Here is a 72,089-nt window from a genome sequence, read left to right on the forward strand (position 1 = left end):
TGATGTCTCAATATCACTGGTCACATCTAATGACTCTTCCAGGTTTCTCAACCAATTCTGGTTTATAATAATTCCTTGATCTTGATACAAAGCACTTCTGTTAATTAACCATGCAGTCGCTTGCATTACTTTGTGAGGTCTTATATTCATTGAAAGTGCAGAGCTTTTGTATTGTAATCTTCGTTTAAGTTGAACTTTAATAGTACCCATCTCATCTGATAGTCTGGGCAGCACATTAACAGTGCTGTTTACATCTGCAGGCACATTGACAACATTACCAGTAATCTTGAGTTGCCCACCTCTTGGGGCCTGAAAAATCTTTTGAAATGCCAACCGAGGAGCAATAAGTCGACATTCTAGTTCATTTAGATCAAAGAAAGAAGGTCTTTCTGGAAATTTCATGCCATTAGCAATCGCACAAGGGGGGACTTGGTTTTTCTTTAAATGGCTGTTACAAGTTTGACAAAGCCATTCAATGTTATCAACACTTTATATTTTGTAGATACTTGGTTATATCAGGATTGACCATTCTTAGTCTGTCTGCCAGAGAAACAGAATGTTTATACCATAATTGGTCACAGCAAGTGCAAACATACAAAGGTCCTGTAGATACAGAGTTATGAAAATTTCTCACAAGTGTCAATGTATCAATATCTTCACTAGGGAAGTAACAATTCTCAGCCTTTGCAATATTTTGAACTGAATGTGATTCACTTTTCTTTTGCTTTTCAGAGTGAGTATTTTTTCTAGAAGCTCTCTTTCTTTCTTTCTCTTTTGCAATTGTTGCATTCCTTTGGTCAGTAGTTTCATTTTGTTTTGTTGCTTTCTTAGCATTACTATTTTTTGCAAGTCTAGCTTCCTTTTCCTCTGCTGACTCATTTTGTCTTCTTACTTTCTGAGTATTTCTATTTTTGGCAAGTCTAGCTTCCTTTTCCTCTGCTGACTCATTTTGTCTTCTTACTTTTTCAGCATTTCTATTTTTTGTAAGTCTAGCTTCCTTCTCCTCTGCTGACTTATTTTGTCTTCTTACTTTCTCAGCATTTCTATTTTTGGCAAGTCTAGCTTCCTTTTCCTCTGCTGACTCAGTTTGTCTTCTTACTTTCACAGCATTTCTATTTTTTGCAAGTCTAGCTTCCTTTTCCTCTGCTGACTCATTTTGTCTTCTTACTTTCACAGCATTTCTATTTTTTGCAAGTCTAGCTTCCTTTTCCTCTGCTGACTCATTTTGTCTTCTTACTTTTTCAGCATTTCTATTTTTCTTAAGTCTAGCTTCTTGTTCCTCTGCTGACTCATTTTGCCTTCTTACTTTCTTAGCATTTCTTTTTTTTGCAAGTTCAGCTTCCCTTTGCTGAGTGGACTCATCTGGTCTCACCCTTTTTCTACATGTATTACCAATTATTTGATTGTTCAATTCTTTTCTGTTAACATTATGTTGTTCAAGTAACTGATTAGTATCTGTGATATCTGTATTTGCATTATCTTCTGTAGACAATACTAGTGTCTCTAAATCATTATTATTGATGCACTTTACACCCTTTAACTCAAATGGCAAAACAATATTTGCTTCATTGCACCTTGATGTTAACCGAAAATACTCTCCAAGATTTTCTATCCCTTCCACTGATATCAAAACACAATAATGCAATGGGGATGGTCTACCATACATATCTCGTGAATGAGAATCAAACACTTTAAACACACCAGGAAAAGGCATCATGATTGCCACAGTGTTCATAGCAATTGTAAGTAAACAACTTTTATAGTTTAAAGAATAAAATACTTCATTCAAAGCATGCTCAAGAGTCACATATGGAAAACTATTTTCACTGAAATATAATGCTCCTGAAAAGGAATCACTGTATTGCAAATTAAAGGTATGATTATCTATGTCTACAAACTCAGGGACATCAGTTAATAATAAATAACTCTTATTTATACTTCGGCTGATAACACCATACAAACTGTTTCCACTTATTAAAATTGTGTTCAGAATTGACTTGTCCCAAATATTGACTGATTTAATTTCTTTGTAAACAATTGCATATAGTGACATGGCAACACATTGCTTACCAGCATTCACACCAAACATTAAGTCATTACCTTGATTAAAATCAGCATGGATTGTACAAGCAGGGTCAACTATATCATTTATAGTCCTAGGACCTGGATTTTCCTCCACATCATTTGAAAGTCTTAGTAATAATGGCACATAAACATTATTATAGTATACCATTTGAACATACCATAAGCATAATTCACTGTTTTTTTGGCTCTTATTCAATTGGCTCTTATTCAATTGGCTTTTGAGATAAGGCAAGCAGAATACATTAAAGTAAAACATTAATAGTAATTGATTCCAAAGTATACCTTTAAGACGAGACAGACTGTTGCGACAATCTGTAAAATTGTGATGTGAACCAATCCTGGCCCGATAAACTTCAATAGTCACACCCATATTTATGGTCTAGAACTCAGAAACCAAATGTCAATTCTTGACTTTATAAAGTGTCTTATTTGTCAGTAATTTGGTATATTATTTGAGTATATTATAAGGTCGTCAGTATATTTGTTAAAAAGTGTTGTAACTGCAAGTTGGCAGCAATGTTAAATAGTTTGTTTGAGTATACCAGCACAACGGCTGTCGTTTTATATACCCGCACAATGGCTGGGTTCAATAACTTCAATTTCAATACCTGCACAATGGCTAGGTTTAATTTCAATACCTGCACAATGGCTAGGTTTAGTTTTGATACGTGGCCTTTCACGTGAATAGTACCCTGATCTATGACGACCAGTGCGAGCAACAATGGCTCCAGTTTATTTGATTTTGATACGTGCACCTCCGACACGTAGAGCGCCTGACAAACCGTCAGTGCAGGCAAGTTTGCCCCGAATATATAATATGTACGCTCCAATAATCCGATTGTGATCGAAATTCCTCGAACACGGTAGAAAAACGAGCGATAAAAATAACAAATGTCACAAAAAATACACAAACTTTAAAGTACTCACCTTCGCTTTAAAATTTGACAAACGTTCGTCCTTCGAAAACAACGAAATTTTCCGGAAGTAGAAGAACCATAGGCAATAAAATAACGAACGTACCGTTCGTCATCTTTCGTATATCCGACGATTGCCGAAGATGTGGCACCCACAAACAAACACACACACACACATCCGGACACTTTTTCGACTACATAGTGGTTAGCCGCGCATGCGCAGGCTACCCACAAAAAACTGGAGAAGTATTATCTTCAGGCAGAAGATTCGTATACTTTTCTGCCAAAATTCCAGAACAAATGTTCAGTTTTCGAAGTGATGTCATAAGCAAGTATAATTCATCTTTACAATGTTATGCTTGTGGTATGCCCTCAAAGGCATCTAAAGATTTGTGTCTCTCTCAATGAATAATGTAATAACTGCCATCAGCAATTATAAGTATTTCATATAAAATGTCAACTGGGCTAATATTGTTAACCATATAATATAGGTTGACTTCTAACTACGCTGCATCTTATCTTATCAATCTTATATGCAAGACTTTGTGATCTTTCATTTTCTGCTAAGCTCTGGAGGCATTCTAACTCCAAATCATTTTTTAAATCATCAAAACATTGAATGTCACCTGAGTCCAGAAATAAACTAACAAGGGTTTGCTGGTGCTTTAAAACAATTCTATCAATGTAATTCAAGTAAAATTTCCATCTAAGGGATCCATTGAATTTTCCAAGACCCTTGCTTAAATTATTAATTGATCTATAGAAAAAGGTTTGGATGTGTTTGCATTTAAAATAGACACCATACACCTTGTAAACCCCAAAAGATATTCCAGCAAATTTCTCTGGCGAACAGCGAGCTAAGTTATTTCCAGGAGGTACTAGCGTACATCAAAAGTTCTTCGGGTTGCAATGAAATTTTGCCACAATATTGTACTGACGTTGGCTCCGCATTGGCCATAAAGCTTTCAAAGTCAGCACATGGTTGCAATCTTTCGTTGGCAGTAATTCCGTCTGACATAGCTGAACTAGCCGCTTCACTATCGATTGAAACTTTAGCTCTCTTATTGTTAGGTGAAGGAAGTTGCTCACTACAAGAAGGAAGTTGCTGTCTTTTACAATAGGTGTCGCACATTTTCAATTTGTTTTCAAAAGTTGACTCCCAATTTTTTGAAGTAAGAAAAAACAACAAAGATTACAAGAACCATGCCTTCAATGGCAAGAGACATTACGCGAGACAAGTTTAAAATCTTCATTAGTTCTGTACAGGTTCGAAAGAATACAAGCATTATCGAATTTCAAGTGATAAGTGATTTTCTCAAATAAATTTCAAGAATTGCTCAACTCCAATTTGCGTTTTCCCAACGAGTTTTGATTATAGATAGTCTCGACTTATTAGTCACAGAATTTCGTAGTTTGGACTAAATTTTTTAACTCATTGCGCTCTGGATATGTCCAAGCAAATGGAACGTTAATAAAATGGCCATAGGGCAAAATGCATGTGTAGCTTACAGTTACTTGAACTAAATGCTATAAAAAGCTTATAAAATTATTGATATGGTAGCAATAAACAGTAGCATACACGAAATACAATTTTTGTTTACTTCCCTTGCTGGGAAATGACTGCAAAGACGGCAGAATTTTATCCCCTAAAATAACCAACTTCCATTGGTCACAGACGAGAATGCGCAGCTTAGATTGTTTCGGAAACAGTATTTTTTAAAACAACGAAATAAAAATTGACATACCTGAATATCGAAGTATGGACGACTTCATAAAATGTTTAAATGTTATCGTGAAAGTCTCCCTCCATCAAAGTCACCAAATACACGAGTCATTAACCTCAATACATCTTTCAAATTTCAACCATATATGCGAAACACACTTTCATACGATGCAATAGTTACTATTTCGTCGTTACAATGCAAAAAACATCCCGAAAAAAATCCAATTAATGAAATAAACAGAGAAATACAACGCCAAGAACAACCGACGCTCCTTAGCAAAATTATTTAACTTTTGCCGAAATGAGCGCTCGTGCCAGTCCAGATAAATCGTTATGACTGAAACAGCTTTTTCATGATGGCTACATGTTCCTTCCACGTATCGCTATATATTACTACATCGTCGATATAGGCTTTGCAACCGTTAATACCCGCAATAAAATTGTTGATTAGCTGTTGGAATGTCGCAGGCAAATTTTTCATGCCGAAAGGCATCACTTTATATTGATAGAGACCTCTGGGTGTGACGAACGCAGAAGCTTCTTTCGCACGTTGAGTAAGGGGTATTTGCCAGAAACCTTTTAGTAAATCAAACTTCGAAACATACTTCGCCTTTCAATCTTATCAACGCAATCATCTATTCGTGGTATGGGATAGGTATCAGACTTCGTAACGTTATTAAGTTTCCTATAATCTGTGCGCATACGAAAACTGCCATCGGGTTTTGGCACAAGTAAACAGGGAGAACTCCAACTGCTCTGACTAAGTTCGATGAAATCATTCTTGAGGAGGTATTCAATTTCAGCGTCGAGGTACTGTTGTTTTGTAGGGTTCAACCGATAAGGGTGTTGTTTGATTGGGGAGGCTTTGTTAAAGATGTCTAGTCATGGGCGACTCTGTCCGTCTTAGACGGGACTTCGGAAAATAAACATTGGTATTCTTGCACGAGGTCTTCGATGTCTTTCCGTTGTGAGTCACTAAGATGACTGAGTCTGTGGTTCATATCGCGTAAAGCATCGGAGTTGTGGAGTTTAGTTGCCTCAGACAGATTAAACAGTTCTGTATTCTCGTCTATGTTATGTTCGACATCTATAGTGCTAACTACCTGCACACCACTCTTCCTCTCATAGTAATTTTTTAACATATTTACATGACATTACTGTTTATTTTTACGCCTATCTGGGGTAACTATTACATAATTTAAATCATTTTCTTTCTTTTCTACGAGGTAGAGGCCAAAATACCGAGCCTGAAGTACGTTTCCAGGGACAGGAAGCAATACAAGAACCTTATCTCCCGGCTGAAATGTACGACTAACACAATGTTTGTCATATTGAATTTTCATGCATTTTTGGGCCGACTGAAGGTTTTTCTTAGCGATTTTGCATGCAGTAGCCAATTTCGTTTGAAAATTTGAAACATGTTGAGAAAGGTCTAATGTCTTTTCACTGTCAAGAAGTAACTTCTCCTTAAGAAGATTAAGAGGTCCCCGAACTGTGTGACCGAAAACGAGTTCAAAAGGACTAAAGCCTAACGATTCCTGAACAGATTCTCGAGCAGCAAATAAGAGCAAATGGATGCCCTTGTCCCAGTCTTTTTCGGTGTCTAGGCAATATGTTCGCATCATGTTCTTCAGTGTTTGGTGAAATTTCTCAAGTGCACCTTGAATCTCGGGGTGGTAAGCGGTCGACTTATATTGCTTGATTTTTAGTTCATGCATGACTTGTTGAAAAATTTCCGACATAAAATTAGTTCCTTGATCTGATTGAATGGATTTTGGAAGTCCGACCAAGGTGAAAAATTTTGTCAATGCTTGAACAATGGTTGGAGTTTTTATATTTCGTAAAGGTATCGCCTCTGGAAATCGAGTTGAGGCGCACATTATTGTTAGGAGATATTGATTTTTTTTCTTTGTCTTTGGCAATGGGCCTACACAATCAATTAAAATCCGGCTGAATGGTTCTTCGAAAGCTGGAATCGGTTTTAGAGGTGTCTTGGGGATGGTTTGATTTGGTTTACCTACAACTTGACAGGTATGGCAAGTTTTACAAGATTCGACGACATCTTTTCGGATAGCGGGCCAGTAAAAATGTGCATGTATGTACTTTTTGATATGTTTTGTTTATTTCGAAATGACCTGACAATGGCGTTTCATGAGCCAAACCTAAAACTTTGGATCGGTATGATTTAGGTATTTCTATTTGGTGTCGAACTAGCCATGTTTCCTTCCCTGAAACTGTGGCCGCCATTTACGCATGAGAATACCTTGTTTTACGAAATAACACATGAGCTCATTTTCTGCCTCGGCCTCGTTCGGCGCGTTTTGCATCAGTGCTGAAATTTCTGGGTCATTTTGTTGTTCAGTAATAAGGTTTGATGTTGAAAATGTTTCGCTATCTCCAGAACTGTCAAATAACTTATGAAGAAATGTATCGGAAATATCATCAGTTAAATCTACCTCTTGCTTTTTGCTCATAGCCCTTGTAACGACGCACACTGGATATAAATTTGGTATGCTGTCCTCTATAGGAACTTTGGGAAATAATCGGTTTATCGCTCAAAATCAGATCAACGTTAACTTTGCTTACTGCTAGGTCATTGCCAAGCAACAAATGAATTCCATCAAATGGGAGAGAGTCTATAACGCCAATTTGAACTTCCCCGGAAACTAATTTCGACTGTAAGTTTATGTTGTGCATTGAAACTGAGGTATATTTTTGTGCGTTAATTCCCCCTTATCAAGGCATTTTTTCCTGAATAGAAACTTTCGGAAAAAGGAAGAATATTGGACAAAATCAAAGACTGAGACGAACTGGTGTCTCTTAGTATCTTAATTGGCAAACGTCTCAATTTAGATTTATTGTTTTGAAATGCAACCGTTAAACACGAATGGTTCAAATACTTTCATGATGGGGTCAGAGTGGTCAAGTGATTTTTGATCATGACCAGATTGTTGTTTGGAACTGGTGTTGTTGTAAGACACCAAACCGGTTGGCTTTGAATTCTGCTGTTCCTTACTCTTCAATTTAAAACAATTTGACATGGTGTGTCCCTCATCTCGGCAGGAACCGCGTGTTAATAATTTGAATGGCTTCCTTTGTTCTGGGGGCCTAAGTGGTGGTGGGATGTAACGCGATTGGTTTTGATAGTTACGAAAATTCTGATCGTGAGAGTGTTTGTTTTCAAATTTACCCTTAAGACCGTTTAAATTCTCTGGATAAGGATATTTCCGCGATGTTTGTCTGTTTTCCGAATTGACAGTGCTATTTCGAAGAAAGGACTGCGTTTGTGACTTGTTAGTGGAAAATTTATAAGTTAAGGTAAATTCGTCTGCTAAGCGAGCGGCGGCTGTCATGTCTTTTGGTTTTTGCTCGTTTATGACTGTGCGGACTTCGTTATTAATACATCTCTTGAGTTCCTCAAGCAACATTAATTTGCGTAAACGTGAAAATCTTTATCTATAGTTTCGGAAAGGCACTAGCGATCATATAGTTGTTCTTTCTCCTGGGCAAACTGAACATATGTTTTATTTGAACCAACTCGTATCCTTTTAGGATTAATTCTTTAACAGTACATAGTCAGAAGACAATTCGGGTGAAAGCTCAGAATAAACATCACGAGCTTTTCTACTAAAGCGCTTTGAAGCAACATAGTTCAATGCTCTTTTGGCTATGCACAATTTTTTGCTACTTTTTCAAAATGTAAAAAATACTTGTCTACTTCTCGCTCCTGGAAAGGTAGAACCATTCTAATGTGTTTTGTAAACTCAAACATCGCACTCCTACTACTGCCTGATGGATGGTCATTCTTCTTCTGAAGTTCTAATCTTCGTAATTCTAGCTCTCTTTTATTTATTTCTGACTATCTACACAGGATTTTATATACAAGAATATCTATTACACTTCAGTATAAACATACTGCTATCAATGTGTGTCCTGATTAAGTACATTCAGAAACGAAACTTTATAGGTATATAAATCTAAAAATCTAAGAATACGATAAGAATACTTTTCTTTATTAAATACAAGTATACTATTAATAAAACAACTAAGCAGCTTTAACAAGTTGTTGTTTAAAATCATTGTAGTTGTTCTGGTTTTGGAGTGCTCCTGGTAAATCATTGTACAACTTTGCTCCAAAGAAATAAAATCCTTTTCTCTCAAACTCAGTTTTCACTTTTGGTAATTTAAGTAACACGTTATTACCACGAGTGTTTTTTGAATGAGAGTTTATTTCAAGTAGTCATCGAAGACGTCACAGGAAAGTTTTTCTACACATTTTCGAACAAACAAGCAAGCTTTCACCCTCATGAGCTTCTCGATACTTATTACAGTCGATGTTGGATTATCGATGATTTTCATGGCTCTTGAAGATAACAAGTTAGGTCTGCTTATTTGTGTCGCTGTCAAACTTGCATGCAGTTGACTGCAGTATGTGATAATAGGTGCAATCATCATAGTGTAGACTTTTTCTGCTGCTAGACTGTTTAGGAAAGGCCGATTTCTTAATAGCAGTCGAAGTCTCATCATGGCTTTCTTGTATTTTTTATCAAAATCCACGTTCAATGTTAAAGATGGATCGACAATATTTCCCAGATAATTATACTGATCTGTATTTTGAACAGGATCGCCGCGATAAAAAAGCTTGAAACTTCGATAATCGTTGTGCATGCAGTGCCAAATAACAAAGCTTTCGTTTTTCCCTTTTTAAGATTTAAAAGAAATTTGTTCTCATAACAAAATTCAGATATGTTATTCAAGTCCTCATTTAACCGCTTCGAGATTTCGTTGACATTGCTGTCTGAGACAAAAATTACGGTATCATCCAGGCGGTGTGCGAACTACGACCGCAATGCATGTTGGGTTATTCGCGAAATGTTAATTTCCTCATTTGCATTTTGACTGTGGAAGAGTAAACATAGCTGCGTTGTATAGAATACATTAATATTTAATGGGGATCAATTGTCTTTTGCCATTCATCAAGAAATACTCTAGGAGTGTACATATTAGGAGATTTTCAGCTCAAACTGCTGCGGTAGACGCATCATGTTGGATCCACAAATCGCTGGCAATTTCTGTCTCACAGACAGGGACTTGTGACAGGTGAGAAGCATGCTTCCTATTTTTACCACACCTGTATGTGTATAATCGGCCTGTTTTTGTTCAGCTTGAAAGAGAACCAGAAAATGCTCATAACTCACAAAACACTAGGTTTTTTTTTTAAGTTAGATTAAGTCTCTCCCACTCACGTGTACGAAGTCACAGAGTGGTGGTGGAAGCTAAATCAAGACTATCTTCTGTAAAAAACACCAAAATGCAACATATACAGTAAGCAGAATACATTATAAACTTGAGTTTACATGTACAGTAAATCGGGCTGGCCTGCCTAGTCGAGGTCTCGCTTGCCAAGCCCAAGCTGGGCTGGAAAATAGCTCGGTCACGTGTTTATGTAAGAAAAAGGAAAAAGACAGGGTTATGTCGTCCACTCCAGCCCAGTTGCTCGAACTGGAAAATTCTGTGGTAAAAGTGAGATGAAATCAGCTCTGCTAAGTGGGCTAGCTTGTGTACACAGGCTGGATCACCTCTACAAAAACACCTAATGCAGGCATTTTGGCTAGCTAAGCACAGATTGTCTCTATCAATTAGTCAGTTCGTAATACTGTACGTTATGAGTTGGCGGAAGTTCAACAGGAGCGCGATGAAATTTAGCCTGTACTGTTAACTGACCTTTCTGTGGAAGGGAGGCTCTTTGGGCCACAAACACACCTGGATCACCTCGCCTTGAGATACGGACCTTGTTCAACCTTTCAATTATTCCAGGCCCAGTAGGCTGATTAAACGATGGTAAGTCAAACTCGCTGAATCTTGACTTTGCTCCAGTCTAATAGTAGTAAGGCAAATCTTTATCAATTCTTTTCCGAAATTCATTGAGGATTTTTGGAAACTCACTAAAGACTTGCTTCAAATCAAAATGTAATCCCAGAATTTCATGTAGTAACAAAATAAAACTTTCAACGTCATCTGTTGAAGAAGACCTTGGGTGCTCCGGATTCAAGTTTCTTTGTCTGTACTCGATCCTACGCAATTCACGACTCTCCAGATTAGCTACCAGGCCAACAATTACTTCACGGGTTAACCCACAAATTCCCTTCACAGGCCTGAAAGAAAAAAAGTTGAAAGAAAAATGTGTAATCATTTTGTTAACCAATTAACGTCCAGAGTCACCTTGAAGAGTAAAATCGTCCGCCATTACACAAAGTTCATATGGCGCCTGGGGAGCGTATTACGCTTTTAAGAGTACCAAAGGAGTTTGACTTGAGTATCAGTAAATGATATTAACTGATCATTTTAATGCCTCAACTAAATACTATTAAACGATCAGCTTGTGGAATAAGCTTGCATTGAACATGTCGCTTGCAAAAAAATTTTGTGAGCTAACCTGTTCACATCAATTAAGGAATAGTCCTTAGTTTCTCTATGCCAAGGCATCCAGTCATCCAATAACCAAAACTTCATTTCTTCACAATACTTTGATCGCTGATCTTCACTCAAGCCTCTTCCATCAACAGCTTTGTGCCAGTTATGTAAAATCTTGATGACATTTGCTCCGGACGCATGACCTTTCTTTTCCAAAAATTTTAGTACTCCAGGTGAGATTAACCGTTCACAATCGGGCACGGATTGTTTGTTTTTGCCTATACCGTGACAAAATAATGCATATTAGCTATTACTCTCCTCTTTAAACTATTTCTTATACTATAGTTCATGCTAAATTGAATAAAGCAGCTCAGCTGGAATCCACCGGACTAACTAGTGCGACTCGTTCTCATTACTTCGTCATGTAATGCCACTGAGACTATAAAGTAAACTAACGTAAAAAACCAGCAATAATTATTAACAGACCGTGGCACCATTAAAGTATTGGAAAGACACTAAGCCATAATAGGGAATTGTGATTTGTCCATACTACGCAAATAAGAAAAATAACATGGTTTTATAGGAAGCGAATGCATATTTTACCCGTGAGTGCTTCATATGTTAGGCCTGTGCTGGGGTCATGTAATGCTTTTTTCAAATGTCAGAGGTCAATGCCAGGTATATTACCATCACGAAGACAGGAGACAATTCTTTTAAGAAGATGGTTATGATCTTCATGCTGATGGCTCGTTCAGAAGATTGCTCTCCTAGCTCAGGTTGGTAGAGATAACAGGTGAAATCTGCAGGATCGTCCTCGATATCTTTCAGCTTCTGAACCTTCATGCGGAATAAATAGATTGCCATCAAAGATTTGAATACCTCGGCAGCTGTCTCATCCCTTCCCTTAACCCATGGATATGGGTCGTGTTGGAAGGGAAATAATTTCCTTCTAAGAATCAGGCAAGCATTACGGAGCATAACTGCATGATCACCACCACAACACATAAAATCATGACACCACTTAACGTCTTCGGCAGGAACAGCTGGATGACTTTGCAATGGGTTTCCTAGTGAAAAAGGTAATAACTGTAGTTGGCCAGAAAATTCTTCTTAATCATATTAGCTATTTCTTGCGCTATAGAGAAAATGTGTACAGAGTTGTTGGATAACACAACTCTGGTACAATCAACAATACCAAAGATGTTATTTAATCATTTTACAACTATACAATACCTTCCTTGTCCACTGTGAAATATTTTGTAATTTCTGTAAACTTCATTCCTTTCGCAGCATTCCGGGCGTTCTTGATTACTTCAACGATGGATGTTAGCCTCTTTCTTCCTGATGTTCTTAGCGTGTTATATTCCCCATCAGTTGTAAAACCTTGGAAACATGAAAATAGAACAGCACGTTACGTGAAGTCAAATAATGTGAACAGAAGTATTACATGTTTCCTGAAAGTATTTTTGTTACAAACCAACAACATCCATGTGCATATTCTTCATAACAGCTTCCATTTCTAATTCAAGGTTTCTGAGTTGACAATCAGTGATTGATTTATACGATAGGAACTGCACAGGAACAGCATAAGGCTTCCGGTTTCTCAATTCATCGGAAATCATAAATATCAACAGATGAGTTGCAACCGATCTTTTCTTTGAAAACAGTCCTTTCAGATACTTTTCTAACTTCACTGTAATTTGCGATATCAACTTCTTAACATGCCCCAAATCACCAGACTGGAAGCAGGAGATCATTTGTGAAAGTTCAACCTGATACTCATTCGCTTGCTTTAGTAACTCTTCGAATCCAGTTACATTCCACGCGAGTTCCATGAGTGTCTGCTCTCGTTTGCCAGGGACCACCAGTGCTGCCTCATAAGCCACTTTTGCTGCAGTACACGCTTCCTTCAAGTATATAATGTCATCTTCCACATCAGACTTTATTTCAGTAAGATTATGAGGCTTGATATTACGGACAGCGTTACATCTACTTTTATACAACTTGTACAGTGTTTGCACACTACCATCTCCAAGGTCTTCATCACCTGACCACTCACCATGCATGCTTTCTCTCAGTCCAGCACGTACATCGCAGGCGTCCGGTTTGATCCACCATCGTCCATTGGGGTTATTATTCTTCATTTCCTGTAACACTTTTGCCTATACATCACCAACATAAAATTATTGAATATACAGTAAAGTAGCTCTTAATTTCTGAGTAAAGTGTTTCCAGTGTCGTATCTAGCACATTGCAATTCACATTGTCTGTACTTCACCACTTGAGACGTTTTTGAAGCAGAGAACTTAGGCCTACTATGGTTAAGAATTTAACTGTTAAAATACTCTTCAGTTCATTTGACAAATCATGTGCAATATTTGCTTTGGAAAGTGACAAAACATCTTTCATATGAAAAGACAGATTGTGAAGCTCAACAACTTTGCTTCAATATCACTGGTTGGATAGACTGTGTAAACACAAATGTTCACACCACATGTAACACAAATATGGAATGAACTGAACCTGAAGTACAGCACCATGTACAAAATCGTCCATAAGACCTATTTTGACCTACAGTATGATATACCAGATTTTTATTGCATGCACATTACACATGTGGAAAATATATGTACTGTAGGAGACGACAAGTAAAGAAACCAACAACTTTAACCCATTTTTACCTGAATATCGACAGTTTTGGTAAAACTTGAATGGGAGATTTGTTTCTGAATTTGCTGCACACTCACACTTGCTATATTCACTTTGCACTGAAAAAGAATACAATGAACTTAAAAACAGTAACCTACATATTGTGATCACTTAGAATACATTCAGCATGAAATATATTTTTATCATAATGAATGTAATCTTTTTACCTTTAATGGATCATATATCCCAGGAACAGTAGGATGGCACTTTGGTTTTCCTGCATCAGGAACAATACCATGAAGCGTTTCAATATCTTTTTGCACATGTGTACTTGCAACCATATCCATTTGTTCTTTTTGAACATGACTCCATAAACGAGTTATAGTTGGATGCAAATTATGTTCTTCCGTAGGCAAATCGGGAGAATGTAAGGTTCTCTCCAGGTTTAGGAGTACTAGCAATAATCCTAGCATCATTCTGATCGATAGAATCAAATGATGAACTGAGGTCCACCATTTCATCTACAAATAAAATATATATAGCCATAGTGTTTGTGCAATGTGCCCCCATGCATACTATTATTTATATTAATATTTACTCTCAGCCTAACACAAGATGATTTTACTCATCAAAAGAAGATTGAATTACCTTCATTTTCTACATTACCTGAATTATTTCAAATCCATCAGTTAAATCAATGCCACTCATTTCCAAAGCATTTCCTATAATATCACCAGATCTGGAATAATCTTCACATTCTGGTTGTTGCACTTCAGAAATATCTTCTACTTCATATTGCCAGAAAGGACCACGGTGCAAGCATGCCCATTTATGTCCGAAGTGAGCAAACATGGTCTCCAACCACTCTAAATAATGCTGCTCAATGCCTAATTTCTGAGTACGATGTGCAGCAAAGAAACGTAGATTGTAGTCTATTAGCCCAAACGGCATCCGGTCCATTGGCATTCTTGTTGGTAACCCACCATCTTTTGTTGCGACACATTTTGAAATACTGTGCAGCAGATTATGCTTTTCAGCCATGAACAATGTTCGCATTGCATTGAGACTAAGGTCAAGAAAGTCTGCCTGGACAAATTGAAAGAAATCCATACCATCACTATCAATCACCATCTTCTTAAACAAGTAACTCACCAACTGTTTCTTCAATCTTGCTGACATGTTAGATTTAAATGCATCATCAAAATCACGAACAATGTCACCAACAGTTGCCCTTGACTCAGTCAACCTTTTAACTGGTGATGCTTTAAAAATTGGAGATAGAGTTTGATAGTCTGCCATTCCACATGGATGTGTGTTAGACCGCTCATCACACAAGTCAATAGAACTGTTAACATAGTCAATATCCAAATCTTCCTCTGCATCTTTTAGTGTAGGATATTTCTTGGCCAAATTTTTGAGAACACGTGTTTGGCAAGACAACCCTTTAAAATATTAAAGTAAGAAAGTTTAAAAGAGTTATTTTATTAACCCTTAATTATATACACAATGTGCTCCCATGCACTCAATGCCTGCATGCAGCACCCTACTTTAGTGTTTACTCTGTCTAAAGCCAGATAATTTACTTACTTTCCACCTTAGTGGCTTACTATGTCCTATTAGCCCTTTAACACACCACTATGTACTTCACTTTACTGCTTTACTTGGTTCTAGTTGTGCAATCCAGTTGCACATTAATGGTTAAGGGCTGCTGTATTATATTGCTGGCCGGACCAGCCTGCTTGGAGCCTGATTTGAAGTGTTATGAGCAAGGAAGGTAAAGTCTCAAAATTATAATGATTAATTGCCAAATATTGGTAATTACATAAATACATTATACTGTAACAGCAAGTGAAATATTTTTATCTGTTCGACTTGATCCACAAGTTTTATTGATAGCATCTGCACATTTCGCCCAGAATTCCTGATTTTTGTGCCAGGGCCATTTGTTTTCCCATGCGTTCTCAGCATACAAGCATATATATTGCACTAGGGTTTTCGTTTCTTGTTCAGACCACGAGACCTTTTTATTGGAAGGATCCTCTATTGTTTCAATATTTTTAAACAAACTCTTCCTTGACTTAGGTGGGTTTGGTGTTTTCACTAATTTTGGTTTGGATTTTCCAGGCGTGTTGCCTGTTGGCGGACCACAGGATCGTTTAGAAGCCACTGTGCCACTGTAAAAAGCACACATTTTTACATGCAAAAAAAAGGCGCAATGGAACGGGGTGCTTTTGGGTGCTTATTATTTTTCTAGTACTTCAGGGTCTATTATGTAATTAAGCATGTACAATATACATTTATCAGCAACGATTTAGCTAAAATATTGGCTAACGAAAGCCTCAATATATGCCATAAAAATGTGCTACACAATAGTTCAAATGTTCAATCGCTTTGCTTTGTGTTCATTGATGTGGTAAATGCTCACCTTAGATCTTGTTGACGTATTACTTCGAGGTTAGCTGTTCTTCAAATATACAACATTTACGAACATATTATCCAAATCTTATGCGAAATTTAAGCGATAAATGATAGCGCTCCCTATGCCATTTCGCGAAGTTTTTGTGGAAAACACAAAATTTGACTACCAGAGTTCACTGCGGTCATAGTTCGCACACCGCCTGGGTATCATCTTCATATTGGATAACTTCAGAGTTCTGTAAAATTTCTTGAAAGTCATTAAAGAAGATAACAAACAGCAAAGGTCCCAAAATTTTTCCTTGAGGCACTCGGGTGAACAAAGGCTCTTCATTGGAATGTGTTCCAGTAATATCGACAAATTGAGTTCTATGAAACAGATAGTCCGTAAACCAATTTAGCTCCTCACTGTTAATTCCATAGGTAGATAACTTATTGATTAACCTCCCATGATTGATGGTGTCAAAAGCTCTGGTAAGGTCCAGAAAAACCGCACCCACTAATTTCTTTTGTCCGACTTGCTTTCTTATCCGATCACATAACAGGGTAGCAGCCATCTCTGTTGATCGCTGGCCGAAAACCAAATTGATACTTAAATAAAAGATTGTTGCTTTCCAAATATGACGAAATTTGTTGGTACACAGCTCTTTCCAAAATTTTTGAAAGGGCTGGGAGAATCGAAATCGAACGATAATTTTTGGGTAGTGACATTACTCCCGATTTATGAATAGGTACAATGCGTGCTTTTTTCCAGGTTGTTGGAAAGGTACTGGTTTCCAGAGAAAGGTTGATAATCTAACATAAAGACACACATATTACATCAGCTACGTCCTTCAACAGTGATGGTGGCAGATTATCTGGGCCAGTTGCTTTTGTGCGTTTCAGTTGACTTAGCTGCCTACGAACAAAAGTTGCAGACACATATTGAAACCGGAACACTTTATCAGTACGTTGATTCGCGGTAGGTTTTATAGTTCCAAACAAACTCACAAAATGGCATTGATCGTTTTTTGATATCCTGTACAACCCTAGCAAACCAAGAGCTGAATTTGTTAGAAAGGTTTTGCTTATTCTGTGTTTTTGGAATATTTGATTGCTGTTTTGTTGGAAATAGTTTCTTTATAATATTCCAAAAACGTTTTGGGTTTACTTGGTTTTCGTCCAGCTGGTCATTATGGTATTTTGCCTTAGCTTGCCGTAATAAATTGTTACAGCGATTTCGGAGCTGTTTGTAAATAGCCCAGTCTTCTTCTTTTTTACTTTTTCGGGCTTTTCTCAACATTTTATCACTATTCATTAAGCTCTTTACCAATGACCAATTAGTTTCCTTAAAGGACATTGGAAGTATATTTAAATTTATGATTTTTGAAAAGATGATACCTGTTAAAAGAGAGAAAAACTACTTTTAATTCTCTTGATGTTTTCGTCTTTAAATAAAATCAATTTCTTTTGAGGAGCAAAAGAAGAATCATCCGCCATTTTGTTTTATTTTGAATATAATGTGATATGTTAATTTATGCATGTGACGTCACAACTGGGATTTCTTTGCAAACAAAGTTTATTGTAAATACTATTGTAAATAAAGTAACATGTACTGTTCTGTATATGGATGCAATAGCAATAGCAAAAACAACCAAGATAAATCGCTACATTTCTTCTCCTTCCTTAATGCCAACAAAGGTCAAAATGAAAAAAGGAGAAAGAAAACTTGGATCGAGTTCTGCAAAAGAAAGCAGTTTAACCCGACAAAAAACTTGACTATCTGCTCAAATCATTTCACAGAAGATGCATACGTGCCATCAAACTCGCCTCAGTTTCTCAATTCCATCAGTTTTCCTGGCAAAAGGAAAGCCAAGCTAAAGGACGATGCTTTACCAACCATAAATATTACCGACATCAAGCAAGAAAGCAACGCAATTAAATTTTGCCGGATTGGAGCACTTTCTAGAAAAAAGGTACTTTTAGCAATATTGTAAACAATTAATTGGTTGTTGGAATTGAAATATAGAAATAAAACGCATTTTAAACTTGCATATTTTTATTTGCTTTGTCTACATTATAAAATAGGACATTCACGGGATTATGAAATAATATGTTGAAGAAGAAGTTGCAGAAGAAGTGGATACGGAAAGTTTTGAGACCAACAATGCAGACGAGCATGTTTCGAGCGTTGGCGTTCTCGTATCGAGCCAGGACAGTTTTGCTATGTTGAGAGATATGGGTTTGCCAGTAAGAAATAAATCAAGCCAAGTAAATCAGCCTTGCAAATGCAATATAAACAAGAAGGAAGTTAAGTCTGTTGCAACACAAACTTTCTTGAATAGCAAGACTCTTTCAGAGCATCTACTTGGTATAAAAACACCTGTGACTTCCACTTCTGCATCTACTGGAACACAAACAAGTCCCTTCGTTGACCCTGATTTTATAGAAGACTCTCATCCATTGCCATCAAATAACCAAGTGCCATTAGATGATCCTGTAGATGATCCTGTGGCGAGAGATGAATTATCTGACCCAGTGACAATGTCTGACCCAATAGACGTTACTTCTATAGACGATAGGCATGATAAAGTTTACGACTTTACCAAGGACATTCTTCGACGATGAATCCGAACACAGCGACGAAGAATCTCAGCTTATGTTACAAGACGAAGAAAATGAAGAAAAAGTCATTCTATCAAGTAAAAAATCCTACCAAGAACAAAGGAAGTTTATAGTGTTCAAAGAGTCGCTCGTCAGATGTTTCAAGCGTTGTTTCAAATGTGGCTCAAACTGCGTTATAACCCTTGAAAGTACCATCGGAACATTCAGCCGAATTTCCGTGACCTGTTTGAATAATATTAGCCATGGCTTCCTTTTGTCTACAGGACCACTACACAATAGACTGCCAGTTTTTCACCTAATGATTACTGCTGGTATTTTATCTTGTGGTCTTGAGGTTGCCAAAGTCCTGCGCTTTTTCGATTGCCTGCAAATAAAGTCAATCACGCGTCAGCAGTTCTCTTCTCTCAGTGTATGCCATACCTGCTGTTTTCAATGTTTGGAATCGGGAGAAAGATCGTTTAGTTTGTGAAGTTCAAGGCACATCTCGTGTTATAGCATCTGATATGCGCGTGGACAGCCCAGGGCATTGTGGCTTGTTTGGGTCTGGAAGCTCTTTGCATGTAGAGAAGAATGTCATACTGGACACGCAGATTATCAAGGTATTGTATATCTCCTTTTTCAGATTTCAGAATACAGCTATTTCAATTAAGGTTGTCATCGACTGAAAGTGAAACGATCAGTTTTTCTTTTTAGAGCACAGAAGTTAAGAACTCAAACGCCATGGAACTTGAGTCCCTCAAAAGACAGCTGTTGTATCTGGATAACGCCAATGTACGTGTTTGTAAACTTGTTACAGACAGGCATAACCAAGTTTCAGCCTATATAGCGAGTGAAAAGAAAAACATTGAACATGCCTATGATGTTTGGCACATAGCTAAAGGTGAGTTTATGAGGTGTTTCCACAAAATAAATATTATTAACCCATTAAGTGGCAGAGCTTCCCCACTGACGAGTAAAATCGTCTGGCGTTAGACAAGTAATAAAAATAAGTAGGGCGCATTGGGGTGCATTGCCACTTAATGGGTTAACTAGATAGATTGTCAGATTTTGTGGTTAACCCATTAAGTGGCAGAGCTTCCCAACTGACACAGGTGAAAAGAAAGGGTTGTTGAAACTTGTCAAAAAGAAGAAGTTTCGCATGGTAAAGCCTTGGATTGGGGTAATTGCAATTTAAAGTAATATTATTTGGTTGACAACCTAATTTGTAATTACAGTATACACGGTAAATTTGGATTGTTTGCAATTTTAAATACCAGCACATACCCCCCCCCTTTTGTGAAACATTTCATTTATAAAGTCCCAACATTTTCAAGAACCCCACTCAATTTAGGTACTTGCTCTTTCCCTTTTATATTGGTACCCCAGAAGGCACCATGCATCCTAGTACATCTTGTTACTTAATGGGCTAACGTGTGGTTACATCATTTTGTACATTGTAGTCCATTATCAACCATATGTACTGGGTGGCCTGTTCCAGTAAAACAGAGGATGAAAGGCAAGAAAAGTGGGAAAGTTTGGCAAACCATATTGTCAATATTCACATCCATAAGGAAAACAAGGTTTTTGTCAAGTGCACTCATGAAGTTGTGGAAAGGCAAGCAAGGTAAATTTAGAAATTGAAGCAAGGTAAATTTAGAAATTGCTGCTTAATGGGTTAATTAATATCATGCTATAACAACTGAAATCTTAATTGTGGTTTACTAATTATATAGGATCAGCAGCTCATAAGAAATTGTCTGAGTTGATCACAAGGCTAAGGCTAATTAGTGCTGTTAGGAAGCTTTCAAACTATCATCAAACTTCAGGCTTAGAAGCCAAACATTCACTTGATAATGTTTTTGCATCAAAGAATACATACTATCCATACCACTGTCTAATTGCAAGGTATAATTCTTTCAATTATAAATCCAGGTCCACATACAGGATTTTTTACCAGCAGGAGAGGGGAGGGGGCACACAGGCAGTGGAGCACTAATAGCAATATTTGAAGCAACCAAAGAATAATTTTGATTATTTATAGTAACATAAAACTGCCCCTGTTGCCCCCCCCCCTCCCTGTGTGCGGCCCTGTATATATCTACATGCATTTTTAATTTTGGAAACACTAAAATATTTTTATATTGTGTACAGATTATGGTGTTCCAACCTGCTTTACAACGAAAATGCAGACAGACAGCAAGCCAAAAGAATGGATGGAGAAATGCGCTGGTCAATTGCATACCCAAAAGCGCATAAAGGAGAAAAGGTGGTGGCTGTGATATATATTGAATATTTAATTAGGCTGTAAGGTATAAATATGCATGCGTAATTAGCAGCAGTTGTTGGCTTGCCGGATAATGCTGTAACATAGAGTAAAACAGAGAATAAAACATTTTTATGAAGACTAGATCAATCCGTATCAATCCGTATCAAGGACAAGGCATATACACTACAATTGGCGACGAGGATGAACGTTGAAGTATGAACTGTTATATTTTGTGAACATTTTGTCTTTAAAAGCAGTAAATGTCGATAAATGTCGAAATTGGCGGCATGCAAGCTTTTGATTGTAAGGGCGATATCACGAGTATATCTCCAAGGTGGAAAAGATGGCGAAAAGCTTTTCAGTTTTTTGTTGATGGGAAAGGAATTAAAGATGAAAAGCAAAAGAAGGCCTTACTTCTGCACTGAGCTGGTGTGGATGTTCAGGAGATTTTTGAAGCGTTAGACGTCTCCGAGGTCAGTAGCTGTAGCAAGATGGACGAGTACGAAGTCGCTTTGAAATTGTTGGACGATTATTTTTCACCAAAAGCAAATGTGTCATATGAAAGGCATGTGTTCCGTCAGAAGAAACAAGAAGAGGGAGAAACTGTTGACCAATTTGTGATCAGACTGAGGCATCAAGCTGAGAACTGTAGTTTTGGAGAACATTTCGGTGAGCAGATCCGAGACCAAGTAATTGATAAGTGTCGGTCATCTGGATTGAGAAGAAAACTGTTAGAAAAGAGTCAAGATTTGAGGCTGGAAGATGTACAACAAATCGCACGGGCGATGGAAGCGGTTAGCGTTCAGGCCAAGACTATGGAGTTTCCCACTACTGGGCAAGTGAATCGCATTCGCGAGAGGAAAAGATTTGGTATTCAAAATGGTAATACTTCGAAACCTAAGTCTAAGTGTTGTTTTCATTGTGGTCGCGAGGGACACTTTGCCCGTGATAAAAACTGTCCTGCTAAGTTAGCTACCTGCAGAAAGTGTCAGAGTGTTGGGCATTTTGCGGCAGTGTGTAGATCGAAGGGAGATTCGCAGTCGGGAATGAAAGACAGGAGGTTTGTGGGAACCCTGAAAATGTAAGTAACAGAGTGAATCATGTAGACTTTGAGGATGAGTACGCTTTTATGGTCCAAAAAAATAATGAGTCAAATGGAATTGGTTTGATTAACATTAATGTTGGGGGAGTTGACATTCGAAATGTTATGATTGACTCTGGGTCTACGTGTAATATCATAGATAAGAGTACTTGGGAAATGCTTAAAAAGAATGGGGTGAAATGTAAGTCCCAAAAGTCTGTGGGGAATATTTATGCATACGCGTACCACTTAAGACCCTTGGTAAATTTCAGTCAAAAGTTACTTATGGGAATTTAGTGACGGAAGCGGAGTTTTAGATGGGACAGGACGGCCTTTGATCGGATGTAGAAGTGCCAGAGAGCTTGGAGTGTTATTGCTTTTACAACTTGACGGAGTCTGACATTAAAGAAAGATTTTCAGGATGTTTTCACGGTGTTGGAAAGTTGAGAGATTTCCAGTTAAAGATCCATATCGATCCTGCTGTTAAACCTGTTGCTCAAAAGTCACGGAGGATTCCGTTTGGTTTGAGACAGAAAGTGGAAGACAAATTGACCGAGTTGTTGGAATGAGATATTATTGAAAGAGCGGAAGGGCCCACCTCTTGGGTAAGTCCAGTTTGCATTGTTCCTAAACCAAACGGTGAAATTAGATTATGTGTGGATATGAGACGGGCCAATGAGGCTATCCAGAGGGAGAGACACCCAATACCAACGATAGATGAAGTACTTTTGAACATGAATCAGAGTACCGTGTTTTCCAAGTTAGATTTAAAATGGGGGTTCCATCAAATTGAATTGGCTGAAGAATCTAGAGGGATTACGACCTTCACGACTCATTGTGGTTTATACCGTTATAAGCGCCTTATGTTTGGGATAACATCCGCCCCGGAGGTTTATCAACATATTATTCAGCAGATCCTACAGGGATGCGAGGGAGTTCAAAATATCGCGGACAATATTATTGTTCATGGTCCTACTGTTGAAGTGCATGATCGTAGATTGATTAAAGTCTTGGAGGTATTACAGAAGAGGGGTCTCACCCTTAATCCAGAAAAGTGCGAATTCCGAATACCCAAAATAACATTTATGGGACATTTTGTATCTGAGAAAGGGATTGGGCCCACTGAGGAGAAAGTCAGGGCTGTGGTGAATGCTAGGGAGCCGAAAACAGCCTCTGAAGTTCGGAGTTTTCTTGGTCTGGTAAATTTCTGTAGTCGGCTCATTCCAGATTTAGCTACAACGGCTGAACCCTTGCGAAAGTTAACCAGGACAACTACACCTTTTGTTTGGGGAAATGAACAGGATAAGGCGTTTCAAGAGCTTAAGAATAAGATGTCTACTGCTGATTCTTTGGCTTATTTTGATAAGGATGCAGAAACGTTGATAATCTCAGATGCCAGTCCTGTGGGTCTGGGTGCAGTGCTTGTGCAAAAGCAACAAAATGTAATGAAAGTTGTGGCATATGCTAGTAGATGTCTTTCTGACGTGGAAAGGCGGTATTCTCAGACGGAGAAAGAAGCATTAAGTATAGTACGGGCTTGTGAGCGTTTTCATGTGTATTTGTATGGGATTCACTTTGAGGTTTTGACAGATCATAAACCATTAGAAGTGGTTTATTCCAAAACCCATAGGCCCTCTGCACGAATCGAAAGGTGGGTTTTGAGATTGCAGAATTATGATTTTACTGTTAGTATCTTCCGGGTCCAGAAAACATTGCGGACACATTGTCTCGGTTGATTCCAGTAAACTGTGAGTCGGGCGTAAATGTAGCAGAAGAGTATGTGACATTCATTGCAGAGAACGCAGTACCGAATGCCATGTCGATTCAAGAGATAGAAAAGGAGTCTGCGGTTGATCAGGTCTTATCCGTGGTCAGAGAAGCCATCCTAAGTGGGAATTTGAAGAAGCTGCCAAAAGAGTATCGAAATGTGGGAAATGAATTAACCGTTTTGGGGAAGTTAATTCTTAGAGGTTCCAGGTTGGTTATACCGAAAGTGTTGCGGAATCGGGTCTTAGATTTGGCACATGAAGGCCATCAGGGGATAGTTAAAACTAAGCAGAGGATCCGTTCTATTAAAACTAAGCAGAGGATCCGTTCTAAAGTTTGGTGGCCCAGAGTTGATTGTGAAGTAGAAAGGAGATGTAAAGTTTGCCATGGGTGCCAGTTGGTTTCACAGAGTCCATCTCCAGAACCTATGAAGAGAACGGTGTTGCCGAAAGCACCCTGGCTGGACGTTGCTGCTGATTTGTTGGGTCCATTACCAGGAGGAGAATATCTGTTTGTTGTAGTTGACTATTATAGTCGATACTTTGAAGTTGACATTTTGAAGTCTATTCTGTTTAGCAGCATTATAGATAGTCTTGATCGTATGTTTGCGATGCATGGGATTCCTGAATCCATGAAAACGGACAATGGCCCACAATTTGTTTCAGCACAATTCAAGGATTATATGAGAGCTAACAATGTCAAGCATGTTTTTTCCACTCCTTTGTGGCCCCAGGGAAATGGTGAGGTTGAGAGACAAAATCGTACTCTTCTAAAGTCAATGAAGATTGCTTGTGCAACTGGGGGAGATTGGAAGAAAGAGCTGAATAAATTTTTGATGGCGTACCGTAGTACTCCACATACTGTCACAGGAGTAAGCCCAGCAAAGTTAATGTTTGGAAGAGAGATAAGAACTAAAGTTCCTTCTGTTATGCAGGTGTTCCAACCGAAGTTGAATGTCGAGCAAAGAGATGCAATGATGAAAGAAAAGGGGAAATTGTATGGAGACCGTAGACGACTAGCGGCAGATCGGAATATTGAGATTGGTGACACAGTCCTTGTGAAAAATTCGAAGCCGAAGAACAAGTTGTCGCCAGCATTCAAAGATGCGTTGTATAAGGTAAAGGACAAGATCGGAAACGAAGTTACAGTTGAGTCGGAAAATGGAGTAACATATCGGAGAAATTCTGCGCATGTGAAGAGATATGAGAATGAGGAGCAAACTAGTCAAGATGAAGTAGCTGTTGAAGAAACCGATCAAGATGAAACATTTGTTGAAGAAATCGAGTCCAGCGGTCGTGACTGTGAAGTTTCGCCTCAAAACGGACAGCTATCGCCTAGACCAAGAAGGCAGTGTCGGCCTCCTAAACGTTTTGGTGATTACTTACTATATATAAGTAATTCGTAGTACTTTATAATATGTTATAGTGTACACTTTATATATGTTAAAAAAAAATTAACTGTTACAGAATTATTTTGAAAAAGGAGGGATGTGATATATATTGAATATTTAATTAGGCTGTAAGGTATAAATATGCATGCGTAATTAGCAGCAGTTGTTGGCTTGCCGGATAATGCTGTAACATAGAGTAAAACAGAGAATAAAACATTTTTATGAAGACTAGATCAATCCGTATCAATCCGTATCAAGGACAAGGCATATACACTACAGTGGCCAAACCCATAAAGGAGCTTCCAACACACAGTATGCATTTACTATTAATAAGGGTTTTCCCTTAAAATAGAATTGTTTGGCATCAAACAGTTTGAGAGTAGAAGCACTTTTAAGTGGTTAAAATAGATTAAATACACTAGAATGTATTTTGTACTGTTCATATTAAACATAGGTTTTTTAATAAAATATCAAATTTCATCTTAGAATATGTACAGAATATTCCATTTGAATGCCTGAAACTTCGTCGAGACTACCCAACAATTAAAGCTGCTGCAAAAAATGCAAAAGCTGTGCTACCAAAAGAACCAGACTTGCTTGTGGAAACATACCTAAATGGGAAACCACGTGAGAGGAAAGAGGATGTTGTCTCGTGCAGACACAGTTGATTTACAAAACCTGCCTTGCCTGAGCAAGAGGATGCAACAATTATGTGCCAGTGCAAAGGAAAATGTGCTACGAAAAGATGTTTGTGCAAAGGAAATGATCACTATTGTGGTTCAAACTGTACTTGTAAAACTGGACAGTGTTCTAATCGAAGTTGATACGTTTTATCTAGACCATAAATGTATACAATGCCTTAACTCTTAAAAACCTTTAACATTTTGTTCAAAGCAAACAAACTGCAAATTCCCAACAAATTGCCCTACCAAAACACTGTTTTCAACGATTGAGGGGGGGGTGACACCCCCCACACCCCCAACAGTTACGCCCCTGTATTAACCAATAATATAAATAGAATGTAATATATGACCCATCATGCTATTACCTTTGAAACCATGTCCGTTATTGTTTTGGATATTTAAAGTGTGTGTAAAGTCCGTCAGGCGATGAATACTTTTCTCGTATGCATTTATATAAACACGAGGGGAATGGCCTTTGAATCTTTTTTCCGAGTATGTGAAAGATCCAACGCGAGCATCTTCTGTAACCGACCAGACAATAGATGTGCATACGAGCAAGCTCTTCGTCACCCAACGGCCAATTCTCTTCGACATATTGCATAGCATCAACTTCAAGCACGTCTGTTGAGATATTTTGCAGCAAAGCTGATAGTTCGGTAATACAAGTAAAGCCTTGGTTCAGTGCCGACGTAAGTTTGTCATCATACTCGTCATATTCTACAGCTTTCTCATAACAACAAAAGCTTTCTATAGTTCTACTCGCAACAAACACAGTGTGAGTCAATTATATTTATACAGTTATTTATTCCTTAACTCTCCAATAACAGTAATTATTATACATTATAGTAATAAAAGCAATTTGATTGGCTAATAGTTGACAGATAAATCGCGCAATCACGCAAAATAAAGTTATCTGCTAGCAGATAACTGAGTTATCTGCAAGTGGGCCTGTGGTGGTTAACAAGCGGTATTCATTTAAATGTATTTATGTATTAATAATTGATGTATTTTTGGATGTTGCTATTAAATAAGCTTTTTCATTTGTTAATACTATGTTTACTATTCTTCAAATGTATAATAAAACAATTATTGAATTCGGTTTTTGTGATATGCAGAGTTATCAAGCATAACTCTGCATATCACAAAAACCTCATCCAATAATTGTTTATTAACGTCTCTATAAGATTATGATTTTAAGAATATAATATATCTTCAAACGTTTGACTTATCTTTGTCTGAGCACAACTCCACAAAGCCTTGTCTTCAACTTTAACTCCTTTTGTTTAGTACTTCTGCTTTTACAATATAATATTTAGGCACTGAGGCCTTACGAAGAATGCTGCACGCATTTCTCTCTCGTGGTTGGTTGTGCTCAGACTTTATACGCTTGGCTACACTAAAACTCATTTCCCCTACGCAATTCAGTGCATTGTAGCACATGCATGCTATCGTGGTTTGTGGTTGACACCTTGTTACGTGTTTGTGGGATAAGGTGTGGATAGCTATTTGGTTACTCATGCATGTAACTATTTGCTTACACATGCATTTAAGTCTGACTAAAGAGAATACTATATGGTTATATGATTATATTATTATATAAATTGTTATAAGATGATATAGTGATTATACGTAATAGTACTTTTTAACTACTTCTTAACTACTTTTTAACTGCAGTTAGCGCTAACTACCTTTTTATACAACCGGCCCCTGAATGTCGCAATTCGCTCTTCAGCCCTGTAGTGGAATCTTTTGATGATTGTTTACCTTTGGTCATTCCTTTTGGTAATTATTTTTGCCTTATACTGAGTTGAATTATTGTTTCGATGAACGAATTAACATTAATATATATTAAACATTTATAATTATCAGCCAATAAGGACTGCGTAATATATTGATAGACATTTTAGTCATTTGACACTGTTGTAGGCACGCACTGTGATTAAGTGCCAGGATAGTATAGCCAGATGTGGACATGCTTTTGAAATTGGGAATATTGCTAACCAGAATCAGGAAGTTATTATACGGAGAATTTATACGGAAGCAGTTTAAGCCCTGGATATTGCCACAGAACTGAGTAATCTAGATCTAACATGTAATTACGTATTCATATTCTAAGCGCATTTATACTTTATAAATAACTGGGTTTTAAATTTAGTCTTTATATATTATTTATCTTATTTTAGATCGAATTGTTTTATTTGTAAATCAAATATCAATACGATACACAATATCCAGTTTATGTGTGATTTATCAACTTGCGGAACCATAACATTCGATTTCTGCGCATTTGTTACCGTGGATCGTAAGTGATAAACAATGTCAATGACCGACGAGAACTTCAAAACCGCAAAGATCAATAGACGCACGGCAAAAGCAGGACTTACTAGGCAAGGCAAAACCGTGGAACACTTGTCTTGAGCAAGCGACTGACACAAGAGGTAAGAGATGCATTAACAAAATTCACGAACGCGTTTGAAAACCCAGTATTGAAACATGAAGCCCTTACCAGCCTGATAACTGATGACAGCAAATTTGAAAAGGAAGAAGACTGGCTTGATCAATGTCAACAACATTACCCTAAAGTTAGATGTAGATGCAGAGGAGGCCGGACAAGCAATTAGCAAGTTGTCACGTGAGCTCTCGACCAATGAGATTGCTCTATTTTCTCCTCACGTTTCAGAAAAATTTTTGCTAAAATTTTTGCATTCATCGCGCAATAAATAGAAAAAATATAATATTTAAATTTTCGAGTAAATTTTGAAGTGTACTTACAAAAGAAGTAAAGATCTAGTTGTTTCTGCAAAAATCTCAGAGGTAAATGTCACACCCCCCTAACAAAGACGATTCGGAAATTTCAGGTAAATACGTTAAAAATTAGGGTTAATAAATCAGGTAACAAAATGTTATAAACCAATGAGGGATACAAATAAGAAAGCATTGAAATGCGAAAAAATACTAGGATTGTTTCTTTTATATGACTTCAATCACTTCTTACAAGCGTTTACACGTTTAATGAAGATATTTTCAGAATTTGTAATAGGAATGCGTACGGTGTTGTGCTTGTACCTGTCTCGATGTCTCTGCTTTAACATGCTCTCGGGATCAACAAATATAACTATATAGAATTGCTTTAATTGGTTTTTTATCGCTTCCGTTTGCGCGCTTCCGGTTTTCAGCAAACATGTGTATTTACAGAGTGAAAGCACAGTGGCGTTTACACATATAAAAATAGAATTATTTGTGTGCTGAAATTAAGACAATCACAAGATTATAAAATTTATAATTTCTCGGTGAGTTGGTATAGATTTGTGATCTTAAACCTAAAACTCTTATAGTTTCACATACTTAAATCAAATTACAATATATTGCAACATGTATGATGTTTATCGATACAATTAGTAAACACATGCATACGCAATATTTGTACAATATTTGTGAAACTGAATATGATCGAGATTTCAAGAGTAATGTCCTTATCACACAAAACACATACACATATATATGTATAATTTTATGCAACATTCTTTATACAATTAGCAACATGAAATGATGAATAAGTAAACTTTATTTTGCAAACAAGAACGCAATAAATCATCAATATGGCTGAACGATAGATTGGCAAAACTGCAATGAAACGCCGGAAAGTGGAAAGGGCTGAGCGGACTAATCGAAAGCGTGTCCTCTGCCTACGATGTGACAAAGTACTAAACGCTGATAATACGACATATCACTAGCAATCAAAACACGAAGGATTGACGCCGAAGTTTCAAGATTTAGTTGACAAATCCCAACGACTATTGAGCTTTGAATCTTGCAAAACTGTCAAACCCTTGAATGAGGTAAGTTGTAAAATTTGTAATGAAATATCAACATAATTGTATTATGTGCATTTTTCTATGTAGTTGTTTAATACATAATTATATTTTTGCATAGTCTATTGGTTCCTCCCGACAGCCAACAAGATCCGAAGCTAGTCCAGAACAGCTTCAAACACAATCAAGTGCGTCAATCAGTACTCCTGTCTGGAATGAAAATGAAAATGAAGTAGAGATTGACCTGCCTAGCATATGTAAAATGAATAGGGAATTTTCCAAGAATCTGAAACCCTAGAAACGGACAAGAGTGAAGACGAATGCGAATCTCCTAAAATTGATCCCTTATCAGTGTGCAAAGACGCTGAATTACTAGATACCGTTGCCCCTTTTCCCGAATCGTTGCCCATCGACACCAAAACCATACAGGAGAACGCTGACAATGCTTTTTCACTGATTGAACAATATCTTCGTTGTCTCGGTCAATTACGCAGCAGTTCCAAAAAATTATCTAGCCTTGTGGGTGCAACAACTGATCTAAGTCAAATTCACTTTAAAAATGATCGAGGACGTAAAGGAAACTGCAGAGGTTGGACTACAAGAAATCCAGAATCAAACAGAGACTGGATCGGATATACTTGAAGATGACAGTCTTATTGAACATGATCCTGCTAGAAGACCAGCAACGTTAACAAGAAACCAAACAAGAAACAAAGTATCTAATCAATCTCGGACCATGTCAACCAAAGCTATCAATTTATCCACGTAACCTTGCACTAATGAAGAAAGGAAAGCAGAGTACATTCTCTTAAACATGGTACGATGATTACCCTTACTTGGAATACAGCGTTTTAGCAAATAAAGTTTACTGTTTCGTCTGCAGTATGTTTGGAAAAGAAGGCGATCAGAGAGAAAGATCAGAAAAAGCGTGGATAGAACGTCTTGATGATTGGTCAAAGATGATAGGCAGTCGTGGTAAAAATAAACTTGGAAAACTACAAACTCGCTTTAGCAGTGATGCTCACACTGCGACTATGCCATTTTTGTCCAAGAAGGTTACCATATTGACAAGTTATTCTCTAAACAGCAGAGAAGAAGCATTATTGACGACGAAAGTGAAAAAGCGAAGAACGCAGAGGTTATAGAAATGCTTATTGATGTGTCTAAAACACTGACTAGAAACGGAATAGCTCTTCGCGGAAAGGACTCTGATGAAGACGGAAACGTCCAGCAAATCGTCCTTCTTCTTTCAAGGCATCATCCAGTGATGGAAGTATGGTTAGAAAAACGTTCGATGCGCAAGTATCACACAACGTATCTCAGCCCACAATCTCAGAATGAGTTTATTAGCCTTCTGAGTGACGAAATAAGAAGTCACATAAGCTCTTGCGTAAAGGCTGCTGGTTTCTGTTCGGTCATGGCAGACACTACACCCGATATTAGTCACCGTGATGAGCTGTCTGTCGCTGTCGCTACGTCGATGCCGATTACTGCTTGCCAAAAGAAAGATTGGTCAGGATAAGTGAGACAAAAGACAAGACTGGAGCTGAACAAGCAGAGGACATTGTGCAGTGTCTGAAGCTTTCGGACATACCACTACTGTCCAGTATAATGTTTCAAACCTACGACTCGGCTGCCAGTATGTCAGGAAAGTTTAATGGTGCGCAACAGAAGCTCAGTGAAATGTTGGAAAGGAAGATCCCTTACACGAAGTGCACTCCACATGGAGTTAACCTGGTTGTTGAACATGGTTGTTCATCTTCGCCATTAATTGGCAAAGTATTTGCTGTTTTGGAGAAAATTTTCGTCTTCTTTACGGATAGCCCAAAAAGAAATGAACATCTGAAAGAGAAATGTAAAGAAGTTGAAAATTTCTTAGAGCTGCGAAACCTGTCCAAAACAAGATGGACTGCCCGACCTGAATCTGTGGAGGCCGTTTGGAGATGCCTAGAGGGTATTTTATCAGCCCTTGATGCAATTACCGAGGCTGGTGACTCCACCCGTGTCACATATTATCAATGGGTGAGACCCATAAATATCAATTGACAAATGAGGGTCAGACCCATATTAGATGATCATCTTGGTCATTTGAAACAAGGTTCATGACATTGCTGGGACAGGCAGCCAATCAAAATTGCTGTTGCTTGGAGTTAATTTACATAAGGATTTGCAATTTGCATGCACGCAATTTGCGCCATATTGTAATTTCTGTGTTTCGAAGTGAAGTCTTATACAAACGAAATTCAATATTTAAAACTATGGAGTCATCTGCACGAAAGCGCAGTCGTATTGCTGATGACCAACGTTGTATTTTGGAGAAATTTTTTGACGAAGGGATGGTTGGTACTGGCTCTAAATATAAAGATAAAGTGGATAATGCAGTCATGACTAACAAAATTGCAGGTTGAGGTAAATAACAATATTTTCAATTACCCACAGTGTATATTGGGATACAAGTCCAATTCGCAACTATACTACGAGCTCCGTCTTTACCTGTTACCATAACGGTTCAATTAATGCTGGGAAACTTAGTTTTATTCTTATATTTGATACGACTATATATTCGCATCGTGTAGATAGGCTTTAAGAGGACATTTAGGACTTAAAATATCCACATGGTAGTGCTACTAGTGCATGACAGCTTTATATCAACGTTTAGCCAAAATTAATGGGTTTGTTTTGTTTAGGAGCTTTAAATGGCAGTGTTTTCCCCTTTCTTGGTGATGTGTCCTTTCAACCTTGATGTTGGTAAACTGTTGTCTAGGCTATAAGGACAGGTCTTTTACTACACAGTGGGAAGGACTGGTGCAATTAAATAAAGTGTACTATGCTCAATTTTTTCTGACCCTTTCCTGAAAGTGATTCACCTTTTTTATGACCCATCCTCCTGGGCTACAACAGAGTTTATTAAGTATAGTACATCTAAACTGTGTTACCCAGTGAACTCTATATATAGAGTTCACTGGTGTTACCTTCCTCACACATTTAATATAAATAGGTAAATTTCCACGCTTTTGTCACCATTTTCCTCATCACATATTGAGATATATACCATTCTCAACCAGACCATGAATGTCCAGGTTCCAAGAACAGCCTGGCAGATGCATTTCTAGCTTGCTAGCATGCGTTGGAAGTCTGCAGAGTTAACACCTTGGAAGCCTTTTTTTATTTGCATGAATATTAGTGACCCACCATCTTCTTGTACTAGCCTCCCCCCTCAAAATCTAATGGTCCCTAATTTAAAGAGCAATTAAATATGATAGATTTTGAAATCAATTTGACATGTATGGATTATTGAAACCCAAAAATACATACAGTATTTTATAAGTGATAAAATTTCAGCCTGGGCTTGCATAATTAGGAAAATATTTATGAAATATATAACATCAATATAAAGCATGCTGCTCTAATTGGTTGAAACCGATGTTTGAATCAGGCCTGCCCAAACGCCAAAACCATAAAGTTATAGGAAACTATGTATTGTAAATGAATTTTTACATAGTGTGGAACAGACTTTAACTGGTACTGTGTAGTAGAGATTAAAAATACACATTGTCAATGCTATTGTTTTTATCTGCATGCCTTATCATTTTTGTTTGTGGATGTTTTATTAGACTATCCAGTATTAAAACTTATTTTGCCAGACTTTTATCAAGGTCTTCTAGGAAAAATGAAACTTACGCCACTTGCATTATGTTTTGAGCATTAAATAAAATTACCAGGAAAGCAGCAAGTTCCTTTCGCAACAAATCTTTGTAATATGGTACCTTTTCTACATGATCACTGTTTTACGTACCAAATGGTGTCATAGACTGTGCAACTGTTTTTAAATTGCAGGTGTGGATTGGTAATCAGAAACAGAATTTAAAAAGACTGAAAGGGGGAATGACATCTTCTGAAACTGAACAGCACAATTGAAAAGAGCTAAAAGTATAAAGGGCCAAATGCATATAACGTGTTTTGCAGTAACTTTTTCAAATTTTCAAATCAAGATTACATAGTGCATGACCTGTTGGAATATACTGTATACATGCAACACACCTAGTAGAGCTCACAGTCATGCATTGCCTTTTAATGGGTTAATGATCAGGGACGGATTCAATGATTGCACAGTACATTCAGTAAATCCAGCTTTAAAGTATATATTTTGTTGTATATTGCTTGATGCCTCTTTCTTAATCTATCACCTTTTGACCAGGTACCTTTTGGTGTAGTTTAATAATTTAAAGTACAAAACATTTATTAAAATATTGTTTTGTGTCTTGCAGATGAGTCCAAAGGATTATCGCACTCCGAAAAAAACAAGCTTGCTGCGGAAAAATGGTCACATCAAAACAGTGATAAGAAAGAAAAGTACCAGGAAACTGCAAAGGCAATAAATTGTGTGAAAATTGATCAATTGGATTAGGTTCAACACAGGAAAATTATTGAAAGACATATTAAAAAACTTCAGGAAGAGGTACTAAATAAGTGTATACTACAAGTAGTTGTAACATCTTACCATTTCAAACAATATCAATGAAATAGAAATTTGCAACTCAGCATTGACAATGCAAGAAACATCATCATCAAGCACCATTAATAATGAATATTAAATTTCTTTCAGCTGTTTTCCTAGTTTAGAGAAACCGATTCTAGCATCTGTTGTAAATCTACAATCATTAATCTTCCTAACTTTTTGTGTTATTATTTAATTTATTTTACTACATTTTGTTTCAATGATGTTTATTCTAGATTATTGTGCTGGAAAATCTGGGATGCCAAATTTCATCATTGATAGTAGACAACATGGGAGTAGTTTTCCAAATTGGGTCAAATCAAGGTAACCAGTTATTGTCATGCAATCCTGAAATTGGCATTAAATTTCGAGAATACTTTGGTATTGTACAGTATGTTGTTGATGCTGAAAATATTCTATAGATAGGATTAGGATTGGATTTGCTTTAGAAAAGGGTTGGCAAGAGAAATACAGTATGCAAAAAAATATTGTTTGATTACTTTGATACCACATTACTGTAGATGAAGAACTAATGTTTTTCATGAGAGGTTGAAGAAAGGGTAACAACTTATGTAATGATGTTAAACGGCAGTGTTGGATAACAGAAGGTTCTAATATAAAACATACTTTTAATGTACTTCACTATATTTCAATTAATTTTATAGGAAGCAGCAATCGAAAATATCACCGAAATGATGTCCAAGACCTTTTTAACAAAAAATACAGTAAGTCTTCGGTCCTCCACTTTGTATGTTAGTGTACATATATATACTGGTTAACCCGCAAATAATGTACTGCACATGAATGTGAACTATCTTTCGTTCAGGTGAAGCCGTTGGTAAAAACTGCAGAGTTCCTTACTCTAAAGGAGGATTCAGCGTTATTGGTCTCCTTGAAGGCATAAGGTTCAAGAAGCCCTATAACTATGGGGCACATCAACTTAGAAAAATCATGGAGTCTGCCGATGATATAAAATTTATTATCGACAATAATAGTGGAACCGACCAACAATTAGCAGCACCTGCAGTCCCATCAAATGAAGACACGATGAGTGATGATGTGAGAAGCCTTCTTACAAAGATTTCAGGATCAGATGCTGCTGAAAGAGTGTTGACTGATTCCCATTCAACGATTTTGGAAGAAGTGGAAGTCGTCGACTTAATATTGAATTAAGAAGAGAGGTTGTTGTTGTACAGCTGTTCAAAGTACTTTTTGCCGGATGCATGGTTGGCTGTTGGTCAAAATATGCAGCACCCAAATTGCACTGAGAATCTACTTTTACCAGTGTACACTACAGCTGAGGAAAAATTTTGGCTTTTCGTTTCAAACAATAATCCCTCACGAATAGCGATGTGCGTGTTTTTGACGAAAATTAAAGGACATTGGTTGGACCTGCAAGAAGATGGCACTTACTCCACTGTACAAGATGATATGATTACAGGCAAGAATCTCATTCGTTCTGCGCATGGTCCGCTGTATTTCATTTTAGGTGCAGGTATCTCACAAGATGAAAATTTTAGTCTGCCTGATAAATTTAGAAATGATATTTTAATTTAAAGGTTTTATGTGTAGATGACTTTGGCTTCTAGTTCTGGTTACGTATTTTAGTTAAGTCTGTTTTCCACTTACGCGTTTTTCATACGCACGTGAAAGTCTAAATCCTAACACATGTTACCTTTGAGAAACTAAGTGAATAAACCAAAGGAACTTAGTTTTCTGCATATTTTAGTATGCATTAGTTGACCTAGATGTTAAATAATAAAAATTTAAAAGCATTGAAAATTTTCCGTAAGTGGAAAGCAGCCTTAAGTCTTTAAATTTTTTAATGTGAGTAATTGTTCACATATATATTTAAATTTCAGTCGAAACCTATTTCTTCGAAATGAACTTTTTAAGCCCCGTTTAAACACTGCACTCAATTTATTGGCACGACATGGCTAAAATTAGTACCATTCCTAGTTTTATTACTGTTCAAGCTACCAATAAAAAGGCCGGCACGGGTACCCGTAATTCGATCGTGCCGTGCCGATACTGAATTTGCGTGTAGTGTAAACAGGGCTTTAAGCATGTTTTTATCACAAGTTTGGGACATATCACTGATTGACTGATATTAACACTGTGTTAATAATGAAGGGAAAACTCTGTGTTTTATAAGGGAATTGCTGTGCGCAAATAGAAAAACTGATATATGTGCGAAATATAATTTTTTGAGCTTTAAATGAATATAAAATGTTTTTAAGTACCATAAACCTTTCTGTGATTGATTGAAAGCGGAAATATTTCTGAGTGCCGGTATTGTCTAAAACTCAAAGAAACTGTATTTCTAACCTATAGCAAGATACTGTCAAGCACAATATGGTTGGTGGGCCTTGATTTTTGTTCCTTTGTAGTACTCGTCACAAGTTGGACAAAAAAAGAAATCGAAGCACAGATGTGACGGGACGGTCCAATTTTTGCACTTTTTGCAGTCGAATTTCTCTTTTGAGCACGGCTGGCGGCAAAAAAGGTAAAATGAAATGTCTAATCCTGGGCATTGACATTTGCCTTTTGTTTCCTCGCACGCAAGACAAATGTCGGCTCTTTTTCCGCCTTGGTTCGGGTAACATCCCAAACGTTGATAGTAACTCATGAACTTGATTCTATGTTGGTAAACTTCCTGAAGAAAAGTTAGGGATACCTCACCAAAGACTTCCTTGCACAATTTTGTGCTGTGATATTGTTCAATAGTTCAATTTTTTCGAACGAAACACAACAACGAGCGGACGCTATATGAGCAGATGTTGTGAAGGAGAAATCACAATGCTGGCAGTTCTTCGCCCGAGCCACTTTCACTGTTGACATATTGTACGTTTTCAGTTTTAGTATGCTTTTCACTATTAGTTTTCCCTCAATTTTTCAGCGCAAATTTCCCAGGGTTTTTAAATTCTATCTTCAGGGGCGTTGAAGTAAACAAACTCCTTTTCATGTCTTCTCTCCGAACGCTCAATATTTCCTCAGCAGTTGAACATGAAGCGACTGAGGGGATCGGATTATTAGGAGCTGCTTCAGAGTTTTCGCATGGTCGTTCGCTAGGTGTATTGCTGCCAATATTTTCGCCAATCTTGCCTGGCTTGCATCAACAAGTCACTCCTGTAGGAATGTGGATGAGGGAGGCCGTCATTCATTGCTCTTGTTGTACCTTTATGATAACGACTAAGATGATTATCAAGGCGTTTGAAGTACTTTCCGTAATTTGAACAGCTTGAGATTCTGCAAATACCATATTTTCCCTAAAAAACACGTTGGCTATTTGGTTTACATCGAAATGCTAGTTAGACAAAAAAAAATTTTTCAAATTAATATTTTGTAATGGCCGACGTCGATCAAGTGATGCCAGAATTTTCAATAATCACCTTTGTAATATACCAATACTGTATATAGCTGAATCCTGAATTGCAATAAGGTTATATATCTCACCTTTGCAGGGAAACATGACCGGTTCCTCCTCATCTGTGATTTGAAATGTTCAAAATATATATTCAAAGCACCTAAATATTAAAATTATATTCACGCGAAAGGTCAAATCAACATACTTGCACTTTAAATTACATGCTCCAAAGGTAAAGCGATATACAAAACAAGAATGTTCTACGCAAAAATTGAGGAGAATAGATAATTTGTAAATTTCAATAACTGTAATTAAAAATTCAATAAGCTTATGACGCTTAGATTGATATAAAAGCAACTTCTCATCGACTAAAAACCACACTGTCCACTCGAAGAAGCCATAGGAGACGAACTGAAACATGATACCGGATTTTATTAACTATTGCAACCACAGGAAACAGTCAAAATATAACACAATTCAGATGCTTAGATTGAACCTCGAAATTTGACACTCGTATGAATTCTAATATTAGGGTAACTTTTACTAATATGCTACAAGACTATTATAAACTATATCGATCTTGACAAACCTTACCCCAAAAATGAAAATTGACACCCGTTTTATGAATTCTAATATTAGGGTAACTTTCACTAACATGGTTCAAGAATGTTATAAACTATACCGATCTTGACAAACCTTACCCCAATAAATGAAATTTGACACCCATTTTATGAATTCTAATATTGGGGTAACTTTTACTAATATGTTACAAGAATATTATAAACTATATTGATCTTGACAAACCTTACCCCAATAAATAAAATTTGACACCCGTTTTATGAATTCTAATATTAGGGTAACTTTTACTAAAATGCTATATGACGCCAGTCGTTGGAGAGGAGGAACTCAAACATTTATAGTTAATCGGAGGCTGTGATTAACAATTTACAGCGTTGAGTTTTTATTGAAATTATTATATTTTATAATTTATATTATGAATGTACCTAGGAAGGGTCTAGGAATTTTTTTGTAAAAACATCTTATGCTATAGGCAGAAAGTTAATAATTAGTTCCAGCTAATGATAGTATTCTAAAGTAAAATTTGTTTCTCAGTCACATGTAATTCATACACGGTAGGATTGAAATTAACACGAGCTGTTTATAATTACACGTGTATGCCATCCATTACTTCATCGAATTCCACATCGTCTACTTCAATCGAACCTCCTACACTCTGAGAGGGTGTTGCTAGCGGAAACGTTACGATATTATGATCTGGGACAGGTATGACCACTATATCAGACCACATCTTTTTAAGGCTCTGTAATTGTTGCTGATAATATACAATTTTTGACCTTGCAAGAGAACGCAAACCAATTACCTCCTTCTCAACCACTTTTTGACCCAGAAATGACTTGATAATTTCTATCTGACTGAGAAAAATGAAGAAAATTCCAACATTTCATTTCGAAGCAAAACAATTTCTTCTTTGCACCCTTCTTTTAGGCAAAACAATTCAATTGCCCTTTTTTATGCTGATAGGTGTGTCTGCTTCTTTATTAGCAACCATAACACTGCGAAATATTTCTCCAACAGGATTCTTTTTATTTCGTCGAAGGACATGACACTGTCAGACAGTCCATTAATGAGACCAAGATTACGCTTCATATTGGAAACCACACGATCAATTTGGTTCCCAAGCTTAATGGCAATTGCTTGTCCATCTAAAATAAAAATACGTCACTTTGCTAAACAACCATTTTCCTTTTACGGAACTTACCATGCCAGGGTATTTTCATAATATTAAATACATGATATCTGTATTCAATACCTGCATACTTTGCCTTTAGTTCCAGTAAAAGACTCTCTCGGATGCCATACGATGAAGAGTGAGTAGAATGGTTTGTCGTTTCTTGACATTTAGCCTTTTTGAAGCATTCTCAAAAGCCTGTTCACCTTTTTCCCATCTCTTTCGCACGCCCTGTTTTCTTTCCATTCCTGATAAAGCTTTTTCGTTCCTGTCGATCATAAGTCAATTAGATTAGTCACGGCCTCTGGATGCGAGAATCGCATTTTTTCGCTTTTGAGCAGAACCGGTGAATCATTCAAAGGATACCTTTGCCAACATCAATTGCAAATGATAAACAGCAGTACTTTACCTTTTCTTTTTCTTCTCAATCACAGGCATCCATTCTGGCTCTTCTTCCTGAGCGTAGTTCAATTCATTCCTATAACATATATAACATATCCCGCTCTGGTATAATTAAACATTTTCACTATTCACCGATTTTTTTAAAAAAATGCACTGTTGCAAGAAAACGTGTGGGCAGTGGGTTTGCAAGGCTCTAACGAAAAATAATTGCTGTAAATCGTTTATATCATTGAGCGATTGTTTCATCCTTCGTCTTACCTTAATTTCTTGGAAGTAAGTATCAAATCAACATAGGACTCATCCCACTGATAGTCCAGGTCTAAGTATAAAAAAGTCGCCATAATGGATAATGATAATGCTGTAACTAAAGTAAGATACTGTACTAGTCTAAAAGGCAGGAACTGATCAACGTAATTGCGTTGAACAGTTCTGTTTCCACTTAGAAAAATCTTGGGAATTACTTTCTGCCACTGGTGATATTTCTTTTTTTTCTTCTTCAATCCTTGCCCTAATGACTGTCTCGTAAGGAACATTGGGCTGGGATATAGGCTATTGTTTATCAGTTTCTTTATAATTTGCAGTAGAGTCACTAATTAAAAGTATTGCCTCATAGCAACTGGAAGTAGCAAATTCTGTATAAGTTATCGAGACATCCTTGTTGTTGAAATTCCCGTGATTACAAATTTGTGTGAACTGTTTTTAGAAATGCCTGTCGGTGTGGAAAATATAGCTCTGCAAAATTGTGCGAAATGGTTTACGGCATTTCTAAAAATAGTTCACACAAATTTATAATCATGGGAATTTCAACAACAAGCTACTTCCAGTTCCTATGAGGCGATACTTCAGTTTAGTTAGTTAATTCTACTAAATTTAATTTAAAATGTAAATTCCTAATTGCCACATTCTCTACTGCAAATTATAAAGAAACTGATAAACAATAGCCTATATCCCAGCCCAATGTTCCTTAGGAACATAGTATTTTCTTGCGATTGTATGCCCAAAATGTTCCTATACAGTAAAATAGTCGATAAGAATTCGATTATGCACTTCTTAATGTTATAATAACAAGCTATGATTTTATTATGTACACTGCATGCTTACAAGTTGCAATAATAGTTACATGCAGTTTTGAGTTACGTGTCCGAATGCAGGGCACCCGCAAGTACAATTGTGCGATTACGCACTTTTTTCCCATAGGCTTTGCACATTGCTCCATGGCGTTTACATCCGCCTCTAAAATTTCTTGCAAGATCCATTTTGCTGCGGTTCTTTGTTGACTGCGGGGAGTGTGCGGTTTGTTAATGTTTGAAAATGTGAAAATGCAAAATAAAAGTTTGAAAATGTAAAAATGCAAAATAAAAGTTTGAAAATATAAAAATGTAAAATAAAAGTTTGAAAATGTAAAAATGTAAAACAAGAAATCGAAAATGTAAAAATGCAAAATAAAAGTTTGAAAATGTAAAAATGCAAAATAAAAGTTTGAAAATGTAAAAATGTAAAACAAAAGATCGAAAATGTAAAATAAAAAATCAAAAATGTGAAGTAAAAGTTCGAAAATGTAAAATAAAAGTTCGAAAATGCAAAATCAAAAAGAATAAATCAATACATACAAGATCAGGCTGCATTGATGGTAGTAATTCCCCTATTAGATCACAGAAATCTTTTAGAGGAACTTGATTATGAAGGAATAACTTTTCAGCCAAATCCATTAACTTCAGGTGAGACCCAATGGAGGGCCTCTCAGGAGATCCAGGCCAAAAATGAGCACGAATTAGTGTAACAACAGCATGGCTTTCACAGCTACAAACTGACACTTGTTTTGAGTGTTGATTACCTATTAGGCAATTGAAATTAAATTTCTTGCTATTATTCAGAATTTATGATAATGGTGAAAGAGCACTAAAAAGCCATGTTGTAGGGAGGGAAGCTATAATTAAAAACTTCGGCTCATAATGAATTGGCTACAAGGCATTGAAAGGCTACTAATTTAGAAAGAAAGAGCCCTCTCAAAGCCTAATTATTTAAAACAAGCTAGCAATGTCTGTAAAAAGCTCAGGACCATCAGCCATGGTTCCATTTAGGTCCCCTTTAGGCTATAGGGAGGATTTTAAACTCTGACCCATTCTGCTCATACCAATCAGATTAGTAGCAAACCCAGACAAGAATTACAGTCTTACAGACTTACCAAATGCATCCACTAGTGTAAATAGCTTGGACACTTTCGTATTGCACTGATGACCTGAATCAATTAATGAGTGATTTAAAAAAAGTGGGACAAACCTACACTCCTAGAAAACAGAAAAATATTATTCTTATTATTATCATTATTTAGCTTATTGTTATATTGTATAAAGTAACATGTATCAAGGCAAAACTTTAAGTATTAGCTTACCACCCATTCTTCCAACACGGGAAATTGATTTCTACTTTTGTGTAATGCAAATGCACATTCCTTGCAAAAGAATTGTCTCGCACCACAATATTGACATCGGATGCACGCTTCTTTGTTTAAACAACTGCCGCAAACAGCATTGTCGGGCATACTGGCGTCTTCAAAGCTGGCTTTTATTAACATTGGACGTATCTTCTCCCAATTACTAAAGCTATTTACATTTCGCAAATGAGCAGCGGACTCTTCTTGGCCAATGTTGTCAGCAAAATTTTCTTTGTGATCAAGAAAGATGACGACACATGCCATACGCATTTTCCTGATCCGAAATGTCGACAGAAGCCGAAGCAGAGGCCTTGCTTGTATTGCCCACATCTACAGTTAAGGGCGTACATAGTGTAGACTTTCTGTTCCTTCCGAAGACAATTGTCTTTACACTAACCTTCTGAAGCTTTTACATTTCGCAATTGGTACCGAATCATAACAATTTCTACAACGTGTGCCTCACACAAATTGTCATATCCGCTTGAAATTGTATATTTTGGATGGCTTAAATGATCATCTACAGCGGGCCATACTATAATATCATAATAATAATCATAATAATAATCATAATAATAATCATAATAATAATCATAATAATAATCATAATATAATCATAATAATATCATAATAATAATCATAATAATATCATAATATATAATCATAATAATCTAATAATAATCATAATAATAATCATAATAATAATCATAATAATAATCATAATAATAATCATAATAATCATAATAATAATAATATCATAATAATAATCATAATAATAATCATAATAATAATCATAATAATAATCATAATAATAATCATAATAATAATCATATAATAATCATATAATAATCATAATATATCATAATAATAATCATAATAATAATCATAATATATCATAATAATATCATAATAATAATCATAATAATAATCATAATAATAAGCATAATAATAAGCATATAATAAGCATAATAAGCATAATAATAAGCATAATAATAAGCATAATAATAAGCATAATAATAAGCATAATAATAAGCATAATAATAATCATAATAATAATCATAATAATAATCATAATAATAATCATAATAATAATCATAATAATAATCATAATAATATATCATATAATAATCATAATAATAATTATAATAATATCATATATAATCATAATAATAATATAATAATCATAATATATTAATAATAATCATAATAATAATCATATAATAATCTTTAATCATAATAATAATAATAATCATAATAATAATCATAATAATAATCATAATATAATCATAATAATAATCATAATAATAATCAATATAATCATAATAATAATCATAATAATAATCATAATAATAATCATAATAATAATCATAATAATAATCATAATAATAATCATAATAATAATCATAATAATAATCATAATAATAATCATAATAATATCATAATAATAATCATAATAATAATCATAATAATAATCATAATAATAATCATAATAATAATCATAATAATAATCATAATAATAATCATAATAATAATCATAATAATAATCATAATAATAATCATAATAATAATCATAATAATAATCATAATAATCATAATAATAATCATAATAATAATAATCATAATAATAATCATAATAATAATCATAATAATAATCATAATAATAATAATCATAATAATAATCATAATAATAATCATCATAATAATCATCATAATAATAATAATAATAATAATAATAATCATAATAATAATCATAATAATAATCATAATCATAATAATAATCATAATAATAATCATAATAATAATCATAATCATAATAATAATCATAATAATAATCATAATAATAATCATAATAATAATCATAATAATAATCATAATATAATCATAATAATAATCATAATAATAATCATAATAATAATCATAATAATAATCAATAATAATCATAATAATAATCATAAAATAATCATAATAATATCATAATAATATCATAATAATAATCATAATAATAATCATAATAATAATCATAATAATAATCATAATAATAATCATAATAATAATCATAATAATAAGCATAATAATAAGCATAATAATAAGCATAATAATAAGCATAATAATAAGCATAATAATAAGCATAATAATAAGCATAATAATAAGCATAATAATAAGCATAATAATAAGCATAATAATAATCATAATAATAATCATAATAATAATCATAATAATAATCATAATAATAATCATAATAATAATCATAATAATAATCATAATAATAATCATAATAATAATCATAATAATAATCATAATAATAATCATAATAATAATCATAATAATCATAATAATAATCATAATAATAATCATAATAATAATCATACTAATAATCATAATAATAATCATAATAATAATCATAATAATAATCATAATAATAATCATAATAATAATCATAATAATAATCATAATAATAATCATAATAATAATCATAATAATAATCATAATAATAATCATAATAAATCATAATAATAATCATAATAATAATCATAATAATAAGCATAATAATAAGCATAATAATAATCATAATAATAAGCATAATAATAAGCATAATAATAAGCATAATAATAAGCATAATAATAAGCATAATAATAATCATAATAATAAGCATAATAATAAGCATAATAATAAGCATAATAATAATCATAATAATAATCATAATAATAATCATAATAATAATCATAATAATAATCATAATAATAATCATAATAATAATCATAATAATAATCATAATAATAATCATAATAATAATCATAATAATAATAATATAATCATAATAATAATCATAATAATAATCATAATAATAATCATAATAATAATCATAATAATAATCATAATAATCATAATAATAATCATAATAATATCATAATAATAATCATAATAATAATCATAATAATAATCATAATAATAATCATAATAATAATCATAATAATCATAATAATAATCATAATAATAATCATAATAATAATCATAATAATAATCATAATAATAATCATAAATAATCATAATAATAATCATAATAATAATCATAATAATAATCATAATAATAATCAGAATAATAATCAGAAAATAATCAGAATAATAATCAGAATAATAATCAGAATAAAAATAAAAATAAAAAAATAAAAAAATAATAATCAGAATAATAATCAGAATAATAATCAGAATAATAATCAGAATAATAATCAGAATAATAATCAGAATAATAATCAGAATAATAATCAGAATAATAATCACAATAATAATCACAATAATAATCACAATAATAATCACAATAATAATCACAATAATAATCACAATAATAATCACAATAATAATCACAATAATAATCACAATAATAATCACAATAATAATCACAATAATAATCACAATAATAATCACAATAATAATCACAATAATAATCACAATAATAATCACAATAATAATCACAATAATAATCACAATAATAATCACAATAATAATCACAATAATCACATATAATCACAATAATAATCACAATAATAATCACAATAATAATCACAATAATAATCACAATAATAATCACAATAATAATCACAATAATAATCACAATAATAATCACAATAATAATCACAATAATAATCACAATAATAATCACAATAATAATCACAATAATAATCACAATAATAATCACAATAATAATCACAATAATAATCACAATAATAATCACAATAATAATCACAATAATAATCACAATAATAATCACAATAATAATCACAATAATAATCACAATAATAATCACAATAATAATCACAATAATAATCACAATAATAATCACAATAATAATCACAATAATAATCACAATAATAATCACAATAATAATCACATAATAATCACAATAATAATCACAAAATAATCACAATAATAATCACAATAATAATCACAATAATAATCACAATAATAATCACAATAATAATCACAATAATAATCACAATAATAATCACAATATAATCACAATAATAATCACAATAATAATCACAATAATAATCACAATAATAATCACAATAATAATCACAATAATAATCACAATAATAATCACAATAATAATCACAATAATAATCACAATAATAATCACAATAATAATCACAATAATAATCACAATAATAATCACAATAATAATCACAATAATAATCACAAAATAATCACAATAATAATCACAATAATAATCACAATAATAATCACAATAATAATCACAATAATAATCACAATAATAATCACAATAATAATCACAATAATAATCACAATAATAATCACAATAATAATCACAATAATAATCACAATAATAATCACAATAATAATCACAATAATAATCACAATAATAATCACAATAATAATCACAATAATAATCACAATAATAATCACAATAATAATCACAATAATAATCACAATAATAATCACAATAATAATCACAATAATAATCACAATAATAATCACAATAATAATCACAATAATAATCACAATAATAATCACAAAATAATCACAAATAATCACAATAATAATCACAATAATAATCACAATAATAATCACAATAATAATCACAATAATAATCACAATAATAATCACAATAATAATCACAATAATAATCACAATAATAATCACAATAATAATCACAATAATAATCACAATAATAATCACAATAATAATCACAATAATAATCACAATAATAATCACAATAATAATCACAATAATAATCACAATAATAATCACAATAATAATCACAATAATAATCACAATAATAATCACAATAATAATCAATAATAATCACAATAATAATCATAATAATACTCAATAATAATCACAATAATAATCATAATAATAATCATAATAATAATCATAATAATAATCATAATAATATCATAATAATAATCATAATAATAATCATAATAATAATCATAATAATAATCATAATAATAATCATAATAATAATCATAATAATAATCATAATAATAATCATAATAATCATAATAATAATCATAATATAATCATAATAATAATCATAATAATAATCATAATAATAATCATAATATAATAATAATCATAATAATAATCATAATAATAATCATAATAATAATCATAATAATAATCATAATAATAATCATAATAATAATCATAATAATAATCATAATAATAATCATAATAATAATCATAATAATAATCATAATAATAATCATAATAATAATCATAATAATAATCATAATAATAATCATAATAATAATCATAATAATAATCATAATAATAATCATAATAATAATCATAATAATAATCATAATAATAATCATAATAATAATCATAATAATAATCATAATAATAATCATAATAATAATCATAATATAATCATAATAATAATCATAATAATAATCATAATAATAATCATAATAATAATCATAATAATAATCATAATAATAATCATAATAATAATCATAATAATAATCATAATAATAATCAAAATAATCATAATAATAATCATAAAATAATCATAATAATAATCAAATAATCATAATAATAATCATAATAATAATCATAATAATAATCATAATAATAATCATAATAATAATCATAATAATAATCATAATAATAATCATAATAATAATCATAATAATAATCATAATAATAATCATAATAATAATCATAATAATAATCATAATAATAATCATAATAATAATCACAATAATAATCATAATAATAATCAATAATAATCACAATAATAATCACAATAATAATCATAATAATAATCATAATAATAATCATAATAATAATCATAATAATAATCACAATAATAATCACAATAATAATCACAATAATAATCACAATAATAATCACAATAATAATCACAAATAATAATCACATAATAATCACAATAATAATCACAATAATAATCACAATAATAATCACAATAATAATCATAATAATAATCACAATAATAATCACAATAATAATCACAATAATAATCACAATAATAATCACAATAATAATCACAATAATAATCACAATAATAATCACAATAATAATCACAATAATAATCACATAATAATCACAATAATAATCACAATAATAATCACAATAATAATCACAATAATAATCACAATAATAATCACAATAATATCACAATAATAATCACAATAATAATCACAATAATAATCACAATAATAATCACAATAATAATCACAATAATAATCACAATAATAATCACAATAATAATCACAATAATAATCACAATAATAATCACAATAATAATCACAATAATAATCACAATAATAATCACAATAATAATCACAATAATAATCACAATAATAATCACAATAATAATCACATAATAATCACAATAATAATCACAATAATAATCACAATAATAATCACAATAATAATCACAATAATAATCACAATAATAATCACAATAATAATCACAATAATAATCACAATAATAATCACAATAATAATCACAATAATAATCACAATAATAATCACAATAATAATCACAATAATAATCACAATAATAATCACAATAATAATCACAATAATATCACAATAATAATCACAATAATAATCACAATAATAATCACAATAATAATCACAATAATAATCACAATAATAATCACAATAATAATCACAATAATAATCACAATAATAATCACAATAATAATCACAATAATAATCACAATAATAATCATAATAATATCACAATAATATCACAATAATAATCACAATAATATCACAATAATAATCATATATATCAATAATAATAATCAATAATAATCATAATAATAATCATAATAATAATCATAATAATAATCATAATAATAATCATAATAATAATCATAAAAAAAAATAAAAAAATAATAAAAATAATAAAAAATAAAAAAAAAAAAAAAAAAAAAAAAAATAATAATATCATAATAATCATAATAATAATCATAATAATAATCATAATAATAATCATAATAATAATCATAATAATAATCATAATAATAATCATAATAATCATAATAATAATCATAATAATAATCATAATAATAATCATAATAATAATCATAATAATAATCATAATATAATCATAATAATAATCATAATATAATCATAATAATAATCATAATAATAATCATAATAATAATCATAATAATAATCATAATAATAATCATAATAATAATCATAATAATAATCATAATAATAATCATAATAATAATCATAATAATAATCATAATAATAATCATAATAATAATCATAATAATAATCATAATAATAATCATAATAATAATCATAATAATAATCATAATAATAATCATAATAATAATCATAATAATAATCATAATAATAATCATAATAATAATCATAATAATAATCATAATAATAATCATAATAATAATCATAATAATCATAATAATAATCATAATAATAATCATAATAATAATCATAATAATAATCATAATAATAATCATAATAATAATCATAATAATAATCATAATAATAATCATAATAATAATCACAATAATAATCATAATAATAATCACAATAATAATCATAATAATAATCACAATAATAATCATAATAATAATCACAATAATAATCACAATAATAATCACAATAATAATCATAATAATAATCATAATAATAATAATCATAATAATAATCATAATAATAATCATAATAATAATCATAATAATAATCATAATAATAATCATAATAATAATAATCATAATAATAATAATAATCATAATAATCATAATAATAATAATGATTTATTATCAGGGTATCCACTAAGAAGGCTCTTCACCTGATAAACTACATTATAAAGGTTAAACTGCTATATTATAACTTTAAAATTAGTATACTAAACCTAGTGTTAAAAATATTTACAAAGATTTATGATTGCAGTGTCAGTGAAGCACGCTCTCGAAGGTGGTCTCTACACAGAGCACAATAATGTTTGTAGTCTGAACAGTTCCTTATTTGAACTGGCAAAGAATTAAATATCTTCGAAGCTGAATGTTGAAATGTATTTGTAGTTAATGGTATAACTAACCTAAGAGCTGTAGTAGATCTAAGATTTTTAACAGGCTGTACTATTTGCAGTTTTAAATAAGTAGGCCAGTTATCAGTATAAATGGCTTTAAAAACACATTTTAGCAGAGAGTAATCCCTGAGTTCTTTAAGAGGCAACCAGCCCGGTTTCAAAATATCAGCTGTAGTGTTTACATAGCGTCCCAAGACAAAGCTGGCAGCAGCGAACTGGAGGCGTTGTAGGCGCTTAAGGAGGAAAACAGGTAATGGGTAGAAAACAGTGTCACAGTAATTTAGTTTTGAAAGAACTAGTGACTCGGCTAGCTGTTTCCTCAGTTTAAAATCTGTAAAGTTTTTAATCTTCTTAAGAATCCTAATTGTGCCATAGCAACTTTTGCAAATAGCTTTAACCTGCTCGTCCCATTTCAGGTTCTCATGAAAATGTACTCCAAGTAGTTTGTAGACCTCTACGTATTCCACGGTCTTCCCTGAAATTCTAACAAGGGGTGATTCGTGTCTAATCCATGAACCTGAGACATTTGGCGTGTAGACAACAACATAGCCTTCGTCTTGCTAGGATTAAGAGCTAGGTGAGACTCACTAGACCAGGAACTTACGATGTTCAACAAGGAGATAAATTCTTCCGCAGTGTTATGAAGTTCAGCAGGACAAGAACTTGAGTATATATGGTCGTGTCATCTGCGTACTGAAAGGTAGTGACTGAGGGGTAAATGATCTTGTAGGTCAGACACGTACAAATTAAATAACATTGGCCCCAATATAGACCCAAAGCGAACGGTAGCTAGGTCCGATACTTGATCGTCGATCTGAACAAAATGTGACCGTTCACTTAGATAGTTAGTTAACCACCGCAGGAAAGTCTTCGAAAATCCGAGAGATGACAGTTATGCTATAAGTCTAAGTAAGTTTTGGTCTATTCAAGTTAGCTTCAAAGCTTTATAAGCTATTCCTAACTGCCGCCCCTGCCATGGTGAAAAAAATGAGAGGTCATTTAGTTTGATGAAGATGGTGAAAATTTATACCCGCAATAAAATATCTGGAGAACGTTTAAGTGATTGCATGGTTCTTGCAGCTGAAAAAAACATTACTGATGCTGTCGACCTCTCTGTGATTGCCAAAAAATGGTCAATCTTGAAAAATCACCGATTAGCGATTGCTGTGAAGTTTTAGTTCGCAAGTTACCATACAATTTAAGTTTTTTTTGTTGTGCATCATAAAATCAGGCAGATTCCTCTATTACACCCGGAATTATCAGGAACGCAAAGCAAAGAAAATGGGTCAGGTGCGAGCGCAGGTCAAAGTACAGCTAGCGTTGACAACAGCAATTAATTAATAGACTTGAACGCCAGCCAAAACACAGTTAGTGCTGACAACTCAGAAGAGAATGCAGTTCAAGAAAGTGTAATTGGAACAATCATCAATGCGAAATCATGCAGGTTTCAAATGGAAAAGCTAAAACTTCCTAAGTTTGCCGGAGCCGTGCGAGAATATGCAATTTTTAAAGCTGACTTCAAACACGCGATTGAGTCAAGATATAGCAAGCGAGACTCCATCATCACTTTACTACGCACCTGCCTGAAGGATAAACCGCTTGAGCTCATTAAAGGAATTGGATCCGATTACGATTCAGCATTGGATTCCATACACGGCGACCCACAATATGTATTTGGCACAATTACTCAGGACATTGCACAGTTTAGAGCTTTGCAAGAAGGAGAGGATGCACGTTTCTGTGACCTTGTGCACTTGGTTAATCGGTGTTGTAACACTCTAAGACTCTGGTCCAGAAGATTTAGAAAAGGAAAAGCAACCAGCAATGCTCCATAGCCTTATGAAATGGATGACCATGGAGATGAAATTCGTCTCAATGCCAGAAGCTCACTGCCACGAGTTATGATGACCGAGTGAAAGCTGTCAAGAATAACCACGTCTGTTTCAGCTGTCTGAAGAAAGCAGGAAGAGAGCACAAGCAAGCAAACTGCAAACCAAGAAGACAATGCACGAAATCAGATAAGAGAGCCCAATGTACTGCATACCACCATCCGCTGTTGCACAGGACCGATAATATAAATGTTGGTGTTGCATCACTGTCAAAGAGCCATGAATCTATGCTTCCAGTGATTGCGGCGACTATTTTGGCCTTGAAAACCTCCAGAAACGTGGTAATGTACTGTTCGACTCCGCAGCGCAAATCAGCCTCATTCGCCAAGAAACCACAGACTGCCTTGGACTAAAAAGAAAGGACATTTCCATTACCATCACAAAAGTCAGGGGCGAAGAAGAAGAAATCAAGACAAAGATGTACAGAGTCCCTATCAGCGCAATAGACAGCTTGAAGAAACATTCTATCAAAGCGATTGGAATACCATGCATAAGCGATGACATTGCAAACATCGACACCACTGGCATTACAGAACACCTCGGACTTGCCAATGAAAAGATCAGACGTGACAAAGGACCTGTTGAAGTCTTAATCGGAATTGATTATGCTCATCTGCACACTGGAGAGATGAAGCAAGTCGACCAGGTCGTAGCCAGGAAATCACCCCTTGGATGGGTACTGTTTGGTTCCAAACCAGGATGCACTACTTCTGAAGCAATTCGGGTTCTCTATCTGAGTAATAAGTCCCCCGCAGATCTAGCGGAATTCAGAGTTATTCTTTTTGCTGAGTGTAGATCACCATCAAGAAAACTTTTCAATGATTTGGGATGGTTGCCCTTTTATGAAGATGTCAACATTACCAGGTGCTCAATTGTTTTTAAACACTTGCATGGAATATTACCATCGTATCTTGACCACCTGATTACTGTGAACAATCAAATATACACTCTCAGAGTACCCGATATTGTAATTACAACATTGTTTGTCCGCGATATGCAAGGGAAACTGAAGGTGGTAGAACATTTAGTGTCATTGCCAGTAAGTTGTGGAACAGCCTGTCTTTGAATTTGAGGAAGTCGTCTCCTCTCAAACGTTTTAAATGCAAAATGTGGAAGTCTATCTTTGATAGACTTAACTCTTAACTAATTTATAATATATATATTGACAGTAACAGTGTTATCATATATTCTATGAATAATTCTGTATTTTTATATATAGTATAATAGTGTTCATATAGCCTATTTTTAATAATGTATTGTTTGTAGTCTTAAAATTTGAGGGCCACAAGTTTATTAGCTTGTTAGCTATTATGCATATTTTACCCTCTTGAAATAAAGATTTTACTTACTTACATAGGTCCTTTGCACTCTTATCATAGTATAGCTTTTGCCTCAATTTATTCTGTTGCAACTTTAATGTTAAGTTAACGATTTCTAATTTTTCTTCCGAACATTCTCTCTGCTGGAGATGGTAATCCATCAGCCGTTGGAGTAGAACGATAAGATAAAAGTGCTAAGTATGGATCATCATTAGCTTTTTTTGACTTCTTTAACAACTTCTTTATAGCTTTAACTGAACTCTCAGCAAGTCCATTTGATTTTGGATGTTTTCGACTACTTGTTGTATGTTTGATATCATACTCCTTACAAAATTGCTGGAAATGAAAACTTGAATATTGAGGACCATTATCACTAATTATTATCTTTGGAATGCCATGTCGAGCAAAAATTGACTTCATGTGTTTTATGACAGTTGCACTATGTGTGTCTTGCAACAAACAAACTTCAGGATAATTGGAATAATAATCTACAACAAGTAAATAATTTTGTCCCAGACAATTGAAGAGATCTGTCCCAACCTTTTCCCATGGACTAAAGGGAATAACATGTGATATGAGCGACTCCTTCTGCTGACGATCTCTATGCTGTAAACACACACTACACTTAGTTATATTCCTCAATCTCTGCATTCATACGAGGCCAGTACATCACCTCTCTAGCTCTAGCCTTACATTTTTCAATTCCCATATGTCCTTCATGAATACGTTTTAACATGTCACGCCTCATTGACGACATACAACTACTTTATCCACTTTAAGAATTACATCGTCAACAACGTAAGTTCTTCCTTAATATGATAATATGGTTTAGCTTTTAATAAACATTCGGAAAATGATGACGGCCACCCTTTCCTAATAAGACTCATATTTCTTGTAAAACTGGGTCTTTCAAAGTCTCTTGTCTAAACTCTTGAAGCTTTGCTGATAAAATCGGCAAGTTAGAAACTACACAATGGATTTGATACTCAACTTCCGGTATCTCACATTCGGAAACGTCTGACAAATATGCTCTTGATAATGCATCAGCTATATACATATGCTTGCCAGGAGTAAATTCTACATCAAAATCATATCTCTGTAATCGAAGAAGAAACCTTTGTATTCTGGAGGCGCTTTAATAATTGATTTTGCAAAGATGGGTTTAAGAGGTTTATGATCAGATTCTACTGTAAACCTTCTTCCATACAAATAATCATGAAATCTATCTGTTCCGAAAACTATTGCAAGTGTCGCTTTTTCTATTTGTGCGTAGTTCCTTTCGCTTGATGTCATGGCCCTGCTGGCATATGCAATCGGTAACCAGTTATCTTCATGTTTTTGGAGTAAGACTGCTCCTAAACCTGTTTTTGATGCGTCTACTGATATCTTGGTCTCTAGTTTTGGATCAAAATATTTAAGTACTGGACTTTGCGTGATTAGTTTCTTTATTGTATCTAATGCTACTTCATGCTGTTCAGTCCAGTTCCATTCTATGTTATCTTGCAAAAGGCGTCTTAATGGCGCTGAGACAGGCGATAAATTAGGTAAGAATTTTTCTAAGTATGTCACCATTCCCATGAATCAACGAAGATCCGTTTTGTTGTTTCGCATAATTATGAATAGCTAATTATATGTTATTATACATATCTAATTGAATATCATTACACCTATGATATGACGTCACACGTTGTACTCCTATTAAGTTCATCATGGCTGAAACAAACACCACTGTGAAGTAAGCACCACATTCAACACAACATTCAACACGATAATCAACACGATATTCAAAAACACCATATGACTCATTTCCATCATTCAAACGTTCGAAATTCAAATATTGTTTAAAACCCTTTCCAAACATTTATTAAAAGAATAATGCACTAAATCGATCAATTGGAGCTTAAACTTTATTCCTAGTAACAAAACAGATGGAATCAACGTAAAATGTGCCCAAAAAAAGAGATTTCAACGTATTTTCAACATGGCGGCGTTTAAACATGTATGGTGGCCGAGCGCTGCCACATAATATTTTCTTAATTTTTATGTACTTAAAATTGAAAATAAAAACAATGTTAAATTTGAAATTGAATGCAAAGTCAATCAGAGTTTTAAATACATTACAAATTGCATAGAGTTTAAACGCAAAACAAAAACAGATTGAAAATAAAGTACAACTTAAATTGAAAATAAAAATCAATGCACAATGAAAATTCAAACAGAAGTAAAAGTAAATATCTCTGTGGCCGAGTGCTGCCAATACCATAATACCATGCGCGCATGAGTGATGGTTCCAGTGCTGAACAACTGAACTATATAGTGGGTTCCAGTGGATGGTTCTGACGTCAGCAGATGCAGACGTTCAGTCACATTTCACAATCCATTCCATGCAAATAAAAACTTTAGTTGTTGAATGTTGGAGTTCCTCGTTGTGGTTTAAAAGAGCAATAATGTCCGACCTTAGAGAAGTGTTGTGGAAAAACGGTAATGTTCTACAAGAAGCCATGGTAAAGTATGTAAGACAAGGCCTACAAAGGCGCGAAATTTTGGATTTCCTAACTTGCTGATGGACAAGGGCTGTCCGTTTATGGTACTTGACTCCGTGAATAACAATCCAACTTGCGCTAAAATAGACAAGGATATTTTTTCTTAAAAAAGGCCAGGTTACTTTCACGTGCTCAAAATGCAATAAAACCCTGGGTGCGAGGTTCCTCAAAATGGCGGAACGGGCAGACAACAAAACGGGGGTGAGAGAAATATGCGTTTTTGCTCATGAATAATTAATATTTTTTAGATCTTGAAATATCTTCCCATTCTTGTCTTATAGACTGAAAGGTTATATGAGGCAAAAAGCAACGATGACGAGATGCCTAAGATTCTTTTTATTAAAGATCCAGTATCAAATCTTATGCCTACGAATTCAAAAAGAACAAAAAAAAGAAAAGCAAAAAAAGCAAAAAAGTAAAAAAATAAAAAAAACAGGCAGGAAGATGGCAACTGATGAGAGCTATAATTCTGATGCGACTATTATCATGGAAAGACCTGTATTGGAGAGCAATCCCACATGCGATGATGATGATGAAAATAGTATGCCACGTTTAACAAGACAAAACGCTTTAACAAGATATGATTCTATTTATGAACGTTTAAATAAAGAGTGAATGCTACTAAAACTAGCGTGATAAATTTTACTTACATGTAGATCTTTCTTTCCAGTGTAGAAATATTGCAAGTATTTGATAAACTAACAGCCTTTTCTGCTGGAAGTTCTTTCAGTTCCACAGTTGTCCCTGCAGATTGCAACATATAAAAATATGAGAAAAATTAATTTTAATAAAATACACATATTAAAAATAGCACATCCAAAGTATTGCTCACCAGGTCCAGTCTCTGTTACAGGTTTCAAATAGGCATCTTCTTCACACAATGAATAACACTGGAGGCGCTGATGCCTTATTGCCAATGTTTTCGGCAAATTTTTGAAGTTATTCATACCCTGGGCTAGTCTTTTAAAGTAATGTTTTGCTTCGAATCTCATGCACCATTGCCGCACAAGTGGTCCATTTCTACAGCATAAAAAATTGAAATTCAATGTATTATCCTGTCAACTATAGCTTTTCTGATTGTTTTGCTACATGAAACTTTCAACTGTGACATACCTTCTTATTTGAGCTGGATAGTGTACCATAAAGTGCTGCTTTGGAATTAATCTTGTGGTTGGATACAGGTTTTTAAATTCCTGTAGATATTCTTTGATGAGGGCTTGTAGGTAAAAGGTTGTCTCCCTTACAATAACAGGTGCAATAATAATATCCACAATCTTCATTAAATCGCTGAACAGTTCCCAGTGGGGATTATCACAAGGTACTAGATCATAAATAATGAGAGGAAGAAGCCTGCATAGACACCACATTTGTGAGGCTACAAAGATAAAGAAAATATTAATGTCTCAACTTAGGGCCATTGAACTAACTACAGGCATTTTGAGTAGTGTATAACAGCCTACATGCAGAAATTTTGAATGGTATTTATCTGATATGATACCTGACTGGCGTACAATGCAGTCTGATGCACTTGACATCTTGATTAAACTTGGTTTATTGCGAGAATCATTAGGTCCAAAAGGAAAACCTTGAATTCGTCTGTTAAGCTCATTGACATTGAAAATTTTTTCATCGAAAATAAACCTCTTTAGCATCACCTTCAAATGCAAAGGCAGAACACACAATTTCCTATATGTTAAAAACAATATATAGTGCACATTAGTACACATCCTCTCAATCACCAGACATGTTTAGGAATATGTTTGGGCAAAATTACCTTTGTTTGAAATTCATCCAACAAACCCATACAAAATCGACAAGGCCTTGTTGCAGAAAAGCTCTCCATGAAGCCTCCAATACTATTGCTACCAAGATTATCTGCCAAAACCAAGCTCAAGGTACCTTCAATCCATTGAACACTATGTCCTATATTTATTTGAACCCCATGTTCCTATAAAAACAGCATTAGTGAGTATAGTGTTGGTTTGGAATGGTTTTGAAAAAATTATTTTGCAGAGTAAATATATGCAGCACTAGACGATATATAAGCTATAGCAAAGTAAAATACTTCTCAGAGACTTACTGATTCTAGTAGTGCAACATCAGCCATGAAAGGCTTTAAGATTTGTTGCATACCATACTTTCTGATCCACTTCACTGGACATAAAATGGCAAGGTTCAGCATCTTCAATGAAGATCGGTATTTTGGATGGATATTTCCCAGCACCCAGTAGAAACCACCTATAAACAAAAATCCTGTAAGGTTAACTGCAAAATACTGTGTGCACTGTACATTAACAGATTTATATATTGTTAATTAGCTGCCTTAAAAACTTGAATCAACTCATGTCATTAACACTGCATAATAATAATAGTAGATGATTCTGTTGATCTTCACATAATAAAATACTAATGGAAAGTAAAGGTTTTCTGGTGTCAAACAGAGTAAAGCACTGAGAGGAAAGCACAAAAACAACATATTGAATTAATTAAAGGGTAAATTACCAAGTTTGTGCAATGTTGCCTTTGCTCCTAAAGGATTTGCCACTTCAAAATCATCAATATAGAAAATCTGAACTGCTTTGTGGTTCACAGAAAACAGTGCATGTTGGCCAGGATTAAACAGTTCTCCATCACTAAAGTCACGCATCTTTCCATCCTTGCTTTGGTGTGTGTTTTGAAGCTAGAAATAATCAAACAGATAAATATCAATTCCTTTCCTGCAATAGTCTAGGGATAGGACAACAAGGCATTATACAATTAAAATTACTTGTAACACCATACTCTATAATAACTATAATAACTGTATTTCCCAGAGTTACATATTCATTCAATAGAACATATTTGTATTTCTTACCTGTGAGAATACATCCACTTGATTTAGCAACTGTTCCAAGACTTTTAGGACTGAAATGTACTGAAATGAGTGCTTCTTCACACGTGAAGGACCAGTTCCAGAACTTATTACTTCTTCTCCAAGCACTATTTCAACTGGATCCTGCATATTAATTAAAAGTTCCATGGGAGTTAGTTGATAATTTTTTTTAATCCCTGTACTCTTATCATACTGCCAGTTTCTCCATCAATTTATTATGCAACAATATAACAATTGGCAATCATTGTAGGATTCAGGGATTATAATAATCTCTTTACTTACCACCATACTAAATGCATCCCTGAGATATATGTTCCTGTCCTTTGTAGTTTCAGTCTTTTCATGGATGTAGAAACTGTGTTGCGACTCAAGCAGTTCCTCCACCCTTCGATGTCTTCTAGTTTTAGACCATTATTCGTAATGCATCTCTTCACTTGGGATTTTAGATGTTCTTCATTTTGCTCAAGCAGTTCATATGTGTTTTGGAGTATTGTGTCAGTTGCAGTATCACTGAGTCGATTGAATTCCTGCGTCTTCAAACAAACAGTGCCATCTTTCTTTCAGATATCTCTCGTGTTTATATTCTACCGGAATTTCAGTGCGTAACGGTTGAGGAGTCTCAAGATCGGCTTGAGCGCTATCCGCTGGGGAAAAATTACCATTTATATCCTTTCACAATCAACTTTCACAATGCTTTGACGTATATGTGATGTAAACGATGATATGAGCGAATATGACCAAAAACACAAATCAACTGGACACTTTGTCTCAAAATTTGGTTTGTGTGAGTGATAATCCCGAACATGACATAGATATCTTATATGAGCCAAAGGAAAGATGTAAACAATGACTATTAACGCATTTGAAAGTTTCCTGTCTTCCCGCCATGATCTCGCGGTATGAAAAAGTATAAACAAATTATTGCCCATTAGCCCGCACGAGTTAGCTTACCCGCCGGCATTGCCATCTTCGTGATTACTAGATTGAGGCAGATTTAAGCGGAAAAGCAAAAACAAAGAACCAAACTTTTATTTGGACTGATTGCTTGCATATTTTTTTTAAGGAATGTACAGTGGTGTTTGTAGTAAGTTTATAATAACACCTTAATACCAGTACAGCTCATTGTACAGCTCTGATTCATTGTTGTATAAATACCGCCCAGCAGTCTTAGCGTGAATTGTGGGCTCACATGAAAGCATGTGTTGTTGTTTCTTGGCTCTCTTGGCTGTCGATAGTGTGCATCAATTTTAGTTGGAAAAGATAACAATTTAAATCATTTTATTCGTAACAAAAATGGGATCTACGGTTTTGAAACATTCTCTGTCGATGAAGTTGTTGTATGGCTTAATATGAACGGCTTTGAAGACGTCAGTCAGAGATTTTATGGTACGTATGTATTGATTTTTTAAAACGGTTTATTAGTTAGAAGAGTCTGGTGATTATTGTTATATTATAGGATATTAACAGGATATATTCACAGTATAAACTAATTGGGATAGTAAATATATCCTAGCAATTAAGTTGAAATTACTCCAGAATTGTCTATCTCTAATTGATCTTTATTTGAACTCAAAAATACCAATTCTGTAACATGTGGCCATTGATTTTTGTTTTGGCAGAGGAGGGTATTGATGGTGAAGCCATGTATTGCTTGACTGAGGATGCCCTGAAATCCTTAGTTACCAGAATAGGACAAGAGTAAAATTATATAACGCGATAAAGAAAATGTATCCTGGCCCTGGGTCTTCAAATTCGTCGGATTCTACGTATACGTATACCTATACCTATACACATACACATCACATACATATATATATACATATATATTACATATATATGCACAATATATACACATATATATATACATATATATATACATATATATATATACATATATACATATATTATATAGTATATATATACATATATATATACATATATATATACATATATATATGCACATATATATACACATATATATATACATATATATACATATATATATATATATATATACATATTATATCATATATATATAACACATTATACACATATGTATACAATATATATATACATATACATATATATATATACTTATATATATACATATATATATACATATATATACACATATATATACATTATATATATATACATATATATATACATATATATTATTATATATATACATATTATATACATATACATATATATATACATATATATACATATACATATTTATATATATATATATATATTATATTATATATACACATATATATACAGACTTGCCTCCACGATGTTTTTAATCATAGCTGTATCCGCTGGGTTAGAAGATAGTGGGAGAAGATCGTGGATCCACTTTAAAGCACAATGAGCTCGTATAACGACATTGTGGGATTTGTTGGCAAGTAGAAGATGGGACAAATATTGAGAAATGACTGTACTGCTAATTGGTAACTCACGAGTAAGCTTAGAATTCTGGCTTACAAATTTGATAAACTTCCAGTATTGGGCAATATATGATTTCACGGTTGAACTCGCCCGAGAGGACAATAATTGACAAATTATTTGTTTTCTGGTTTCCATAGTTGTAATTCCCCAAGAGGATGCAAAAGCTAAGTCCTGAAAAATAAAAGAACAGACAAGTACATCTTTATTAGTTAGAATTAACATATCACAGTAGTGTAGAAGATTCAATCGCTGATAAGTCTAGCCAGGAGTGTAGAAGATTCAATCGCTGATAAGTCTAGCCAGGAACATGCTCACCTATAGCCAACCGGCTTGTAAGCAAAATTAGTGCCAATTTGAATAAAAATAAGACAACCGGCTGACCCCGAGCTAACCAGCTAGAATCTCAATCATTATTTCCTTGGCCAGCACCCGCTGCCAAATGCTGCAATATGCACAACCATACTTTTAACCTCTATCAATTTATCAAATTCGAGAATTTCGGGCAATGTAGATTAATTGCTACATAATGGACAACAATTAATTAAGCACACGCAGATTAAAGTTCAAACGAAAGGCAACTACGAACCCTGTACACGAGTTTGAACCGAGTAATGAGTTTTGGTTAAGTCCATGTTTGAGGGCTGTATTACCAACGAGCACAATATAATCTTTAATGTAAGAGGAAAATCGAGAAACCAGTAGTCGCCAAAAAGACGCCGATGGCCAAATGGTACAACTAAAGTCCCGATGCTTTCAACTTGTGCATGTGCAGTAAAACTTTCGAGACAAGCGCAACTGGAGGAACTAATAAGCAGTTTTCTTCCTCCCATCTTTGAAAAAATGCATCAATTCCGCATGAATTTGGGTTCCAAAATCTTGAATAGAATTTTTTGACTTTGTGATTACGATAATTTGCAAAACAATCTACCGTGTGCGGTCCAAATCTGCTTTCTAGTAAGTGAAAAGTTTGCCATGTGATTTCCCAGTCATCATAATCCACAATTTTACTCAAATAGTCCGCTTGATCATTTAAAGATCGTGGAATCCATTGAATGTCTAAAGCCTGGCGCACACTAGAGCTATCACCTTCGCAAAGTTTCACTCGTGACTGTTGGCGTAAGCAAGTTTCCCTAGTGTGCGGTGCCGTTTTGACACCTTTTCGTCACTCGGGCCATCAGCGCCGATTATTCAACACGTTGAATAATTTTTGGCACGAATGACTGTTTCCTCCATGTGTGCGCGCGTGAAAAGCTAACTGCTTGCAATATGAGGAAAATATGCATGCGTGTTCGCCTTCACATTCAAAATGGCGACGAATAGTGTGGTTGCAGAAGCAATGTTAGAAGACCAAATCGTGGATATCTGGCCTGAATATCCCTGTTTGTATGACGTTAGATGTCCGGACTTTAAAAACAGAGAATTTCGCGAACATTCATTTAAAGAAATCGCAGAAAAACTTGGACAAACTGGTAAGTTAAATCATATAAAATGCCTACATTATCCCCTCCTAATTTTTATATTAATCAGACTGTCGCATTTGATATTACGAACCATAATATATAAAACATTTCATTTCCCCAGTTGAATGGGTTAAAGCAAAGTTAAAGGCCCTGCGAAACAGCTACGTGAAAGCGAAAAAAACCGGGACCGAGTGGAAGTGCGAGAAGAAGCCCAACAAAAAGAACAACATGGTTGTTGCATAAGTTACAGTTCCTTGCTCCTCATGTGGCAATTAGGCCTTCTGTTTCAAGTCTAGACTCTGTAAGTATGCCCTTTATAATATATACGGGTGATGTTAAAGCTATCACCCATTTTTATTTAATAACAAAATATTACATATGTATAATGGACACCTAAAATATTATTTTACATCAGATAACTTTACAACCTAATTATATTGTCTTGCTATGGAACGGAACCACTATTGTTAAAATACTGCATGGGGTTGGTTGTAAACCATTTAAGATTGGATCATTTCTCCATGTTCCAGGTGACAATGTATGGTCTGCACTCTCAAAGTCTCCAGCTGCTGTGTAGTTGACTTTATTCTTGTCTACCATATAGTTGTGCAGACAACAAGCTGCTAATATTATATCAGTCACCTTGTCTGGTGAGACCTTTATGGTTGTCAAAAAAACCCTCCATCTATGGGCCAGAATCCCAAATGCATTCTCAACAACTCTGCGAGCTCTTGATAATCTATAGTTGAAAATGCGTTTTTCTTTTTCCATATTTCGATGTGGGTAAGGCTTTCATTTGAGTTGTTATGGGAAAAGCATCATCAGCGACAATGTGATAATCAACTTTTGTAGATATTCCTCTGATGGTAGTTGCAGGGGGTATATTTAAGGAGTTGGAAATTAATGCTTCTTTTAAGGCAGAATCACAAACACTCCGCCAGCCACTTCCAGCTGCCCCAACATCAACTAAATAAATTTATAGTTGGTATCAACCAATGCTAGCAGAATAACACTAAAGAAGTGCTTGTAATTAAAAAACTCGGAGCCAGTGCCATTAGGTTGTTGAACTGCTATATGTTTGCCATCTATTGCTCCTATGCAACATGGGTAGTTCCACTTGTTTTTAAAATCCAATGCTATGTGTGACCATTCTTCTTGGGTGTTTGGAGTCTAGGATATAAATATTATGTTGATTTATTATAGGTATCTCGTGACAATTCACCGTTAGACTCAAGTTTCAGTGAGGCTGGTGAAAATAGTTTTGAAGATTATGGTCAAACACCTGAGCAAACAAGTCCCATAAATGAAGAGGAGGATGAAATAATGGAAGTGACAAGGTCAACCTCTGAGCCTGTGAAACCGAGAAAAAGCACTTCTCGAAAGAGGCAAGCTGATGAGGAGTACCAATTAATAAAAAATCTATCCCTCTATTGCAGAAAAGCAAAAAACAGAAATGACAGAGGGGAAAAGGGAAACTAGCATGCTGAAACTTTTGGCATGTATGTAACTAAGGCATTGTCAGAGTTGGATCCCAGAACATGTCATTTTGGCACAGAACAAATAACACATTATTTTTGAAACCCAAGCTGGCCTATTGGTCCAAAATACACAACCACCAATAATGATGATGCAACAACACAGAAATTTTTTCCATCCAATAATTCAAACTGGCATGACAAGTTCAAGCCCTCAACCTTCATCATCATATGCTGAACAGAATTTTATTTCAAAACCAGATGGAGTGACTTCAGCAGTTGGATGGTCAAATCAGAATTAGACTTAAACATAGGGGGACATTGTTTGTGCTATTAACAAAAGTAACAATTCAAAAACTTTTTTATTTTATTTATCTGTACTGACTATGTTTGTTTTGAAAAATTGGAACAATTGCACAATTGATAGTATATATATTTAAATAAAAATTGGTGATAATTAATTACCTTCAAATAATTCCTTTTCATTATTAAGTACAATGCTTGGCAAGTTTCCTCAACAATTCCTGAAATGGTCCTTTCGCCAATCCGATACTGAAACGAAAGACTTCTGAAAGTCTCACCTAATAAAATACAGTAAGATAAGCATATTATCCATATTGTATATAAATAGCATCATAAATGAAATAGCCATATTCAAAGGGCAAATCACATAATTTTCACGTACCTGTTGCTAAAAATCGTAATGTTACTGATAATCTTTCCCTCGGTTTTAAAGCACATCGCATTTTTGTGTCCTTTTTTTGAATCAGTGGCGAAACCATGGTCGAAATTTCTTCAAACGATGCTGAATCCAGCCTGTGATAATGCCTAAAATGTTCAGGGTCTTCAAAGCGCAATTCGCGAACAATGTTCTCACATGCTCCTTTCATTTGACGACGTTCGATCGAACGTTTCGTCCAGATATTCCTATTGCCGGCCCTCAAGCGCCTCCGTCTGCGTCGCAAAAGCAAAAGAAAGAGCAAAATTTCTTCATCTTCTGAAGAGGAAGAGGACGAGTCTTCACAAATAGCAGCCATTTTGAAGGCGAACACGCATGCATATTTTCCTTGTATTGCAAGCTGTTAGCTTTTCTCGCACGCACACATGGAGGAAACAGTCATTCGTACCAAAAATTATTCAACATGTTGAATAATCGGCGCTGATGGCGCGACCGCACACTAGGGGAACTTGCTTACGCCAACAGTCACGAGTGAAACTTTGCGAAGGTGATAGCTCTAGTGTGCACCAGGCTTAACTCAATGTTTTCTTCCATGCAAATGGAAAAGATCTTAAAAGCCAATTGGTGTAAGTTAAATTTCATCCTTCCAACTTGTATTATTTTAGCTGCTACTTGATTATCAGTAAACCACTTAATCCTGCTGTGTTTGACAATTGGCACAAAAGTTTCAAGAGCAAATTTTATTGCAATTAACTCTCTGTAAGTGGAACTCCTGTCGCTTTCTTCAGCTGAAAACGCACGGTGAGCAATTAAGGACCCATCACTCGAATGAGCTGCACAAGCTAAAGCACTTGCGTCCGAATAAAAGATTCTGTTGACGGTGTTTTCTAAACTTGAAGTACGACAATTTACCTCATTTATATTAGCTTTCCAAAATTGTGATTCTAATTTGCAGTATTCATCAAGCATAAACAATGTGTCCCAGGTCTTGGATGAAACAACAGACATCTGGCAATGCCGAGTCATGATTCTTGTAAGATTGCCAATAACTGGACCCATGGAAATGATCATACCTACGATGGAGGCTAATTTCCGTGCAGAAACATTCGGATGATCTAGAACTTCTTTAATGGTATCCAGGGTTTTTGTTACGCGGTGAGTCGACACACTAAGTGTACCATTTATGCCGTCCCAGCTTAGACCCAGCCATGTAATATCTCGAGTGGGAACCCCGCCCGATTCAGGTCGTTATGAATGATGCTAGAATTACGGATAGATGATTCGGAACTTTTTTCAATGTCAAGTCCATCGTCCAAATAGATGAGATTATTAATCCCTTGTGCTCGCCAGTGTTTAACTAAGGGTCGTATTAGTTTTGTAAATATATAAGGAGCGGACGTTAGCCTGAAAGGTAGTACAGTAAACATGAAATAACTGGGTTTCTGCCCATCCATAAGCCAACTGAACCCCAGGTAAGGTTGATGGTGTGTAAAAATGTCGAGATGATGGTAACCACTTTTCAGATAAAATTTTGTAAAGTATGTGCCTTTGTCAAAAAATTGGATGGCTGTTCTCCAATCTTCAAATTTGATAGTTTGTTTATAAACAAAACTGTTTACGTAGCGCAAGTCTAAAATAAGTCGTTTCTTTCCCCCGGTTGGATTGCCACGGACAAGGGACTGCACACTTTTAACACACTGTCTTGTACTTGCACAATTCTGCTAGAGGATAGTAACTCTGATACGGAGTCAATGACAAATTGCGAATTATTTAAGGCTGATTGGTTGTTAGGAAAGGACTTTGGGGTGAGGTGTAAAATGGAATCTTGTATCCAGTTCGTATGGTATTCAAAATAAATTCGGAAGCCCCAATATCCTCCCAGAATTTAATATGCGAACTAAGTCTGCCTTTAACTATTGGTAGCACGCTGGTTTTTTCACTCACAAACTCTTCGAGTTCACATACGTCAATAAAACGTTGTATCATAATTATCTTGTAAGATATCTGAATCATCCAGTTGTTGCTCAGATAGGTGTAACTCCTCGTTCCGGGGGGTTGGACGTGGCTGCGGACCTGTGTGGGAATCCTGAAGTTGGCTGCTGCATCGGCCTTGAAAATCCAAATCTTGCACAGCTATTGCTCCAGTGCCCTTTCTTCCCACATCGGAAGCACATATCTGATGGATTTGGGACTCTACGGCCTATAACAAGATGTATACACAGGGAGCAATAGGGATAACAGGAAATAACGAAAAACAAACAGGCAATTTAGGAATAAAGAAGTATAAAACGTCTGATATAAGGCTTGTGTCTGCTAGGTAGTGCTAGACGTGATGAACAGGTCATTACTTCCCCTGTATTTATACCATATTATCATGCAAATACGCTTTGCGATTTGCATGCACTTCATATGCATGCTTGCGTTACCATACAAATGAAAATACCAATTTTGTTCGGTATTTGGCTCATAGTTTTACACGATGGGCCACGTTCGCCTGCCAGGATGCCACAGACTGTGCCTTTCTTAATTTGTCCCGCAAAATGCTTTTGGCAAGATTGAACAATGTTTTCGAACGTTAACTCCTCATAATCAAACGGCACAAATTCTTGGGGCCGATTCGGGAATATTTCTGCTGTTTACCTGATACTTCCGAGCTCATTCTCTGAACTACAATTTCGTCCGCAACCTCATTTGATTCTCCTTTACCTTTCTTCACTTTAGCCATTCTTTTTTGCTTTTGTTGTAACTTGAACTGTCTCCAATTAGCATTTTGACAAGAGAAATGTTTTCCTCACATGTGTGTGGGTATTTACAGGATGGACTGTAAATAACTATGTATAATTTATAATCATGCCCACGAATCACTTGTGCGCGCATGGTATTATGGTATTGGCAGCGCTTGGCCACAGAGATATTTACTTTTTCACTGTACATTGCTTTTTATTTTCAATTTAAGTTGTACTTTATTTTGTTTTGCGTTTAAACTCTACGCAATTTGTAATGTATTTAAAACTCTGATTGACTTTGCATTCAATTTCAAATTTAACATTGTTATTATTTTTAATTTTAAGTACATGAAAATTAAGAAAATATTATGTGGCAGCGCTCGGCCACCATAAACATGCCTCACAACACAATCAAGGAAATTGTCAAATTGGTGATGTTTTCTTAAACCTTTCAATGTTTTTAACGAACGAAAATCTCTCTAATCTTTATTATGATGGAAAGAGAGTAAAATGGAATGGAGATTTGAATTTACTGAGACAAATTGCATCTGAAACCTTTCGCCTGGATATGGAAAATGGTCTTCGCCTGAGACCGGTTGCATAAAAACGTCGTTAACTTTAACTATGATTAGCGCTAATGACTGTAGTTAAATCCCTAACTATAATTAGTTAACTACGCGACTTTACTGCGTTGCACAAAATGTAGTTTGTCGGATGATTAACTAATCACGTAGTTAACTTGCGTGGAGCTTGCGTGGGGTTGTTAAACAGACAAATAGCATGAAGTATCTCCAAATTATTCACCGCTGTTATTGATTTTGAACAAGACTGTGGATCCTATTTACAAAAATTGACAGTATTTTAATCTAAATTCTAAAATATTGGAAAAAAATGCAACAAAACAAGGAAAAAGTTAATTCAACGAAGGTCAAAATAATTCAACGAAAACGGCGCTCTTAATATGAGAAGGTCCCTTTGAGTTGACAACCTTGGTATGTGTTGATATTAATGTTTTCTCAATCCTCAACAGCTCAAGATGCCATTTTTAACTACGATTTGGAAAGTTAACAATGCCCTTGAGGATGATTAACTTTAACTACGTTTTAACTAGGATTAACGCTAACTACTTTTTTACACAACTGGCTTAACTACGTGATTAAAGTTAACTACGTTTTAACTACAGTTGGGTGGTTAAAATGTAGTTAAAACGTAGTTAGGGGTTTTATACAACCGGCGCCAGGTGGCAAAAGAAAGAAATTTGTAAACTCGAACACAGATCTCAGTTTTACTTGGTATACGGATGAACAAAACTCGTTGATCTTCTAAGGTAGGGATGGCGAGGCTTTAAACTTCTGTGAAGTAAAACAAAGTAAATCTGAAATCGATTTTTCAAACGAACATGGGAAATTGATCACTTGAGTGCTGATGATAATATCAATATATGTGCATCTGGGGCCGGTTGTACAGGGTGAGTAAAAAAACCTGATACCTTTGAAATTCAAATAAGCCACGAGCTTATGGCTGGAATATGACAATTCCTATGTGTGCAATCAACAAAAACGATTTGATAAAACTGTTCTGTTGTATTTACAGAGCTTAGCGTGCATTTTAACTCCCAAAGGGAACAAACTTTATGTTTTAGGTTAATTAATATGATATGCTTCGTATACCAATGAGATATTTTAGGCAACTTCTGTCACATTACAGCTGCTATGCGGCTAATTTGAATTTCAAAGGTGTCAGTTTTTTTTACTCACCCTGTATAACGAGAGGCACGCTAAGCGTACATGTATCTGCGCAAGATGAAAGCTGTAGGAATGAGGTTGTAATGGTTATGAAAAACATGTTTTATCTTACTTGCTTCAATGCTGGGTATTGTAATGAACTGTAACAGTATTGGTATTTAGGTATGTTTTAGCACTGCCAACAATAAGCAAAGCAAACAAATTATTCATAAAATAATTTCAGAGAATATATTCTTAATAACATCAGCATAATTAAAGTATGTACATTTAAAAAAGTTTAAAAATAATTATTTAAAATTTAGTACTATTGTACTAAAGAATGTACTGACTGGAACTAATACTGACTAAATTTTCATACAAAATCCAGCAACTGTAACAAGAGTTCCTTCGTTGTCAATACATAAATTAAGATGTCAATGGGGATAGGAGGTAATTGTCCATTATTTACAATCAACATAATATGGATAAATCCTGACAGGAAAATTGTTGATGGATCCATGTTTGCACATAACTTTATTTAATACTAATGTTGTTTATATGGATGAGACACCTGTCAATGTCCACTCTTGAGCAACATGGATCAGCTATTTCAGAAATCCACATTTGTAGTGAAGACGTTGCAAACCAAAGGCCACATACATCACCACAAAATGTTTAGAAGATTAAAAGTTAGATGTAATATTCAACTCCACTTCAATGTATAAATCATATACTGTGTGGTTTGATTACCGCAGCTGTATATAAGACTGCCATTTTACTTGAAAACCAATACCAGCAGAAGGCATCAATAGCTTCTGTTTTGTACAGTAAATTGTATGCCACTGATTAGATCTATCTATATGAAATATCATAACTGTATATGCAAAGCTCTTTTCTTGTTTGTATACAATATTTCTTATGTCCTGCCAGTGAGTTGTTGCACTTCCACGAGCTTCCACGGCATAACTTGAAAACCCATATTAGCAGAAGGCATCATAGCTTTTGTTTTGTACAGTTAATTGTATGACACTGATTAGATCCATACATATGATTTATGTTAACTGTATTTGTAAAGTTCTTTTCTTGTTTATATACAACATTTCTTATATCCTGCCAGTGAGTTGTTGTACTTCCACGGTATAACATTAAAACCCATATTAGCAGAAGGCATCATAGTCTGAAATATGGCCTTACATTCATATCAGAGATTCATATTATGGAAGAAAAGATTGTATTTTGTGTTGGTTGTTTAAAATCGCTTTATGTCCATGCTTTTAACATTCGCCATCTTGTTTTACACGCTTTAATGGGAAGCTCTCAACAGCTTTCGGGATAAATTCGGACAAAGATTTGGAGTGCTCTGATTGGCTAAAGGTTACGTTTAACAGCTAACAACACAAAAAATTATATCTGCGCTAGAGCAAATACAGAAACGTAGTTAACTTTAACTATGATTAGCGCTAATCACTGTAGTTAAATCCTTAACTATGATTAGTTAACTACACCACTTAAATGCGTTGCACAAAACGTAGTTAGTCGGATGATTAACTCATCTCGTAGTTAACTTGCGTGGAGCTTGCGTGGGGTTGTTAAACAGATAAATTGCATGGAGTAACTCGAAATTATTGACCGCTATTATTGATTTTGAATAAGACTGTGGACTCGTGTTTAAAAAATTGACAGTATTTTGATCGAAAATATTGGAAGGAATGCAATAAAACAATTAAAAAATTCAAAATAATTCAAGGAAAAAGGCGCTCTTGGTATAAAAAGGTCCCTCTTTGAGTCAAAATACCGGATGCAGTTGAAAATGGAGATGGCTAATCTTTGCTAGGATCGTAATTTGGCATCGACACGTCTCCCGAAGCAAAAATATACTCTGTTGCTACCCAAATGAAAAAATAAGAGCATATTGAAAGTTTACAAGCTTCAACGGGGCTTTTTCTGAGTGGATAACGTTTTCTGACGTGCCTTGCTCCTTTAAGACCTTAACCGCTCCTTTAAGACCTTCACCTTCGGGTCCGCTGTAATTGGCTTTTGCTGTTGCGGATACCCTGCCTAGTATGTCCTTTTGTTACTGTGTATGTATATAAAGTTTTGTAAAAGGCGAAGTTTTTAAATAAAAAAAAATAACCCTAATTAATTTTTTAACCCGATTCGCATCCGACAATCACCCGAAGATTATGTCGCTCATTCACACTCCTTTTTTAGGAGTTCAATATGTATTCATAACAACTTTCAGTTAATTTATTCTTGTCGCAAACAACGCAAGTTTTTTAGATATTTATCACTTTAAAATACAAAATGCTAGGATGGCCGAGTTAGCAAAGGCGTTAGACTTAAGATCTAATGTGCGTTGCACTTTGTGGGTTCGATTCCTACTCCTAGCACTATGCTTTTTGTATGTTTGCAGTCATTAAACTCTGGTAAAATTATAGTTTAAAAGATATTAATTTTTAAGCAAGCGATATCATTAGAATAACCGTACCTTGTTTAAGACGAATTGACCTGGGCAGCTATGAAATAAACCTCTCATGGTCTGAAGCCATGCAGTCATGGTTGTCAACCAAATTGCCAACATTAATGCGTACAACTTGAATGCTTCTTTCTACCGATTTTCTCAAATGAGTAGTAGTCTATCACCTGAGAG

At 34.3% G+C, this 72,089-nt stretch overlaps 3 protein-coding genes, 1 non-coding gene and 1 pseudogene across 4 annotated transcripts; 4 read left to right on the forward strand and 1 right to left on the reverse strand.

The window, feature by feature from the left end:
* Positions 1 to 10,357: 10,357 nt before the first annotated feature.
* Positions 10,358 to 16,757, reverse strand: LOC114538096 (annotated as a pseudogene).
* A 6,035-nt stretch (positions 16,758 to 22,792) lies between these two features.
* Positions 22,793 to 25,955, forward strand: LOC114538097 (uncharacterized protein K02A2.6-like). Its single transcript, XM_028559216.1, has 3 exons — positions 22,793 to 23,659; positions 23,821 to 25,270; positions 25,774 to 25,955. Exons 1-3 carry the CDS (start codon positions 22,793 to 22,795, stop codon positions 25,953 to 25,955), a joined length of 2,499 nt encoding a protein of 832 aa, XP_028415017.1.
* A 5,438-nt stretch (positions 25,956 to 31,393) lies between these two features.
* LOC114538098 lies at positions 31,394 to 31,828 on the forward strand. The gene has a single exon (XM_028559217.1). The coding sequence runs from the start codon at positions 31,394 to 31,396 to the stop codon at positions 31,826 to 31,828; it is 435 nt and encodes a 144-aa protein (XP_028415018.1).
* Positions 31,829 to 32,040: 212 nt separating this feature from the next.
* On the forward strand, positions 32,041 to 35,776 carry LOC114538099. The gene is made up of 5 exons (XM_028559219.1): positions 32,041 to 32,185; positions 34,051 to 34,154; positions 34,517 to 34,661; positions 34,946 to 35,005; positions 35,107 to 35,776. Exons 1-5 carry the CDS (start codon positions 32,041 to 32,043, stop codon positions 35,451 to 35,453), a joined length of 801 nt encoding a protein of 266 aa, XP_028415020.1. The 3' UTR covers positions 35,454 to 35,776.
* A 35,969-nt stretch (positions 35,777 to 71,745) lies between these two features.
* Positions 71,746 to 71,829, forward strand: Trnal-uaa. Its single transcript has one exon. It is a non-coding gene; the product is annotated as a tRNA-Leu (tRNA).
* The last annotated feature ends 260 nt before the right edge of the window (positions 71,830 to 72,089 follow it).

Source organism: Dendronephthya gigantea, unplaced genomic scaffold (genome assembly GCF_004324835.1).
Source record: "Dendronephthya gigantea isolate DGI-Jeju-01 unplaced genomic scaffold, DenGig_1.0 000174F, whole genome shotgun sequence".
Classification (NCBI taxonomy): Eukaryota; Metazoa; Cnidaria; class Anthozoa; order Malacalcyonacea; family Nephtheidae; genus Dendronephthya; species Dendronephthya gigantea.

Bases quoted from the DNA above. Each gene is read 5' to 3' on its own strand.
- LOC114538098 (XM_028559217.1), top strand. From the start codon at position 31,394: ATGTTTCAAACCTACGACTCGGCTGCCAGTATGTCAGGAAAGTTTAAT.
- LOC114538097 (XM_028559216.1), top strand. From the start codon at position 22,793: ATGAGACGGGCCAATGAGGCTATCCAGAGGGAGAGACACCCAATACCA. The intron at 23,660-23,820 runs GTACGGGCTTGT...TTTTACTGTTAG, and splicing joins AGAAAGAAGCATTAAGTATA to TATCTTCCGGGTCCAGAAAA. The intron at 25,271-25,773 runs GTGATTACTTAC...ATTTCATCTTAG, and splicing joins TCGGCCTCCTAAACGTTTTG to AATATGTACAGAATATTCCA.
- LOC114538099 (XM_028559219.1), top strand. From the start codon at position 32,041: ATGGAGTCATCTGCACGAAAGCGCAGTCGTATTGCTGATGACCAACGT. The intron at 34,155-34,516 runs GCAATAAATTGT...TGTTTATTCTAG, and splicing joins AGTACCAGGAAACTGCAAAG to ATTATTGTGCTGGAAAATCT. The intron at 34,662-34,945 runs GTATTGTACAGT...TTAATTTTATAG, and splicing joins TAAATTTCGAGAATACTTTG to GAAGCAGCAATCGAAAATAT.